At 51.8% G+C, this 68,692-nt stretch overlaps 3 protein-coding genes across 4 annotated transcripts; all 3 read left to right on the forward strand.

The window, feature by feature from the left end:
- Nucleotides 1-14,332: 14,332 nt before the first annotated feature.
- On the forward strand, nt 14,333-26,539 carry MSL1 (MSL complex subunit 1). 2 transcript variants are annotated; one of them, XM_075561777.1, is made up of 9 exons: nt 14,335-15,851; nt 18,190-18,413; nt 19,474-19,853; nt 21,725-21,772; nt 22,208-22,272; nt 22,896-22,963; nt 23,338-23,462; nt 23,637-23,709; nt 24,091-26,539. In XM_075561777.1, exons 1-9 carry the CDS (start codon nt 15,084-15,086, stop codon nt 24,179-24,181), a joined length of 1,842 nt encoding a protein of 613 aa, XP_075417892.1. In that variant the 5' UTR covers nt 14,335-15,083; the 3' UTR covers nt 24,182-26,539. The 2 variants fall into 2 exon arrangements, with proteins under 2 accessions (XP_075417893.1, XP_075417892.1); XM_075561778.1 differs by lacking the exon at nt 21,725-21,772 and having other exon boundaries at nt 14,333-15,851.
- Nucleotides 26,540-28,400: 1,861 nt separating this feature from the next.
- Nucleotides 28,401-44,685, forward strand: CASC3 (CASC3 exon junction complex subunit). The gene is made up of 14 exons (XM_075561779.1): nt 28,401-28,698; nt 29,019-29,046; nt 29,353-29,390; nt 36,549-36,707; nt 36,802-36,953; nt 37,679-37,855; nt 38,010-38,686; nt 39,881-39,945; nt 40,851-40,965; nt 41,240-41,338; nt 41,576-41,790; nt 42,474-42,596; nt 42,745-42,805; nt 43,141-44,685. The coding sequence occupies exons 1-13, from the start codon at nt 28,468-28,470 to the stop codon at nt 42,766-42,768; spliced, it is 2,103 nt and encodes a 700-aa protein (XP_075417894.1). The 5' UTR covers nt 28,401-28,467; the 3' UTR covers nt 42,769-42,805; nt 43,141-44,685.
- A 3,516-nt stretch (nt 44,686-48,201) lies between these two features.
- RAPGEFL1 (Rap guanine nucleotide exchange factor like 1) lies at nt 48,202-63,067 on the forward strand. Its single transcript, XM_075561781.1, has 15 exons — nt 48,202-48,807; nt 51,651-51,726; nt 52,607-52,748; nt 52,959-53,056; nt 55,877-55,989; nt 56,234-56,401; nt 57,797-57,894; nt 58,007-58,129; nt 58,936-59,114; nt 59,212-59,302; nt 59,725-59,775; nt 60,067-60,154; nt 60,324-60,388; nt 60,766-60,820; nt 61,104-63,067. The coding sequence occupies exons 1-15, from the start codon at nt 48,288-48,290 to the stop codon at nt 61,226-61,228; spliced, it is 1,992 nt and encodes a 663-aa protein (XP_075417896.1). The 5' UTR covers nt 48,202-48,287; the 3' UTR covers nt 61,229-63,067.
- The last annotated feature ends 5,625 nt before the right edge of the window (nt 63,068-68,692 follow it).

The following is a 68,692-nucleotide window of genomic DNA, read 5'->3' on the forward strand; positions in this document are numbered from 1 at the left end:
ATGACGCTCTTCCAGATCTCCCCAGCCCAAGACACCCCTGTGTGTCCTTCCTGACCCCTCATTAGCAGACACCCCACCTCACCCCTGCTTCCTGCTCATTAACTCCATAGCCCATTGCTGCAAGACAGAACCTTTGCTTCCTAACCCCCAACTGCAAATGTCTGGACTTTTTCTCTGTTCAAGTCCTGCAATGGGTGCTTGTTCTCCTCTCTCTCCTCTCTCTCTGTCTCTCTCTCTCTCTAGTGTTTTCCTCCTTCTTAGAAAGGGGGGACCCAGCCAGTCACCTGGTTTGGGAAGCCTAGGCTACAGGGCAACCAAGTCTTCCCTCTGGGGCTGAAATCAGCACAACTAGCTTGAGGAATGGGCCCAGCCATGCTGCCTTACCCCCTCTGTAAGCCCTTTGTTCCTTCGGGCAGGGGTCTCTGGGCTTGTAAACATGCAGGGGCTCCCAGGGAGGAGAAGCAGCCTTTGGGAATCCCAGTTGTTTCTTTCCAGGGCACTTGCCCTTGTCCCTCCTGGTGGCTCTGGAGAGACTGGAAGCAGGAGAAAGGCAGGCGACTAGGGGAGGGCACCCTTTCACTCCTTCCCCATCTTGTCGTCCCCCCCCACCCCCGTTTCCCCAAGGCGTGTGTGTGTGTGTGTGCGCGCGCGCGCCGGCTCGCGGCTCACGCGGGCTGCGGGTCACATGGCGCGGGCATGTGCAGCCTGCTCCATTTCCACCACAACAGCTCGCTCATAAACAGCCCGGCTGCCGCAGCGGTGGCGGCGGAGACATGTGCGAGCGAGGGGGTGGGGCACGTGGCCCAGCCGGAGCCCGGGGAAGGGAAGGCGCTCGCTCAGCACTGCTTCTTCCCCTCCCTGCCGCTGGCGCTGCCTCGCCACAGGAAATTCCTAGTGCTCCGATCTTGCAGCAAAACATGTTTTTGGGAAGTGACTTTCAATAAGGCTGGAGTCAACGGATTCTTTAAAGAGAGATCAAACGGATACCCAGTGGGAGACTGATTCCTATGCTTGCCCCCCAACTTTCTTACTGGGATCCCCCACCCCACGCCCAGCCTGCTTAGAGACACTTGGGTGGGATAGGAGCAGGAGTGAGGCGCTCATCAGATTCAGCAGCTTCTCCCTCCTAAACGATATAAAAGGTGCCTTGGTGGTGCAAAGGTTGCATCCTTGGCTGTCAGCCGGAAGGTTGGCAGTTCAAACCCGCCCAGCCCCTCCTGGGGAGCAAGCTGTCCACATCTATTCTCATGAAGATTCCAGCCTAGAAATGTAGGGACCCATTCAGCCCTGTCACATGGAGTCATTAGGAGTCTGGAGAGACCCAGTGGCACAGGGCAACACCAGCAAGGTTTGTCGGTTAACAAACTAGATCAAGTGGGAAGGAAGAAGGTTCCCACAGGAGGCACTGGGGAGGAGGGTCTTCTTCCACCAGGACGCTGGGGTCAGCAGCCACAGCCCCTGGAGGGGCCCCTGTGCTAAATGCAAATTCTCAGGCCCCAGCCTTAGGGCCCAGGCCACAATCTGCATTTTAATCAGCCCTCTGGGGGCAAGCTGCAGTCTGAGAAGGTCAGCTCTAAGTCTTTGTCCCCAGCTCTCTGCCATCCTGCAGGTCAGGAGAATCTAGGTCAGGAGCTGGAGCAGTGTCCACCTTTGCCCTTGGTGTTTCTTCCTCTTGGACTTTGCCTGAGAGCACGGCCAGGCCCAGTGTGACTGGGCATGGGAAGCATGTGTCCAATGCCTAATGTGGGAAAGATGTTGGACCATGGGCCATGGGCCATGGCATGGTGGGAGGGTAGGCCACCAAGATGGCCCAAGAAGGGGAGGAAGAGGGAACAGACCAGGATTCTCATGGTCTATCCTCCTTCCATCCCACCTACTTTTCCTCCTATTTTGATGCTCCGATTAGAACAATTGTTTGTGGTTTGCATTGTTTGAGGCGGGAGGTAGAAATTGGTCCCTTGTCTACTTTTGCTGGCCACGGGACACCCCAGCCTACTTACAACCTTAGGCCCTTGACTCCCCATATGGAAGTCAAATCACGTGAGCACCTCAGGGTCTCGCTGAGGCCTGGGCAGGGAGACCCAGGAAGAGGAATGAGATCCCACAAGATTGGAAGTACCTTTAGTGAAATAACACTTACAGATAACAAGCCACCCACCAGGGGAAAAAAAAGTCTTTCAATGGGGTAGGGTGGGGACAACCTTGACCAATTCTAGCTTCCCCAAGCCCCAGAAATTGTGGCCAAAGAAGCAGAGGGTCTCAGAGACAAGTCCCAAAGGCTCCTGAGAGCAAAACCTGAGCCTGAAAGATGATTAGAGAATGGGGGAGGGACTCCAGCTCCAAAGGGTTCCCTTATGTGGGCCAGCAGAGGAAGGGTGGGGCCTGGGAGGTGGGTGGAAGAGAACCAAGGTTGGGAACCAGGTTCCAGCCTTGCTCTCTTTGGCTTTCCCTCCTCCATGATATCAGGGACTGTGACTGCCCTTCCCAGTGCTCAAGTCTGACCAGTTCACCAGTGGCCTCACCCTGCTTCGGTTTGTTGGGTTTTTTGGAGGCGTTTGCTTTCCTGTGATTCTCCCAGACCCCTTTCTCTAGCTTCTCTGCAAGGCTTCCTTTTTGTACCTGGAAGGCTCTGGGCTCTGGAGCACAGCCCTGCAGGCTCAGCTGCAGTGACCTACATTGGCTTTCCCCTAGGCCCTGGGTGTGGGGGCTGAGCTTTCAGGATAGGAACTTGGGAATCTGGCACAGAGCTACAGAGGATGACGTCAGACTGACAGGCTGCCAAAGGGGCACTGAGGGTACTGACCACAGGAGAGGCAGGGGTGGGGTGGGGGTGCCACCAGACTGAGCTCCCTCTTAATCATTTGTAGACAGTATCAGAAGGCTCTCCTCCCTCAAATGCAAAAGCATTTCTGAGCAGTGAGCGCTTGGGGAGGAACCAGAAAATCCTACAGGTGAGGAGCCCAGGTGGCTTAGTGGGTTGTGACTCTTGGGCTGCTAAGAGTAAGGTCAGCAGTTCACAACCCACCAGCTTTCAACTGCCAAAAAGACTTAGAGGGGCATTTCTTCTTGGCCCCATAGGGTCACAGTGAGTCGGAGTTGTAGGGAGTTTGAGCGAGATAGGCAACCTAAGAGATACTATGAGTGGTTGTGGTTTAGTTTAGGCTTTTCTGCTCTCTCCCCATTCTTGCCGACCCCTCCCGCCCCCGTCGGGCGGCTCCAGTTGGCTGGAAAGATTCCCTGGCCTTGATGTGGCTTAAGGAGTTCAGATTCCCTGAGCTTCTTTTTAGGGAAATGGAGATGCAGCGCAGGTCAGATGTGCAGGCCTCCAGACCCGAGCTGCAAGGGAGGTGCCTGCGGTGCACTTAGATGCGAGCTCTCAGTTCTAAGAAGAATCCCATCTCAGGGACCCCTGGATCCGATCTCCTCATTACCAGTTAGAAAATCCCTGACACTGGAACCCTGTTAGCTGAACCTGCCCTTGCCACTATGGGTCCTTCTGGAGTGGAGGAGGTAGGGTCTGGGGTGGGCACTTTCCCCTTCAGGTCCTGGCAAGGAAATCCTATTGGTCGGTTTGGGTAGGAAATGTGATAGTGGTGACAGAGTAATAGGTGAGGCTCTTGTTTAGCAAAGAGAGAGCAAGGAGCTGGGTGGCTCTCCTGACCAAAGGGCTTCCCTTTGGCCAAGCCACACCCCAAAGCCCAGAAGTCCCAGGGCTGGCACCCAGCCAGGGTGAGAGCATTCCTCAGGACTCTGACCCAGTGGGGGGATGGTGGTGGTGGTGTTTTCACCACTGGGATGGGGGAAGGGAAGCAAACACACAGAAGGAAATGATCCTAGGCTGGGGGGTGAGGGCTGGAGGTGGGGAGCCGGTTCTCAGTGGCATCATTCTCTATGAGAAAGGTTGAGGCTTCTTAACAGCCATGCAAAGGGTCTCCAGCTTCAGCGCAAAGGACCCCTGAGTCCACCCCCACCCCCACCCCGGGCTCAGGGTCACCCCTTGCTCCCAAACGGTCGGGAGGCACCCTCTCTTTTTCCGCCCCCGGGCTGTAGTTGAACTCGGGCGTCCCCATGTGGTCAAAAGTTGGAACTGCAGCTGGGCCAGGGGAGGAGCCCGGCGGGTCTCCGTTTGCTTCCCCCTCGGCCCCTCCTTCCTCCCCCGGGGCCCAGGACTCTGGAAATAGCACCTGGTAATGGGAGCGCTGACAGATGCTGAGTTATAGGAGAGCAAGTGTCCTTGTCAGAGCCCTCAGCGGTCTAGCTTGACCACTTTGGGGCTGTTTTCCCTTGGAAGTGGGTGGTCCAGGACTCCTCCCAGTCCCTCCCAAACGGTCCTCCCAACTCCCCCCTGGGTTGTACTACTCTAAGAAAGAACTCCTCCGCCTGCCTGGGCTTGGAGGCTTGCAGCTCTTGGGCCATTCAGGATTCACGACCGCTATGACCTTGCAGGGGCAAATGGCTCTTTGATAATTATGCATGGTTCTTGTTAATATGTTGTTCTTGTTGTGGCTGCCGAGAATATACACAGACTACATGGTGTCTGTATTCTTTGAGTTGTGTTAACTGTTCTCACACTTCCTTTCAAAATTGTTCCTTCTCCATTAACATAAACTCCACTCACAGCCCTCTAGATTTCCTTTCTAATCTTTTTAAATAAATAAATCGTTTTATTTGGGGCTCATACAACTCTTATCACAATCCATATACATCAATTGAGTAAAGCACCCTTATACATTCGTTGCCCTCGTCATTCTCAAAATTCGCCTTCCACTTGGGTTCCTGGAATCAGCTCATTTTTCTTTTTTCCCTTCCCCTCCCTCCCCACTCCCCACTCTAAGCTTTTTTTTTTAAATCGTTTTATTAGGGGCTCATACAACTGTTATCACAATCCATACATTCATCAATTGTGTAAAGCACATTTGTACATTCATTGCCCTCATCATTCTCAAATTATTTGCTCTCCACCAAAGCCCCTGGCATCAGGTCCTTATTTTTCCCCTCCCTCAGGAACCCTTGATAATTTATAAATTATTATTTTGTCATATCTTGCCCTGTCCAACGTCACCCTTCACCCACTTTTCTGTTGTCCATCCCCCAGGTAGGAGGTCACATGTAGATCCTTGTAATCGGGTTCCCTCTTTCCAACCCACCCTCCCTCCCTATGCCCTCCCAGTATAGCCACTCACACCACTGGTCCTGAAGGGATCGTCCACCCTGGATTCCCTGTGTTTCTGGTTCCTATCTATACCAGTGCACATCCTCTGGTCTAGGGGATCATGATAGTGGGGGGGGGGAAAGCATTTAGGAACTAGAGGAAAGTTGTATTTTTCATTGTTGCTACATCGCACCCTGACTGGCTGTCTCCTCCCCGAGACCCCTCTGCAAGGGGATCTCCAGGAGCCTAAAATGGGCTTTGGGTCTCCACTCTGCACTCCCCACCTCATTCACTATGGTAAGGTTTTTTTGTTCTGATGATGCCTTATACCTGATCCCTTCAACACCTCATGATCACACAGGTTGGTGTGCTTTTTCTATGTGGGCTTTGTTGCTTCTGAGCTAGATGGTCGCTTATTCACCTTCAAGCCTTTAAGACCCCAGCCGTCTATCTTTTGATAGCCGGGCACCATCAGCTTTCTTCACATTTACTTATGCACCCACTTTGTCTTCAGCAGTTGTGTCAGGGAGGTGAGCATCATAGAATGCCAATGTAATAGAAGAAAGTATTCTTGCCTTGAGGGTGTACTTGAGTGGAGGCCCAATGTCCTTCTGCTACTTTAATACTAAACCTATAAATATATATACATAGCTCTATTTCTCCATCCTCATATATAAATATATTTACATATATACATATCTTTATCTAGACTTCTATAAATGTCCTTTGCCTCCCAGCTCTTTCCTCTCTTTCCTTTGACTTTCCTCCTGTCCCACTATCATGCTTAGTCCCCACCTGGGTTTCAGCAATTCATCTTGGTTACATTACCCTTGATCACGCCCTACCAGGCCTCCCACACCCTCCTCACCACCCATTTGGATCACTTGTTGTTCCCTTGTCCCTGGGTTTGTTAACACCACTTCCTTTGCCCCCACCTATAATCTTTTTCGTTGCTGTTATCAATTTGATCTTAGATAAATCACTATGTTCAAGGTAGCACACACCCTTTACAAGTTCAGCTAGCCCACTGTTTAGTGTGAAGAAACCCTCAGAGGATATTTTTGGTTTGTTTACAGATGCTCTCAATAGCTTTGGCAGTTCATCCAGCTTCTGTGACTCCACAAAGTCTGGATGCCACGAGAACGCGAAATCCTGGTACATTTTACCCCTTTTGATTAGGAATCTTCTATAGAATCTTGGATCTAAAGGTTCAGGAGGGGCAGCCTTGCAGCCCTCACTCTCCTGGGTCATCTCCTGGCCAAGGGGGCAGTTGTTCACATCTCGACCAGCAGTTCTCAACCTTTGGAGGTTGAACGACCCTTTCACAAGGGTTGCCCGATTCAAAACAGTAGCAAAATGACAGTGATGAAGTAGCAATAAAAATAATTTTATGGTTGGGGGGGTCACCATAACATGAGGAACTGTATGAAAGGGTCGAGACATTAGGAAGGTTGAGAACCCCTGATACAGACAATTAGTCACATCTTCCTTTTCCTTCTCCTCTGCTGCTCCAGATGAATAAAGACTAATTGGTGTACTTGGATGGCTGCTGCTTCCAAGCTTTTAAGACATCAGGCACTAGAAAGCAAAATGGGAGGTAAAACAGAGACAGTGGGCACATTATTAAGCCATTAAGTGGGATGTCCCAAGAGACTATGACCCTGAACCTCCAAACCAACTAACTAAATCACATACGGTTTTTAATACCATGCAAGCAATACATGCTTACATCAATTGTGTAAAGCACATTTGTACATTCATTGCCTTCATCATTCTCAAAACATTTGTTCTCCACTTAAGCCCCTGACATCAGGTCCTTATTTTATCCCCTCCCTCCCCCCTCCCCCTTCTATGTGTGTGACATTGTAAATATACCTAAAAATACAGCTTTTGATGATTCGGGGGACAATTTTAATTACAGGTAGACAATGCATGGTTCTTGATTTTTAAGTTACCTTCTGACCTCCACTAGAAGCCCTGATGGTATGGTGGGTTGTGTTGGGTGGCTAACCATGAGGTCAGCAGTTGGAACCCACCAGATGATCTATGGGAAAAAGATGAGACTTTCTACTCCTGTAAAGATTTAGTCTCAGAAACCCCCAGCGGCAGCTCTGGGTTTGGTTTTTGAGTTTTCTGATCCACATTACTTTGGACCTTGCCTTTTGAATGATTCCCCCAGATAGCCTGCAGCATCTTACCTTCCGTTACTCCACGTCCCTACTCAGTGAGGTCGAAAATGGATAAAGCCTAGATCAGATTTGTTTTCCCCCAAGAAACCTAGTTCCTTCTGCCTGGCTTCACTTAACCTATTTTTCAGGCTTTCCTCAATGAGGGCCTTTGTTCTGCATAGCAGGCGTTTCCACTGGTCTAATTTTTGCTGCCCTGCCCCTACCCTGCTCCCCCAGTATGAAAGAATGCCCCTCTGCTTGGAGAGGGCCAGACTTGGGAAGTAAGTCAGGGCAGTTTGAAGAATTCTTGCTGGGCGAGTGAGTTGGGGCAAGAAGCCAGCTGACTACTCACTGCCAGAGACAAGCCCTGTTCCCATGGTCCTCCAGCTCATAATTGAGCAGATCAGGCTCTGCTGGTCTGGTATTGTAGTGCAGCCCTTGATCAATTCCTCTCGTCTACAGACTGCTGTTCCACATGCACCCTGAAGGGGGCACTTTGGTTCAGTCGTTAGTCGGTGCCAACTAAAAGCAGGGGGGGGGCGCCCCAAGAAGGAAACACAACAATCGGTCACGTGCTGGAGGGGTGGTGGCAGTTTCGCAGGGGTTGCTGGGACAAGGAAGGGAGGTCCACCTGGGGTGGGCGGAGCCCACTGAAAGTTTTGGCGGGGCTAGCAGAGAGAGAAAAGCACCCGAGTTAAGAGTTATGTTATTTTAAAAAAATTAAAGAGAGGCAGCGGGGCGGGCGTGCCCCACCCTCGGAGAGGCCCCTGCAGAGGGGGAAAGGGGAGCGGCTCCTGAGCATCCTCTGGCGGAGGCCTGGAACGGAGGGGCAGGGTGCTGGCAGCTTTGGAGCGGGAAGCCTCTGTTCCACGCTGACCGCCCATCCCCCATGCGCCCTGGAAGGGAGGGTGGCCTCTCCTTTCCGTGCCATGTGGCCTTGGGCCCAAGCCAGTCACGCAACCCCGGTCCTTATTTACCTTTCCAAGAGGCTCAGGAAACCGCCCAGATGAATCCTCCCTCCCTGGGCTGGAGCCAGAGCAAAGTCTCCTTACTACTTCGCGGTGCCCCGCTGCTAGGCAGAAAACGCGGCGTCACACCCTCTCAGAGCTGGAAGGAACCTTCAAAGAGATGTTTCCACCTTCCTAAGTCTGGGGAAACCAAGACTCAGAGCGCCGAAAGGACGAGCTGTATACTCTTTCATGCCCTTCTGTCTGTCGGAGAGAGTAGGTCAGATAAAAGAATCCATCCCACCCCACCTTTCCACGGACTCGAAAGGAACGTGATAGGTTCTGGCTTTAATAAGCACCAGTAATAATTGCACCCAGAGGGCGAAAGGAATTGTCATCAACCAATTAAGGATGTGGTAGGCAGAGTGGTTTGGGGATTGGATTTATGGCTCTGAAACAGTTTCCCTAGGTTTCTCCCCAACTAGCAGTTCTGCCCTCTCTCTCTTGCCCTTGACTCTTTAAGCTCTTGCTTCCTTATAAGTCCCAGTCCAGGGATCTTAGACCAGAGTTTAAGACGACGTGATCCGGAGCAAGTATTCCCTTCTCCCAGGGTTCAGTTCTCCGGTCCTTTATCCAGCTCATCCTGGGAGCAGCCATCAACAAAAATCAGATCTCCAAGCCAAAAATTCCAGCCCTGGCTTTGGGGGTGGGTGGGTAAACCATGTTTACTTAGTCTGGAGTAGTGAAACCCTAGACTTCAGATTTCAGAGCTGTAGAATTTCCAGGGGGGGAAAAAAGGAAAAGAAAAATGTGTGTGTGTGGAGGGGGCAATGTAAGATTGCTAACTTTTAATTTTATCAAGTACCAGACCAAAACAGCTACCATTGCAAATTGCTTTACAAAAGAAAGTACATTTTAACACAAACACAAAGTAGGAGGCATGTAACCTCAGAGTAACACTTCAGCTCCTCTGTGCTGATTTTCATGTGAGCCGTGCCTTTTTTCATTCCATTGTGAACCAGCTTGTTTGGACTATTGGTTTCTACATTCAAATAAAAACATGTCTGTTGAGTTGATTCTGACTCATAGAGACCCTACAGGGTGGTAGCATTGCCCATAGGATTTTCTACGGCTGTTCATCTTGAAGGAAGTGGAGTGCCACATCTTAACCCCCAGAGCTGCTGGCAAGTTCAAACCTTTTAGTTAGTAGCCCAGTACTTGGAGGTTGGGGTGTGTGTGTGGTGGGGGGTGGTGGTGGTGGGGTGTGTGTGTGTGTGCAGGCCAACCAAACTCACTGCTAGCAAGCCCATTTCAGCGCCTAAAGCCCTTACAGGACAGAGTAGAATTGCCCCTGGCGGTTTCCAATGATGTAAATCTTCAAGAGCAGAAAGCCTCTTTCCTCAAGGCAGCTGGTGATTGCCAATGAACTGTTGACCTTGTGGTTTGGAGTCCGACCTGCAACTCACTACATTACACATTTGACTCTGTACTCCCAGGGCTCCTTCGGTGTCCAGATTGGGTCAGCAAACGACAGCCTGAGATCCAAATCCAGCCCAGGGCCTATTTTAGGACACCCTAAAGCTTACTTAGTATATATGATACCGTGGGTGCTACAGCAGTCAAGAGATCAAACTATGCACTGCATTGGGTAAATCTGTTTCACAGGAACTCTTAACAAGGGTTGAGGACTAAGTGTGTCTGACCCAAGCTATGGCATTGTCAATTGTCGCATGTCTAGGTTGGACACTGAATAAGGAACACCAACGAAGGATCAATGCATTGGAATCGAGGTGTTGGCAAAGAATACTGAAGGTCCCACCGGCTGCCAAAAGAACAAACAAATCTGTCTTGGAAGAAGTAGAGTCAGAATGCTCCTTAGCTAGCCTTCTTTTCACAGACTTTGGACCTGTTGTCAGGAGGGACCAGTCCCTGGAGAGGGAGAATATGCCTGGTAAAGTGGAGGAGCAGTGAAAACGAGGAAGGCTGTCAACAAGATGGACAGGCACAGGAGCTGGAGCAATGAGAATAAGAACAATTGTGACCTCCTCCCTGGGGGACGTCGGACAGGGGAAGATATGACAAAATAATAATTTATAAATTATCAAGGGTTCATGAGGGAGGGGGGAATAGGGAGGGAGGGGGAAAATGAGGACCCGATGTCAGGGACTTCAGTGGAGAGCAAATGTTTTGAGAATGATGAGGGCAATGAATGTACAAATGTGCTTTACACAATTGATGTATGTATGGACTGTGATGAGTTGTATGAGCCCCTAATAAAATGATTAAAAAAACCAAAACACAAAAACAATTGTGAGGATGGCGCTGGAGCAGGCCTGTTGTGCCGGGGGTTGGTCTGAGTCAGGCGCGACTCTGCGTGTGGCACCCAACAACAGTGTTAAGAATAATTTATATCATAAACAGTTGAAGACATTTAAAATATATATATATGAAGTTTTATTATTCATTGGGAGTTAATGCATTTATCATTCCATAGTTCAATCACATCAAGTATTGTACAATTGATACCACCAAGAAATTAGAATATGTGACATGAGAATTGTATGGAATTCACATTTCAGTGTCCATAAATGAAGTTTGATGGAACAGAGCATCCTCATTTGTGTATTGTCCGGGGCTGTTTTCTCTGGGCTACAAAGGCAGAGGTGAGTATCCTACGGCCTTGTAAAAACTGCAATACTATCTGACCTTAAGAATTGGTTGGCTCATCTCTGGCCTGGACTCCAGGACAGTAGTTCTCAAACGCGAGGTGTCTTAGAATGATATGTCATAGTCTGTTATCACAGTGATTTTTGATGCCCAGAACGGTGATCCATACTGGTTACAAAACTAGAGCACGAGACCTTTCTTTTTCCCAAGGGCCTCTGAGTCACACATTAACCTTCTCGGTCAGAGACTCCTGGAGGACTTGATTATTGAGTTCCACCTGGATTTTTTTAGGTCTAAGGTAGTGCCTGAGCCTTTACCTGACATGTTCCCAGGTGAGGCTGATGTTGCTCTGGGACCACACTTTGGCGGAAAACAGGTGATTTGTTCCCACAATTGCCATCTGTTCAATTTTAGAAATATTGACCACAATGTTCTCCCCCTTCTCTCCCCATTTTCTGTTGACCAATTAGTGCGTTAACGACCTCATCAAGCCTTATCAGATGCCACATATCATAAGCACTTTACAATTATTCTCACTTAATTGCAAGAATAATCCTGGGAAGTAAGGTATTCTTAATTATCAGTTTACCAATAAAGAAACTGAGGTAGAGAGAATAAACAACACACAGCAATATCGGTGGGACTGTGATTGCTGCTTTCAATCTGGAACCAGAGCCTCTGTTTTAACCAAGACTCTCATTCGGTCTTTGGCCTCTGACCTTAGGTGCAGACACTAATATTAAAATTGCCCACTGTCCACTGTCACCCATTTGACTCTGACTCGTAGTGACCCTACTGGGCAGAGCAGAACTGTTCCCTTGGCTTCCCAGGGCTGTGTGTCTTTACAGAAGCAGGTGCTTCATCTCTTTCCCTCAGGGCTGCACATGGGTTTGAACAAACCCTGGATCTTTTGGCTTGCAGCCCAGCACTTAACCCACTGCTCCACCAGGAAGTTCACCACCAAAATATAAATCTAAATGTGATCATTCCACTCGGCTGGAAATTCTCCAACCCCTTCTTTATCTGGCCCCAGCCCACTTTACCGGCCGTGTGCCTTTGCTCCCCATTATCCACCCTATGCCCCCGTCGACTTCTCCCCTTTCCTCCAATACTTCCTTTTTATTCCATGTTTTTGCAATGTTTCACCTCTGCTTGTTCCCAGCCTTCAAAACCCACCCTGTCACTTCCTCCTTAATTGCTTCCAGCATTCATGTTTGATCATACCTGTGCTTCTAGATTCTTCCAAGGTTTCACTACCCTTTGACTCTACAGTAACGAGTTCTCGCCTGTGTGAGACGTGGGGTTGATTCACAGCCTGTGCACCTCATTGGGTAGGGCTGATCACTGGAGGCTGTGTATTGCTGGGGCGTTTGTCGCTTCCAGACTTAGGAAAGGCCTGGTGAGATACATCCAAAATCAACCCCTGCAAACCCTTTGCCGAACCAGTCGGGGGGATGGAATGGTGGGGCAACATTTCATCCCACTGCACAGGGGATCCCATGACTGAGAATGCGTTGCCTGATCACCACCACCACTGCAGATGCCTGCCACTCATGGCCATGCTAAAGCTCAAGGTGGGTGCTCTCCCTTAATGTACCCCAGCAGCTCCTTACTCATCCACTAAACACAAACAGCCTACTTTGAGCTGGGTCTAGTTGTAGGAGCGAGGATAGAGCGGTGAAGAAAACAAAAATCACTGTTCCCATGAAGGACACGGCAAGTTACGTGTTAGATGACAGTAAGCAGTAGGAAGAAAAGTGAAATGGAGAAAGGGGAAAGGGGCTATGTGTAGGGTGGCCAGAGGTCTCGTGAGGTGACAGGAAAGTGAAGGAAGTGAGGGAGCGAGGGCGCCCACGTGGTCAAAACAGCAAGTGAAAGAACTTGGAGTGACTACGGAGAGCAGTAGGAGCCAAAGTCAGAGTCATACTGAGGAGGCACATCCTATCCACTATGATGACTTTGCTCCAAGTGGGCAGCCATGGGCAGGTTTTGAGCAGAACAAGAACATGATCCCAAGACGACTTACACAGAAGGCAAAGGTTGAAACGACGGAGGGACCAGCTACAAGGTTGTTGGGAGTAAAAAGGAACAGAAAAAAGGCATCCTAAGGTGGGCTTGGACAAGGTGAAAGCGCTGAAGATGATGCATTCGGGATTTACACTTTGAAGGGCTGACTAGATAATGATGAGGTAGACAGGGATGCTGTCAGGAGAAGCCAGATTTGGGTGAGAATCAAAAAGCGTGAATTTGGTTTAAGTTAATGCCTATTTGACATCGGAATGGATAGATCTACTTTTCAGTTGGATATATAATTTGAGAGTCACGGGATGAGCCCATGATGCAAATATGAACTTGTTGTCACCGCAGAGGTGGCATCGAAAGAAGTGACACTGGAAGAGATCACCGTATTGTACCCGCCCTCCTCCCCATTTTCCTTGGTATCCCAAACCAACCCTGCTTTTCACAGGCAGGAAGGAGGGGTCTGGGGCTTTCCTGATGTTTGAACACATTCATACCTATTTCCAGAGGTGGAGACACCATTTTAATGAGTTGGTTTTTTTTTTCTCTCACAGCGGGCCAAAGAATGCTAGGCTTTCCGCCTCTACATACAGTAAAAACACGGACAAGTCAGGTGAAGACTGAGAAAAGTATCCCACAAGGGCTTCTGTGAGGAAAACGACTTACTGGGTGACAGTTGCTGGAAAATGAACACACACACACACACACAATACAGCTGGAAGAAGTGTCCCCAACAGAGGAAAATACCTTCAAGGACGCCTGCATCTAGTAGAGATAAGATCTCCGAACAAGATTAGCCTCAACCCTTCCTGACCCTTCCGGAGATGCCAGGAGTGGCTGGAGGAGGGCGGCCTTCGGGGAAGAGCTGCGGTAACGGCACGGTTCACGCATGCCAGGGAGTCCGAGGCCCTGGGCGGCACACGTCCCGGGAGCCGGGGTCCCTCCTGGTCTGGTGACAAAGGGCCACATTCACGCCCACCCGAGCGCGGACCGCTGGGCCGGCCAGGCGGCGAAGGGCGCGGGACGCGGCTGCCACCAAGCACCCGCCGTCTCAAGACCGAGGCTGACGCCGACGCCGACCGGGAGCCTTCAGGGGCACCGGGCACGGCGCGGGGCCCGCCGGTTGCCAGGGTGCCGGGGAGGGGCGGGGCCGCCGCGCGCAGGCACGTACGGGGGGAGGGGAGGGGGAGGGCTGGTGCCTCAGTGCCCTTCCGCGGCCCCTGCCTCCCTCGGCGTGCTCAGCTCCCGCGCGGCGGGCGGCCCTCCCCCGCGAGCCTCCGCGTTCCCCTCGGCCCGGCGCCCCCCGGGCCTCCCCTGACTCGCTCCCCTCGGCAGCCCACCTCCGCCCCGCTCCGCCGGCGGCGCCCCGGCCCTCAGCGCCGGCCCCCCGCGGCCCTGCAGCCCCCTCCCCGCCCCCTCGGGCCGGCCGCGGCCCCTCGCACAATAGCGCGGCCCGCCTCCCTCCTCGCGGCTCCGGGCGCGCTCCCGCCCGCGGCCCTTCCGGCGCATGCGCCCTCCGGTCGGCGGCGGCGGCGGCGGCTCCGAGCGGCTCCGTTTTTTTAAAGGGAAACGCTGAGGCGTCGGGGGTGACTGTGGGGGAGGGGGCCCCGAGCTGCGGAGACCCCCGGGGGAGGCGACAGACCCCCGCCTTCGCGGAGTAGGAGGGCTTTGGGCGGACCCACGCCCCCCCACCCCCTCCTGAGGAGGAGGGGGGGAAAATGGAGGCTCGGGGCGGCTGAGGCGAGCGCCGGGGCGGGGGGCCGGGGCGGGGAAGGGGGTTGTGGGGTGGGGAGACGAGGCGGGCCCGGCCGGGCCAGGGGGGGCCGAGGCGAGCTCCGGGGATGAGCTCGGGGGCGGCTGGGTGCGAGCTCCTGCCTCTGAGGCGAAGGCGGCGGCGGCGGCGGCGAGGCCCCCATGGGCCGGCGGCGGGCCTCAGCCGCGGCCTCCACTTCTCCGCCCGCCTGCGGGATGGCGCCCGGGCCCCGGAGGAGCCGCGCTAGCCGAGGCCTGCTGCCGCGCTGCTGAGGCGAGCCCGCCAAACTCCCCTCCCCCCTCGTCCTCGACCCCCCGCACCTCGCCCCTTCCCCACCCCCTCCTCCGCCTCCGTCCCCGGCGCCGCTCCGGACCACTATGACCATGAGATCCGCCGTGTTCAAGGCGGCCGCGGCGCCCGCCGGCGGCAACCCCGAGCAGCGACTGGACTACGAGCGGGCGGCAGCGCTGGGCGGGCCGGAGGACGAGCCCGGGGCGGCCGAAGCCCACTTCCTCCCCCGGCATCGCAAGCTCAAGGAGCCGGGGCCGCCGCTGGCCTCCGCGCAGGCCGGCAGCCCCGCGCCCTCCCCGGCCGGCGGCGGCGGCAAGGGTCGGGGCTTGTTGCTCCCGGCCGGGGCGGCCCCCGGGCAGCAGGAAGAGAGCTGGGGCGGCTCGGTGCCCTTGCCCTGCCCTCCCCCGGCCACCAAGCAGGCCGGCGTCGGCGGGGAGCCCGCGGCCGCCGGAGCTGGCTGCAGCCCCCGGCCCAAGTACCAGGCGGTGCTGCCCATTCAGACGGGCTCGCTCGTGGCGGCGGCCAAGGAGCCGACGCCCTGGGCCGGGGACAAGGGTGGGGCGACTCCCCTCGCGGCCACCGCCTCGGACCCGGCGGGCCCCCCTCCACTACCTCTGCCCGGGCCCCCGCCCCTGGCGCCCACCGCCACCGCCGGCAGCCTGGCGGCCAGCGAGGGCCGATGGAAGAGCGTGCGGAAGAGCCCCCTGGGCGGCGGCGGCGGCTCGGGCGCCTCCAGCCAGGCCGCCTGCCTCAAGCAGATCCTGCTGCTGCAGTTGGACCTGATCGAGCAGCAGCAGCAGCAGCTGCAGGCCAAGGAGAAGGAGATCGAGGAGCTGAAGGCCGAGCGAGACACGGTACGGCAGGGGTTAAGCCGCGGCCCCGTGTGCGCATGCTCGGGGGAGGGGGCCCGGAGGCGTCGCAGGCACCCCGGAGTAGGGGGCCCCCGGCCCGGCGGTGTCCCAGGTGCCGGCGCGCCGGCCGAGTCGCCGGGGTGGAGGGCCGGGTGAAAGGGCAGCCTCCGAGGGGGCGGGGAGGGGCTGGCTTCGGGCGCCAAAGGGTTAATTTAAACTGACAGCCCCTGACGGGTGGGCCAGCCGGGGCGGGGGGCGGAGGGGAAAGAGCTGAGTGGTGAAGGGTTAACCCTGTGTGAGTGGGGTGCCTCTGTGGGGGCGCGTTGGCAGGGGGTTAATGGAGCTGGCGGGGAGCGGGACGGGGATGAGCAGCTGTTGCTCACTGCTGCAGCATCCGCAGGAGTCGGCGGGCCACTGACGGGCAGAGGGCGGCAGGGACCCCGCTTTGCCTCTCCCCGATTGCAGAGCGCCTGACAGGGACTCTAGTTCTAAACACATGGCCACACTGAGCAGGTCCCTGGTAGAAGCCGGAGTGCCCGCTTGGTGTGCGAAGCTGGAACGCTTTAAGGCATTTGGGGATAATAAACTTATTAAAGGTATTAAAGAGACCCTCCCCCAACCCACCCCATCCCCATCCCGCCAGAAGAAAAAAAAGAGGAAAATCCACCCTGATTTAGAATCTGCAGGTAGCAGGGCAGGCAGGCCCTGGTTATTTCTTTGTACCTCTGAGCAGCAGGCCTGAATGGCTGGATTGGCTGCAGCAGGATTTCCGCGATGGGAAAGCTGGGCTGCTGGGGTCTGACCGTGCTCACTGGGGAACACTCTGCAGACCTTACAGCTGCCTAAAAATAAACACGGGCTCCACAATTGTTGTGTGCAAGCTCCAGCAGGCAGTCTCCTGCTCTCTGGTCTCCTGTGCCAAGGGAGCAGAGGGCTCTTGGTCTTTTCACTCCAGATGCATGTCATCGGGCAGTGGCCATGGTACTGGAATGGGAGCTGGGGGCAGGTCTCAGGAAACTGCTCACCTTGTTGATGTGTGCAAGTTTCTCAACATGGAGGTGGCTCTGCTTAGCTCCTGTACTGCAGTCTAGGGGGGGATGGCTCTGTAATTACAACACATCATATCCTGAGGTGGGGGTGGGGTGGGGAGACTGGGCAAGGAGGGGCAAAAGGGAAGAAATCAAGGAAGTGTGGCCTGCAAAGTGTGGCTAAGTAATGTGAATACTGTGAATCCACCAGTACAAGAGATGAAACGAGACCTATGGCTGACAGAGGGGGCTCTCTGCTGCTTGTGGAGATTTTTGCTCAGTTCCCGAGGTAATGGCCCCTTTGCAGGCTTTCCTAGACAGGAAAGTGGGGTGACTTAAGGATAGATTGTTAGGCTGAACTTGGCATTCACTGCTTCTGTTATGTATTGCAGGCTTAGTGTTTGCTCAGGCTTGTTTCTCCTAGTCCACTTGTTGTTTGGCCTCCGCTGAAATGTATTAGCTAAATGGCTATAATGAAGGCATCCTGAATATTAATGTTTAACTCAGGTAAAATTCTTGTTACAGAAGATAGTCCAGATGACATCTTCTCGCAAAACATTTTCGAGGGAAGTTTCAAAAAGAATAGACTTCAATTTGCTGTTTGATTATGTAGTCCTTTACATTGAATGATAGGGCCTTGGTTTTTGTAATCAATATTTTGATACGGAGATGTATCGCTTTTCTGTTACTTCAAATTCAAAGCAATATTGGTGACTCATGAACTTTGAGTATCAATACTGGTTTCTATTCTAATTATTTCAAGTGGAGCATTCAGTGTTGGGAGAGCCTTCTTCCCACCCCTTTGAAATAACATTGCAACTCCTAATGGCACTGTTGGGGCTTTTCATTCCTCCTTAACCTGCTATATCCGAAGTTTGCCCTTGAGTATTGAGTTTTTGAGTGGAAATGGCGAAACTAGGGTTGGGGGACTCTTAGGACATCCTAAAAGAACAAGGTTAATTTTGAAACTCACAAGCTGACGTGGAGCCACACATGGTTAGCAGTACCAGAGACCAGGCCATTAGAGGAGTTTCTGAAGAAGAAACTACGAATTCCCCCTCAGGACCCTCTCCAATTAATTTAGCTTCTAAAATTAAGTCATGTACCTTGCATTCTGCTAACGGAAATTATTAAGATTAATGTCTGCCCATTAATAAGTGGAATTGATATGGTCCAGGGAAAGACTCCTGATTCTTAAACAGGGCTCTAAGTACCTGTACTGAAACTGAAATGTGTTTGTGTGTGTGTGTGTGTGTGTATGTGTGTGTGTATGTGTGTGTGTGAAGTCTACATTTTGCTACTCTTTTCTCTAGCTCCTTGCTCGGATTGAACGTATGGAAAGGCGCATGCAGCTGGTAAAGAAGGATAATGAGAAAGAAAGGCACAAGTTGTTTCAGGGCTATGAAACTGAGGAGAGAGAGGAAACGGAGCTACCAGAGAAAATTAAACTGGAGTGCCAGCCGGATCTTTCCGAGACATCTCAGGCTCTGCCTCCCAAGCCTTTCTCATGTGGGCGGAGTGGAAAGGGACACAAAAGGTGTGCTGCTAACTTCATTAATTACACTGTTTGGGCATGATAGGGACACTTGTTACCAGTAACTGAGAATAATGGGTTGGGATTTTGAATTTGTTTTACAGCAACCATATTATCTTGAATTAATGAGGGGTCTTCCAAGCCAAGAGAAAATATCTCGAAACTTTCTTGATTTGGCTGTAAAAATTTGTTAGGAACATCTTGGTCACAGAAGTAATCACAGAATGTGGAGTACATCAGAAAGAATGGGCAACAACCACCAATTTTGTTAAAGAAAATGATAACTGTTTTTTTCAAGTTAGGAAGTGCTGAATTCCTACATTGTGTTAGGTACTTAACAGGTGTGAAAAAGAAAAAGATAATTGGCCCTGGACTCCATTAGTTTCACTGTAAGGAGAGGCAATAAATTGGGGGGGGAAACAACCTCAAGTACAGTAAAATATGTACTTACACAGCAGCAATATAAACAAGTTTTGTAAGATTCAGAGATGCTAATAAGGATGACTTTGAATTAGAATAGTGAATGGGAAACTTTTTCTAGAAGGTGGATCTTGAAAAAGAAGTATAGGATTAGGTTGGTAAAGAAGAGGAGGTGTTCTAGGATGCCCTGTGAGGGAAGGGAGAGGGGAAAGTCAGCTGACAGCAAGGGGGTGGAACAGGATGGAGATTGTAGTAACCCCGAGACTGGCTGGGGGAACAAAGAGTTTGGACTCTGGTTGATAGAAATGAACAGAAGGGATCACAGAGTAGTGGCACCTAATGCTAGCTAAGTGACCTGCGTGAAGTAAGAATCTTTCCTAGCTCTGGTGGGGAATAGAGCACTATTGGAGGTTGTTCAACATGGGAACTCATCTGTTCAGCAAACACTTAAGGGCCTGGTCCATACACTGTTAAGCTTGTTCTCCCTCTCATGTCTGCCCAATGAGCATCAGGGTTTAGGTACCTAAATACTGGTCACTTTGGGACAAGAGAGCAAGTGAATTCTCTTGTCCCAAAATGTGACCAAATCGGATTTTATTCAAGAGTTGATAAATTTTTACACGTTTTCTTCCCGCTTCAACAGGAAATCCCCATTTGGAAGTACAGAAAGAAAGACTCCTGTTAAAAAACTGGCTCCTGAATTTTCAAAAGTCAAAACAAAAACACCTAAGCACTCTCCCATTAAAGAGGAGCCCTGTGGCTCCTTATCTGAAACTCTTTGTAAACGTGAGCTGAGGAGCCAAGAAACGCCAGAGAAGCCCCGGTCTTCTGTGGACACCCCACCAAGACTCTGCACTCCCCAGAAGGGACCCAGCGGCCATCCCAAGGAGAAAACCTCAAGTGAGATAGAAGATTTGCCGTACCTTTCCACCACAGAAATGTATTTGTGTCGTTGGCACCAGCCTCCCCCATCACCGTTACCATTACGGGAATCCTCTCCAAAGAAGGAGGAGACTGTAGCAAGTAAGGCATAGAGAACACTTGCTCTTATACCCTAGTGGTGGCGGTCAAGCTAACAAGTTTGAAAATGCCTTTGGCATTTTTTAAAAAGTGCAATCAATAAAGCAGAGTTCTGTCAAGAATGAGTAAGTTAACAGCCAGAGACAGACACTGTGCAGGCATTGCAAATAGATGGAATTACAGCAAAACGTGCTCAATGTATTTGCCTGTTTACAACACTGGGAGATGTGTTTGCCAGTAAGTTGCTCATCAAAAGAGCACCAGACTTGGGGGTGTAATCTCCGGCAACTTGCATGCCCCCGAAAGAAGGGTTTTCTGTGCTGTGAAATGCATAGAACTTATACTTTGCCGTGCACGACTGTTCCTGCAATTGATACTGTGTGAAACCTGAGAGGGTGGTCTTTGGGGGTGCTCAGGGGCCAATGGTAATTTTGGGCTGGGGAGCCAGGTGGGGATGTGGAATTTCACCTGGGTCTCCACTCTTTAACTATATAAACATTTATCTGTATCTCTATGTCCCGGTCTGGGGGCAGGAGGAATCTGCCAAAGACCCGCCCACAGTCTTACTTTACCTTACTATACTTCACAAAGGTTCTAAAATGTGAAGAGTTTACTTGGATTGCAGTAGCCCATTGGTTGTTCATATATTTAAATAAAATGGTCTACAAACTATTTTTCAAACAATAAGGACTATCTTGGGATATCTGAGCTGCTTGGGGGAAGGGTGTTGGTTTTGGGACCTTGATCTTCATTCCCTTTTTTCTTCATGGCTTCCACACAAAGATTCTTTCCGTTACCTCCTACATTAATCAGTCCCTGGGATTTGCCTTCGATCTCTGTAATGTCAGTCTGTGACAGTCATTGCAGGTGCCCTCAGTTTCTCCCTGGTGTCTTGCCCTAACTGGGATGGGGATGGGAACCCATTCCAGTGAGACAAGGACATTCTCCAGACTTGGTTTGGCTGTTCTGATGACAAAGTTAAGTGGGAGATCATAGATTACTCTTTTTAATGATCTAAAATTCATTAGACCTCACAAGTACATGAGATAGACCCAGGATCCTGATGTAGGTTCGGACTTTTTTTTTTTGGTTGGTTGGTTCAGTCAGTTGAAGAGGTTCATCCTTAATGGTTTTAACCTTGCTGCCATGGCAATGCTATGTGACAACTTGAGAGAAACCGTGAAGCAACTTCCCATCCGGGATTGGGAAATGGCTTGGTCCGGAGCTGTGCTGTAAGCTAGCTGGTTTTGAAAATCTTAACCGCCCTAGTACAGAAAAAGTCCAAACACCTCTGAGATTGTGGGTGTCACAGGAGCAGGAATCCAACTGGGGGGATTGCAGCCCTTTGAGAAGCCTGAGTTTTGAATAAATGTGTGAATCCTTATTCTTGACATCTCTATCTCACGAAGTCTCGCTGGCTTGGTCTAAGGAAGCCAAAGTCTTTGTGCATGTTGTTCAGGCTGGACCAGCAAGGTAGTTTGTTTGGAGGGAGGAGGGAGCTGTTTACGAAGACTACATGTGTAAGTTTTGAGAACACTGATCTTTTATTTGAAAAATAGGGTCAACTTTTACTCACCTGCCATGTTCTGAGTTTAAGGTTTGATATCCTTGGCCATCAACTGTTGCAGGGAAACCACCCTAAATAATGAAGAAAAGAAGTCGTCTCAGTGTAAAAAAAAAAGTGGTGGGCTTATTTTCTTTTCTTTTGTCTGTTGTTCCCTCTTCCCCTCCCCCAGAGAGAAATTCTCAAAAGAACAACTCAAAAACAAAATGGCTTCCTAGTGAGAACTTCAGTACTGATCCTTTCCTCCATTTTGGGGATGGGCTCTTTTTCTTTTTACACTGAGATGATTCTTCTTTCCTGCATTATTTAGGGTGTCTGATGCCATCAAGTGTTGCAGGAGAAACTTCAGTCTTGGCTGGTGAGTAGAATAGGAATGTGCTGGCTGGGCTTGGGGCGGCGGCTGGCGGGCTGGTGGCTGGTTGGGAGCTGTATTCCGCATCAGTTGGATCTGGGAGAGAGCATCCTCGGTGTTCACTTTCACTGTACAGACGACTTCACAATGACAACACATTTCAGTTGTTTTTCAGGAACTGCAATAGCATCCATTATATGACTTCTCAGGTATTGGCTTAGGGTTTTTTTGCGATCCTGAGTTTGGCAGACTGCAGTGGCTTTTTAGGTTCTTTAATACCATAGCGGGAACACTGAATGGCTTCAGGTGAGGCCGTAGAATGGATTCCGATCAGTAACTTTGTGGGAGAGACTTCTTTCCTAGGGAGTAGGAAGAGGATTGTGTGACCTTGGATTTAAGGGTGCTTCCACCCCTCCTCCTTTCTTGTGTTTTTCTTCCCAGTTCCTTCTTGGAGGGACCACTCGGTAGAGCCTCTAAGGGACCCAAATCCTTCCGACATTTTGGAGGTAGGTGCCAGAGCCATCAGTGGGTAGAGTAAGAGACCAAATAGGACATGGGGGTGTAACCTGATCATGTCACAGCAACTGAAGGTCAGAAGGGAACTTGGGAGAAATTAACTAGTCCAACTCCTTCAGTTTATAGATGAGAAAATTTGAGACCCAGATTAGCTAAGTAATTTCTTTTTTTTTTTTTTAAAGCTAAGTAATTTTAAAAACATAGAGCAAGGTAGTATTTAATGCCAAGTAGATTTCATGCCAAGTAGAAAAGTTAGCTTGTATCACTCAGTAACAAAATGATATATGCCAAGCTGATTTCATCCTTAAAAGATTGATATTTATATTAAGATTAGACTCTTAGAAATTAAGGCTTTGGGAGGGTTTCTGGCAGCCACCAGGTTTGTTTCACTTCGACACCACGAACGCCATGGAAAGTGCTTTGAAATGTGGAGATTTTAAATGGCAAGGGCTCAGAGAAGAGGATGTTCTGTTGATGGTTCATATTATGTCTTTAGAACTCACACTCAGGTGAGACCTGACCTTGAAAGCTTTCACGTCCCTAGAAGCTAGAAAGGAGTTAAACACATGTGTGGCATGGTAACAAAGGGCTTATCAGCTGCTCTTTCACACAGAACCTGGACGACAGTGTGTTTTCGAAGCGGCATGCAAAACTGGAGCTGGATGAGAAGCGAAGGAAAAGGTAGGCCAGAGATGTCCAACGTGGGGACAAGTAAACCCTGGGACCACGACCTCTCTCTTCCACACTATGGCGCGTTTTCAAATCCCTAACACTTGTTATATCAATGGCTTTCCAACTGGTTAAGTATCTTAACCTTGAAGTGGTAGTTGTAAGTAAGCATGTTTGGGCCTTCTCCGTCTATGTCCTTCCTCGGTTCCACTCCCTGTGGAACACCAGCTCATGGTCTGAATTGTTAGGTCAGGGGTTGTTTTCTTACCCTTGTCAGGAGGAGTCAGCAACGTCTTGTTAGCATCTGGATGGTGTGAGTTGCTTTTATAGAACAGGTTCTCAGTAATGTTGAGTTTGTTTTGTTTTGTGTGACTTATTTTTCCCAGATGGGATATTCAGAGGATCAGGGAACAAAGAATTTTACAGCGACTGCAGCTCAGAATGTATAAAAAGAAAGGAATTCAGGAATCTGAGCCTGAGGTTACCTCATTTTTCCCTGAGCCAGATGATGGTAAGTCTGACTGGTCTTTGTAAGAGTGGGTTTTTCAAAGAAGAAAAAGGGAGTAAGGCTCTAGGATATAGCTAACTTCGAATGACTGAAGTAATTGTCTTTGGGAGCAGGTCTAGTTGCTAGAAATTTCTCATCGACAGCACTAACAAAGTCCCATTTGACTTTCTTTCATAGTTGAAAGTTTGATGATTACTCCCTTCTTGCCTGTGGTAGCATTTGGACGACCATTACCAAAATTAAGTCCACAGTAAGTATAAAGTTCCACCTTCCCATCTGAGGTAGCCTGTATTCCTTCCTTTCAGACTTTATGGAAGCCTAGCTAGAAACCTAGAAAACATGGTTTTGGGGTATCTTCCATAGTAACCATGGTTCTTTGACAGAAGTGAGGCCATCCTGGGCAGTTAACGCCTTCAGAGGTAAGATTCCCGAGCCAGGGATTAGATGAGTCTTACTATTTGAGAGAGATGTATTCCATTACTTTAAGGGCATTTTGGGGGAAACTTCACTCCAAACTTGGGACTCGGTAGTCAGGGCTAGGAGTAGTGAGTGGCATAGTGATCTTTGTGGAGTTTGTTTCATTTCCACACTGAATCCCTTGCTAGCTGATTTCTTTGTCCTTTTTTGCCAGGAACTTTGAGCTGCCCTGGTTGGACGAGCGTAGCCGATGCAGGTTGGAGATTCAAAAGAAGCAAACACCTCACCGGACGTGTAGGAAATAGCTGTGCCAGCAAGAGCCCTGTCTTCAGCTAGTTGTAGCGTGCCATTCTCAGAGAGTGGCAGAGACCTGTTTATGTGACCTGTGTCCTTGTGTGTGCCGTCATTCACTGATAATGCCTTTCCGTGCTCCCTTGGTTTTGGTTTTGTTGTCATCTCTCTAATTTTACAAAAGCTCTTTCCTTGGGCTAATTGTGAATTATAGAGGTTAATTTCGGTTTCTTTTCCCTTTTTGAGGGAAATGAGCTCACAAGCTATAGGATGGCAGATTTGGAAGTAGCAGTAGTCTGCCACTATCCATTTGCCTGTGGCCAAGTGCTCTCTTCCTTACATGTGTGTAAAATCGTGCCTGCCTGGCACACTCCTCGCCCTGGTATGCCCTTTCCCTGTAGTTTGGGTTTCAGTGGGTTTTACCCTCAAACAAAACAAAAAGTCCTCACCATGGGCTTTAGAGCCAGATGAGGACTAGCAAGTGAAGTGAAGAAGCAAGTGACCCTCACAGAATCGGAGCCCAGAGGAGCCGGTACATCAGTGAGAAGACGCTCGTTCTTTTGAACCTATTCTGTGATGCAGCCATCTGGGGAGGGAGGTTTGCTGTAACGTTTCCTTAGTTAATGGGTAACTGAATTTCTTTCCTCGTCCCTCAAAAAACAAAATCTGTGGAAGAGGTCCTGAGAGAGTGGGTCCTCTCTGACAAGGTGTGGCTTTATAAACAAAAGCACTGGGCATTTGGGGATGGCATGCCAGAACCTGTATAGATGTCCTTGTGTCACATCACTTCTCAAGTATTCCTTGTGGGCTTTTTACTTTTGGCTGAGCTCTTGGTGGTGGGGTAGAGGTTTAGGGAGGGTGGGGGGTGTGGAAATATATGCTTCATTTGGCTGGCAAATGTCTACATCTTGTAACAAACAGATGTGCCTAATGAGCTTCTCCATTCACTTTGTAAAAATACGTGTATACGTGTACCATTATGGATTTGTCTCCCCCTTGCCCACCCCAGTTTTGTTTAAAAATAAGTAAGACATAATTTCAGGACAGCACTCCCAGGCCACGTTGGTCTCAGTTTAAGATCCTTGTAACTATCTGGAAGGAATATAGAGCCAAGACCTCTGGTCTTAACTATATAGGAATTGCCTTTCATTAGTCTTCAGGACTATGGTGTGAAAACAAGTAGGGGTCTAATCTCCTAGAAGGTAGGGGCTTTTATCCTTGAAGAGAATATGTCCCCAGATCATTAGCACTTTTAGAGGAGAAGCCAAGGTATGTAGGGTGTGTGGCCGGCCCATCAGTGGAGCATGAGCGAATGGGAAGAAACCTTCCTCAGGGGCTCCCACTGCTAAGCTGTCCGCCAGAGAGATGTCGAGCTGTGCTCCCGGTTTGACTTTCAAAGGACTTGTTCCGGCAGCACATGTAGTATTGGATGATCTTGCTGCTCTTCTTTCTCCTTTTTTGTGTGTTTGTGTTCATTTGTAACTCGCATCTGCTTAGGAGAGTGGGCTCTTCGCACAGGCACCTGCTGCGAACTTCACTGCAGCAAGTCTGTAGGGAGAAATAGGACTTATTCCACTAGGGGCTCTCATCTCACACCTGAAGATTTCTTGTGAAATTAGGCCAGACTTTCTTTGTTCCTCTTTCATTTTAACCTGGCAAACAGTTTTCCTACTCTGACCTATGGGAGGCTCCTTCATGATGTGCCCAAAAAGGAGGGGGGAGGGGAAAAAAAGACCACCCAGTGTCTTTATTCTTGATCCCTCTCAGTTCTTGACTTTCAGCATTTGTGGGATTCCTAAGTTTGGATATGAGGTTAGCAAATTTAACCTATGTTTATACCATTCCCAGAGGACTCCCTAGATCCTGAACTTGAGCTAGGCTGAGAGGAATTCATGAGGTGCTATCTGGCCAGACTTAAATGGATTTTATTTCTTTGGTTCTCTTTGTCCCTGAGGACCTCCTATTTTACTGTTCAGTCATATCTCCTTTGATTTGGATTATGTTTGAGGTTTGTTGAGAAGAAGGTTAGCGAATAGATAAGCAAAGTTCCGAAAATGAAATTACAGTGTGTGGGGGGAAAATTAGTCTTATTTTTCCCTACATGGGATACAACACTGTGAAATTCAATCTTCAACTGAAAGCCCTGCAGTTCTCCTAAAACATAATTCTCTGTTTATCTTTCGTTAACCAAGTTTAAGCTAGTGTTAATAAATTAAAACAAGAAATTGCGTCTGTCCTCTTCAGCTTTGTTTTTTTTTGCCCATTTCATATTGTTGTCTGTGTTGTAATTCATACTTTTGATACCATTTCTGATGTGTAAAATTGGTTGTCTTGTAAATATCTTATAAAAAGTTGAATTGTAAATAAACTATTGTGGCTGTTAATTTTTTGGATTTGTTTTACTTTATTAGGTTTGTTGGGAAGCATTAGATAATGTTGCATGTTGTACTTTAACACATTAGAAAAATATCCATAGAAAAACACATTACTTTTCCTTTCATCTCAGGCATATGTTTCCCTTTACATTTGAGGTTTCACCTCTGCCCCGTGTTCCTCCAAACTCAGAAATAGAAATGTTAAGCAAAGGAGATGGAGAATCCTTGGAGTTTGTAACAATTGAAAGGAATTTATAGGTTAAAAAAAAAGAATTTATAATATAGATTGCTATCTAAAGTCCTCTCTCAATACCAAATATTCACAGAACTTTGTGGTTTTCCTCACAGGACAGGATTTTGAATTTTTTAGTCTCCTAACCCAACCAACTGAAGGACAAAGGGAGGGCTCTCATGGTCTTTATTTAGACACTAAACTTGGCAGTCAGGTTTACACCACTTCAGCTTGTGATCAATGGCATCCTCTAAAAACATTCAATCGTGCATCCTCCATTTTGAACTCTGGCAAGCGGTTTTTAGAGCTGGCTTTACATTCCATTTGGCCACTGGCTTAGCTCATTGAGATGTTTATCCCGGTACTGTTTCTGTAGGCATTCATAATGCCTTCCAGTTTCGTGTTGTCCATGCCCTGGTGGTGCAGTGGTTATGCATTGGGCTGCCATCCTTATGGTCAGCTGTTCAAAACCACCAGCCACTCCCGGGGAGAAAGACGGTTTTACATTCCTGTAAACAGTCTCTGAAACCCACAGGTGGCTCACTATGAAGGCATTGACTGGATGACAGTGAGTGATACCTTTGATTATCCTCAATTGCATCATTTGTAAAAGTATTAGGACAGAACCCAGTGCTTGGCCACAGGGCCCTCTGGGACGTGTTTCTGTACACTCCTGTAGGCAAACTAATTCAGTGCATTCAACTGGTATATCCTTCTGGTCAAGGGATACCATAGTTGACAAATGCCAAGACTAAAGCATTTCCTTCATCTACCAGTCCGGTAGCCCTTAAGAAGGAAATCACTGAAAATAACGATAATTTATCATTTATCAAAGGTTCATGAGGGTGGGAGGGAGCTGGGGGGAATGAGCTGATACCAAAGGCTCAAGTAGGAAGAAGTTGTTTTGGAAAGGATGATGACAACATGTACCAAAGCGCTTGACATAATGGTTGTATGGATTGTTATAAGAGCTGTAAGAGCCCCAATGAAATGATATTTTTAAAATAAGTAAATCCTATCAGCTGGGGCTATGAGCCCTAGCCGGTTATCATTCTTTTAAAACGGGTTGTGGAATCCTGCTTCAGACTGGCATGTTTGGGGAGAGGTGATGGGGTGGGGAGACACGGGAAGGCCGAGCGCTGCTGCAGCATCACGCCCTTCCGGCGTCACTCCAGTCCGCCCCTCCGCTGAGACTGAGCTGCTGGGCCAATCTGCCGCAGCACAACGACGTTAGAGGTTTACCTGGAGTGGGGACTTTACCAAACAAACGAACCTGCCTCAAACGCAGGTAGAAACGACAAGTGGGAATAGGAAACCAGGCAAGCTGCCCCAGAGCTGCCAAGAGACGGCGACAGGTTGACGCAGACCATCCGTAAAGCCCAAGATGGCCGGAACCGGAGCAGAACGCCCGCTTCCAGCTCCCCTCGCCCCCGGCCAGCCCGCAGAAGAGGGGCACCGCACCACGCCCCCTGTACGCGGACCTACGTAATCCCTCTCGCCCGCAAACGTGCCGCAGGGCCCGGGCCCGCCCCGGCCACGCCCCCGCCCCGCCCCGGCCACGCCCCCGCCCCGGGACGCGGAGCGGCACACGCCGCCCGTGGAGCATGCCGGGACTTGGTCTCGCGGCTCCCAGCGGCCCCTGCGACGGGCGCGGTGCGTCAGGAGCTGGCCGGCGGCGGCCGTTCTCCGTAAGATGGCGGACCGGCGGCGGCAGCGCGCATCCCAGGACACGGAGGACGAGGAGTCTGGCGCTTCAGGCTCCGACAGTGGCGGCTCCCCGGCGCGGGGCGGCGGAAGCTGCAGCGGCAGCGCTGCGGGCGGAGGCAGCGGCTCTCTGCCGTCGCAGCGCGGAGGCCGGGCCGGGGCCCTCCATCTGCGGCGGGTGGAGAGCGGGGGCGCCCCGAGCGCCGAGGAGTCCGAGTGTGTGAGTGCGCGCCGGCGGGCACGGCGCGGGGGGCCCGGGAGGCCGGGGGTCGGTGGCCGAGGCTGGGCCCGAGCGGGGCGCTGCCCAGGCGGGCGTGGGGGGGGGGGCTTCTGGAAGGAGGAGGGTAACGCGGAAAGCGGATGTTGGTTCACACAGTTGGGCTAGAGGCGAAGAGAACCAGACCTCCTTCGGTTGCCACCAGTTCAAGATGCAGTTTCCCCGTCACTCGTTTCAACCATTTTGTCTCGAGGCTTGAGCATCCCTCCCGCGGTTCTCCCGCTCCGCCAACCCAGAACTAACCCCTACCATCTTTCCTTCAGGAGAGCGAAGACGGCATCGAGGGCGATGGTAAGCAGCCTCCTTGACCCCACCCTGACTGGAGTTGTTATTGAGCACCCAGACTGAGGACACTTGGGGGGAGGATGCTACAAAGCCGCTCTTTCCGAATGGGGTGATTAAGCGCATCGATTTTTGGCAGTAGCATCTTGAAAAAGTTGGTTCCCCCGTTTGTTATCTGTAAAATTGTGTCACCCTCAAAGATTGATGTCAGACTCAAGTGCGTTTTACCAAGCCCGACACCCAGCAAGCAGCCCTGAAATGTAATTAAGATCATTGTGTTGCATGTTTTCCATTCACCTTTCTCTTCACCTTCAGCTGTTCTCTCAGATTATGAAAGTGCCGAAGACTCGGAGGTGAGTGTCTGGCTGTGTTTCCCTCTTGTGTGGGTGGGGATGTATTTTTATGTACACACCTTGATCCACTTGTTGCTCCTCAGGTGGTGGCATCCCTTGGGCACCTCAAAGGTTGTTACCAAGGGTCTTGTTAAAGTGAGGGGACTTGGGGATCAGCTTTTGAAGCCACAGTAATTACCACCATTACTAAGTTGGCTTCTTTCCCTGTTGGAAGAAATGGAAGTTCTTATTAAGAGGATGGAAGCATCCTGATGCCCTTCAGGAGAAGAACGATAGTTGATGTCATGGTGCCTAGTTCGAAAAGCCAGCCAGTTGGATGTGTGCCCTACTTTTCTGTACAGACCTAGCAAAGGCAAGGTTGCTCAGTGGGTTGTGCCATGAGCGTCTTGGTTCATGCATGAGGGTTGTGCCATCGAATATCTTTAGGCAAAAGTCACTTTCCTTAAGGCGGGCTTTTGTGAGTTGACCGGTTTTGATTGGATGAGCTGATAGAGATGCCATTGGCGGGTTGTTTCTTGGGACTCGAGTAGAGTCCTAAATGTTGGATTTGGGGGATGAGTAGCATCTAGGGAAAACTGTGTTGTGGATCAGAGAGTCTCTGACCCAAATCTTAAAGAGCTAAGATTTGTTTCAGCATCTTTGACTCTGTGCAAAGCCCTGGAGGTACCATAGTAAACACTGTAACTAACTTCCTACCTTGAAGGATATTCTGACTTATTAGGGAAGCCAGTCAGGAATTCAGGCTATCTAGGATTTCCTGACAACTGCTGAGATAATTAAAGGAATGTGGGGCGACTGGGCATTGAACCTGACTCTGGGCAGGCAGGAAAGACTAAAACAGAATGTGTTCCCAGCAGAGAGAACAGCAGGTGAGAGAGAAGGTGGCTTTTGGAAATGGAAAGCAGCTTGCTTGGTGTGACTGGAGCATTGTTGGGACAAAAAGAGTTTCAGAAAGAAGGTGAATGAGTGAGCAAGGACAACTTTGGGAAGTGCCTGGCTTGTTCTTTCCCTTGAATAAGTACCTGCTCCGTGCCAGCTAAAAGTCGGATGTGGTTTTGTCTGCCTGGAGTTTATAGTCTGAGTTTGAGGGGGACAACAGGGAGTTAGGAAAGTCATTCCCCGGTGGGAGAGATGGTGAAAGTGCATCATTGCTTAGGGGTCTAGAGAAATTTTGGAAACAGTAGTGCTTACAGTTGCACAACCTGGTGAATGCAATTAAAGTCACTACATCATACATAATACAGCCCTTGAAGTCACAAGTGTATGTGTATATACTTGGAACGTGGCCTGACACTGGTTAGATCCGGTCCAACTCCCTGCTGAGAATTTGCCTTTCCACTTGTGATACTCTGAATCAGAACCTACAATTTAACCAAAGAAACCCGGTCTTACAGTAAAAACCAACCATGAAATGGGCTTGAGGGGGGAATCACCACAGTGCTGGTGCACATCCTGAACTACAGGTGCTCTGGAAGTACTTGTAGAAGGGATGTGTAGACAGAGACCTGAGGATGAGTGGGAGTTTGCTAGGCAAAGCATTTTCTGCACAGAAGGAACCCTGTCTGGGAAGACAGTCTAGGACAGACTGCATGGCAAGGTTCAGAATACGAATGAAACGTTTCATGTGAGCAGAATCTCAGAGGACAAGGAAAGACCGTGTGGGAAGAGATGAATCAGAGGCACATTTTAAAATATCTTGTAAGCCAGGTTAAGCGTTGTTTTGTTTTATTCTACAGAAGTGAAAAGGCTATGAAAAGGTTATTAATAAAAAACTTTTAAAAGAGTGTGATGTTAGTCGTACATATTAGAGCAGTGTTTGTCAGATGCCAGTAACACCTACATTTCCAGTAGGCAGCACCCTCCCCACGCCTCCCCTCCTCCCCCCCCCCCCACACTGATGAGGCTCTAGGGGCCCTGGGGGAGACTAGTGAGAGGGTTACATTGGAACAAAATCTCCAGTTGACGCTCTCTGCGCTGTAAAATTTAAGAATTATTCTTTAACAATCACCTTACCTACTATGAGGAGAACTGATGCAAGGGGAGCAAGATTGGAGGCAGAGAATTTGGGTAAAAAAGCTCTTGGGGCGGTCCCGGCCAGCAGGGAGGGTGGCATGACCAGAGTGGTGGCAGGGAAAATGGAAGGGACAGAATTGGAAGGTTTTTAAGGTGTGGAGTTCATGAGGTAATTGATAAAAGATGATTTTGATTTTCTCTGAAGCAGATGTTGAAGATCTCCACAAAAAGCAGAAAAGGGGTTTGGAGGTTGGCCATGGAAACACTGATGCGAGTGTGTGGCTGAGTTTATGTCAGCTTGAATTCTGTCTGTGATTCTAGTCGCAGGGAAGGAAGTGATGAGTGCACAGGCTTCAAGTGTAGAGCGTGGGTTGTGGCCCAGGCGCGGCCAGAGGCAGGGATTGCTGTAGCCCCGTGAGTGTGATGACGGTGAGGCCGTAGGGAGATGTGGAGGTGGACTCGAAAGATGTGGGCAGATGTAAGGGAGATTCGGGTGGGGTTGTATTAATAGAACCTCTGGATTGAATTGGAACCTGGTTACGATGGAATCCAAGAGATGCCCATCCTGCTAGTCACTAAGAAAGGGGGCGGGGCGGAGGAGGAGCTCTGGAAGGAAGGTGGTGGGTTAAGTTTTGGAAGCTTTGAGATTAAAGAACCTGCTCTGTACAGTAGGCACCAGCCACGAGTAGTTCTTGGAGTTAATTAAACCGAAGACTTTAGTTCTCTGTAATCTTGCCACCTTTCAGGTATTAGGTAGCCACATGGGACTAGTGGCCAGCATAGACTCAATTGGCCAGTACAGATAACAGAACATTTTTAGCATCTCTAAACTTCACTGAGAAAGAGGTTTGATCACCCAGGCTGTCATAAGAATTCCCTCCTTTTTTTCTTTTTAGTTACCAACTATCGTTACCAAAATGCGGTTTATTCTTGTCCATTTCTTGACATTTGATCTGTCTTAATTTATATGTTGGCCAGCCATCCCTTTTCTTTTACGTTGGATTTACTCACAAGATTTTTCGGATTCCGCAATCTTACACGCTTCTCCTATATGTTTTCTGTAAATTGATTTCCCTAGATCTTATATTGAACACACTGATGATTATCTAATTTCCCTCCCCCCTTGAGGCCACCTGCTGTTTTTGTCTAGATCTCATGTCCAGAGGACCTTTTCCCTCGTTAGGGTCCAGTCCTTGTTTTGGGATCTGTCTCGGTGTGGTTCCAGGTCAGTACAGTCAAGTTGGTGGTGTACTTTCCAGAGGATCTTTTATTGTCCAAACGTGCTCTTTTTTTCCTCTATTTTCTCTCCCTCGTTTTTAATTAAATTTTATTCTCCTTTTCACATTTCATTTCTCTAAGATCATTACTTGCTCGGTTTATTTCTTCTGGTTTGGGCATTGTATCTAAAATTATTTTTTTCTTCCATTTTTAATTTCCTCCTGGGTTTTGTCATTTCATTCTTGAGGTTTTCTAATTCTGCTTCAAAAAAATGGATGTTTTCCCAATTTTTGTTTTGAAAAATGAAATTCTCTTTTCATCTGTGAGCACATTTTGAGATAAAATGGACAATTTTAAGGATACGTGCATGTCTTTCTGATGCACTATAGTTAAAAATGTTATCCTGTTTTTTCACTTACAATAAATTTCTATGAGATCTGACCTTCATGCTTTTCTGTTCCTTATTTTTTACGTCAACCTCATTTTCTTGATCCTGTAGCAGGAAAGTGGGATCACAGTTGCTTTTTCAAGCTCCTGTTAACTTCCTGTCGTGTTCCAACAGGTGGAGCCTTGTTTCCTGTGATCCCTGCTTTTGTTTCCCGCCCCAACCTCCTCTTCCCTTCCGCCCCTTCAGCCTCTTGCTCTCCTCTCAGCAGTGGGGTTCATCCTCTGCTCCATCGTTTCTCTGAGGGGTCCAGTCAGAAGAGTTCAGAACGGTAGACTGCTTTGGCCCCTTCAGACACATTCCCAAGCCCCTGTGTTCAAGCTGTCGGGGGTGGCAGCAAGACCCTGCCTCACTTCCGCTGCCAATCTGTTTTGCCCACTGGGTTTCCAGTGAACCTCTCTTTGTTTTTTAAATCATTTTATTGGTGACTCGTACAGCTCTTGTCACAATCCATACATCCATTCATTGTGTCATGCACATTAGTACATTTGTCACCATCATCATTCTCAGAACATTTGCTTTCTACTTGAGCCCTTGACATCAGCTCCTCATTTTCCCCCTCCCTTCCTCCTCCTCCTCCCTCATGAACCCTTGATAATCTATTATTTTGTCATGCCTTATACTGCCCAACATCTCCCTTCACCCACTTTTCTGTTGTCCACCCCTCAGGGAAGGGGTTATATGTAGATCCTCGTGATCAGCTCCCGTCCAGTGACTCTCTCTCTTGATTAGTCCAGACTTTCCTTGGGTTGCTGCTACTCTCCACTTTCTCCTCTGCCAGATCTCGCCCGCCAGATCTGTCTGTGTTGGCCCTGGGCTGGCAGGCTGGCATATATTTTGAGGCTTGAGAGTGCACCCTGTCACCTAGTTTTGTTGTGATGTTGTCTAAAGGTTTTTGGTTTTATCTAGAAGGTCAGTCTTTGTTGGGGGGAAGGTTTAGAGAAATTAAAAAACTGTGTGCTGCCATTTTTTACACACACACAAATGGCATGGGGTGGGGGGCTACAGGAATGGTACCTGAAGAAACTGTTCTTGAGAACAAGAGTCAGTTTGACGGTAGTTTAACATTGGGGCTGAAGGTGCATGGGAAGGGACAGGGAGGTGGGGTAAGAAAAGGCTGGTGATTGGTAATAAGTGTATTGGGTCCTTGACTGATTGTGGAAGAAATAGGAAGCAGGCAACACTGAAGGAAAAACACCCTCCATTGTCGCTACAGAGAAGAAGAAAGCATGGGTGGGGAAGTCAGACGGGGGAGGAAGCTGGCAGGTTTTTCTTTGGATTTCTTTGCCAGAAGAGGTTGAGGAGGGTGGGCTTGGGGATTTCCAGATGAGAGGTTTAGGACAGACTACACAGGGGGAGACTCTGGAAGGTTATCTGTCGGTTTGAGGTTGGAGACGGCGCTGTTGTGAGATATGTGTGTGTGTGTGCGCGCGCGCACGCCCCCTCAGAGACCATCAGTGACCTAGAGAAAGCAGAGCAGACATTCGAGTTGGCGCCAGCCTGGGCATGTGAGGGTGGCAAGGGAAGAGGCCCTGGGGCCTTCACTAGCGATGGAGGAAGGGCTGCCTGATAGGGAGAGGGCGATGGAGACAGGGTGAAGGGGAATGGATGAGTGGGCGAGAACAGGAGCGGTTGGTTTGGTCCAGGACCGTTGCCAGGTGCTGTGAAGCCCATTTTCAACTCACAGCCACTGCATTAGCGTAGAATTGCCCATGTGTTCTCCTGGCATCTTTACAGGGAAGATTGGTCGCTCTCTGACCCACAGGCCTGCTGGGTGGTGCTCCCAGGTTGTGCCATCAGCACCCCTTGCTCGAGGACTAGGGTGTTTCGATCAGTGAAGCAGGTTTGCTCCAACAACCACCACACAGCCTCCCAGGAAGGGCTGAGGGCAGGGTGTGCAGCTCCGAGCGACAGGCTGTTGGTGCCAGGTGGGCCCTGGCAGAGATGGACAGATAGAGCCGGTGGCGAGCAGGCTCAGAGGTTTCCAGAGGCTGGAGGAGTTGCAGCTGGAAGAGCCATTGGGAAGGAGGAAGACTCCAACGCCGTGCCTTCGTACCCAGTGTGCAGGGTCTGAGCCTCCGAGAGGCAGGCTGCTCTGAGCCAAAGCAGCGCACGGACACCAGGGGCACTGGGTGGCTGCAGGTAGACCAGGTCAATTTTTAACCTTTCTGCCCTGCCTTGGAAACAAGTGGAGTTTCTCATTTGGAATAAAAGAGTTGCCTACTTTGATATTCCACCCCAGACTGGAGGGGCGGAGCCTGACACGAAGCTCCCTCATTAACCAGGCAGGTCCTATTTTCATCTGTTTGAACTCAGTCAGTGTGTGGTGACTGGTGGGCGCCGCTTAGTCAATTAAAACAAGGATCTTGCCATGTTTGCCCCAAGACCTGAAGGGCACCACGAGCCCATGGAAAGAGCGGATTGATTCTCCCTCTCACCTATCGCCATCTTAGGAGGAGGAAAGCCTCTTGTTGAGGGAAGTGGCACTTGGTTGGCACAAAGCTGTGGGTCACGGCTCTAGTAAGGGTGTCATCAAGCAGTCGCCCTCATTTTCTGTGGGCTTCCTACCCAAATCCCCTTTCTGGAAATCCTGAGCCAGGAAGGTTTGGGAAAGGATAGGCTGGCCTCTCTGGAGAGGCAAGAAGGGGGTTGGAGAGCTGCCGGTTTCATCGGGAAGCTTATGTGAAGTGTGTTTGACCAGCTTCTGGGACCTCCCTGGGCCTGGAGTTAGGGAGCAGTCTGAGCCCAAAAGTTGGCCCCCAAGGAAAATACGTGACCAGTGTGCAGCAGCAGTGTTTGTACCCTGGCATGCGAATGCGATCACCTGCCCTTGGACCTCAGTGTCTGTGTGTCTCCAAATGGTCTCTAGCCTGTAACTCTGCCTCATTATGAGCTTGAGCGGCTCCTCCTCCTACCCAGAGCTCGCCACACCTGTTCCGACTCAGTGGCCCCTGTTTAGAGGCTGGCCTTGTGACCCTCCTTGTTGTTGACAGATGTAACACTGCCCATGCCACCAGCAGGATGACCCCTCCTTCATGGGGTGTCCAGGGAAAAGATGGTGACAGGAGGGCGTTTTTAGAGAACGACGAGAGGGAGGGGTGGTTGCTAAGTCTTTAATGTGTATCAGGCTACATTCTTACTAGGTGGACAGAGGTGGTGGCTAAGGGAACTCATACTGCAGAAAATAGAATTGTCAGATGGAGGTTTGGATGGTGGAAGTATTAGTGGCTCCTTGCATTTTTCCTAGAAACCTTAAATGTGTCAACAGAAACTGTGTGTGTGCGTGCGCACGCGCACCCTCACCTGCACCCCACATTTTTCTTGTGCTCTTTTGAAGGGAACTGCTGGTAACTTGTATGGTTGCTTTTCTTCTGTGGGTTGTGGTCAGCGTGGGTCAGAAGCTGCTTCCCTAAAGAGACTGGGAAACCTGCCCGGCACTGTGCCGATCTGCCGTCACAGCTGCCACGGCATGTTTGTTTCAGGGTGAAGAAGGGGAGTATAGTGAGGACGAAAACTCCAAAGTCGACCTGAAATCCGAAGCCAACGATGCTGCTAATTGCTCAGCAAAAGAAGAGAAGGGCGAAGAGAAGCCCGACAGCAAAGGCACGGTCACCGGGGAGCGGCAAAGCGGGGATGGCCAGGTCGGTACCCACCTGAGACCTGCCTCTTGGGCTGCGCTGGGCCCTGGGCATGCTTTCCCCTGGATGCGCTTAGGAGCTCGCCTCTCTTCTCCAGGAGAGCACAGAGCCTGTGGAGAACAAAGTGGGGGAAAAGGGCCCCAGGCATCTGGATGACGACGAGGATCGGAAGAACCCGGCGTACATACCCCGGAAAGGGCTCTTCTTTGAGCATGACCTTCGAGGGCAAACCCAGGAGGAGGAAGTCAGGTAACAGCCACATGCTGCTTTTGCTGCTGCTAGTAGCGTGCAGGTGTTTATCACCGTGCCACGGAGGAGTCCCGGTGGCTGGTGGGTTGCTTTGGACGGCTGACCTCAAGGTCAGCAGTTAGAACCCACCAGCCGCTCCGTGGGAGGAAGATGAGGCTTTCGGTTCCCAGAGGACTTAGAGCGTTGAACCTCCAGGGCAGTTCTCCTCTGGCCCCTAGGGTCACTTTAAGTCAGAGTTGACTGGATGTCCATGAGAGTGTTAGGCACGATGCTAGGGACCTGCCTGTATTCCCTTACTTGTTACTCCGAACAACAGTGGGAGGTCAGTGCTACAGTTCTCACTCTTGGACAGATGAGGAAAGTGAAGCGTGGCTTACTGGGTGCCTCTGGATCATGTGCCCCCACTGTATCCAGAACCTCTGCTCCCATAACCATCCCACTCCCACTGCCTGCTGAACCTGCAGCTCAGACAGAGCCTCTGCCGTGAAGTCCTTGCACTGACCGCTTCGGAGGCGGCGCCACATGCTGCCCTGCCTGTTGGGGTTGAGTCTAAGGCTCGAAGGTATTCCGATCACTCTTGCTTTGAGAAGACCAGTTTGTCTGTTGAGGCTGAGAAGATGGGGAGGCTACACAAGGTCCCTGCTGGCTCCTCCCTGGCCCAGTTAGCTTTATGACTATCTCTATTTGGCAGCTTCTGCCAATCTGTGGTCTTTGGTTTTGTCCAGACCTAAGGGGCGTCAGCGGAAGCTGTGGAAAGATGAAGGTCGCTGGGAGCATGATAAGTTCCGGGAAGACGAGCAGGCGCCCAAGTCCCGGCAGGAGCTCATTGCTCTCTATGGCTATGACATTCGCTCTGCTCGCAATCCTGATGACATCAGACCACGCCGGGCGCGGAAGCCCAGGTAAAGACTTCTTGAGCCTGGGCAGTTACTCTTTGTAGAAGCATTCCCCTCAGCCCGCAGTCGAGTGGCTGAGGGCTATGGGTGGTCTCCCCGTCTCACTGCTGGTTCCTCTCGTTATTTGATTCGAAAGATTTTCCTCCCTCCTGTTTTTTAGGTTTGGGAGTCCTCCGCAGAGAGATCCCAACTGGATCGGCGAGCGACCAAACAAATCCCATCGCCACCAGGGCCCTGGGGGCATGTTACCACCCAGGACATTTATTAACAGGAATGCTGCAGGTACTGGCCGCATGTCTACACCCAGGAACTACTCTCGCCTCAAGGAAGGTCGCCCTGGTTTTCGGCCCATGGAGACGGGTGGGCCATATGGTGGCCGGTCTGGTGAGACTCTTAAGCACGAGACTAGTTACCGGTCCCGGCGACTGGAGCAGACTCCACTAAGGGATCCCTCCCCAGAAGCAGATGTTCAAGTGCATCCTAGTCCCGAAAAGGAAGAGGCGTCCTCAGAGACGCCAGCTCCTGTTCCTGAAGCCACCCCACCGGCCCCAGAGAGGCCCATTGAGAAGAAGTCCTATTCTCGGGCAAGAAGAACCAGAACCAAAGCTGGAGACGCTGGCAAGATTGCCGAAGAGGTGCCCCCTCCTCCTGAGGGGCTGACCCCAGCACCTCCAGCCCCAGAGACTGCCCCTCCTCCACCTGCCAAGCCTGGAAACTGGGAGGCACCTGTGGACTCTGGAACGGGGGGGCTTGAGCAAGATGTGGCACAGCTAACGATAACGGAACAGAACTGGACTCCAGGGCAGCCTCCATTCCTGCAGCCACGGGAACTTCGGGGTAGGTGCTCTGGGGTGGGTTAGTTTCTTTCCCCTTTACTCCTTTGGCTTCTCGTGTCGTGGGTGTCTGGCCAATAGCTGCTTTTTCATTTTCTGTGAGCAAGTATCTTTGTAGGTAAATTCTCAGAACCGTTTTTATCTGTTGCTCAAGATCACCCACCTCTGCCCACTGTGAAGTTATCAGTCAGTCATCAGTGCTGTACTTAGCACTCTAGAAAAAGTGGATTATAGTTCATGGTTAAGTGTCTGAACTTACATAGTTTGAATTTTGATCAGGATCTTTTTTAATTTTCCTGAAAGAGTGACCTCTAATTTTCTTAGTCTCCTACAACAGGGTTGCCTGGTAGAGCTTTCTGGAATGATGGAAACATTCAAATGGTTCTTAAACATTTGGAATGTGGCCAGAATGACTTTGAGGAACTGAACTTTTATTAATTAATTTAAATTCATATGTCCAGAGAGCCTCTGGACAGCAAGGTTCTAGAGACCATGACTGCCTCCTACCCATTTGCCAATTCTACTTTGTTCTTCTTCCAACCGGACTTGGTTGAGGGATAGTTCACATGGTTTTTGAAGTCTTAACTCAGCCGTGTGAAATTTTGTAAAGCCTTAAAGAAGACTGGGAGCTTCATTATCCTTTGATGTGAGCGATTCTTGAACAAAAACTAGCGCAGCCCAAGCGGAACCTGGTGTGGCTGTGTGCCCCTACTGATTCCCTTCAGTGTGCCACTTCTCACCGCTGGGATTCACTGGAGGGAAGTGCTTGATGGGAGAATCTTGAGCTTAGGTGTTCTCACTGAAGAAATTGTATTTTCCAAAAAGCTGTTCAGTGACTTGTGTCATTAGTGGGCTATAATGAGTGCAAAATTCCAAGTACTGGTGGTTTGATGTGATGGGCTGCTAACCACAAGGTCAGGAGTTCGAAACTACCAGCTGCTCCAGGAGAAAGATGAGGCTTTCTCCTGTGTGAAGAGTTTGTCTCAGAAACCCACAGGGGCAGTTCTACTCTGTCCTGCAGGGTTCCTGTGAGTTTGGTTGGTTGGTTGGTGTTCACAGGCAGCAGAGATCACATCAAAGGCATGTGGGAGAAAGCCCCTCCTGCTCTGGGTTTTCTCAGCCTGACAGTTTCTTGAGGGCATCTTGGGGTGCTACTCTGTCGGTCTCTTTCCAGCAGTGACTTTTTTGCTTATTATAGGTGTGCCCAACCACATCCACATGGGAGCAGGACCACCACCTCCATTTAACCGGATGGAAGAAATGGTACAGAGAAGGGGGGAGGGGGTGTTGGGGAGGCTACATGTTACAGCTGAGTCACTCTTTAAGCCAAGATAATCTGGAAATCAGTTTCCCCATTGATTACCCATCTTTTATTTTGTATCTCCAAAACGTAGATTAGAGGGCTTAGGTTCGGGTTAACAAATCTTGATTTTCTAATTTTTTAATTGGCTTTAGAAAGTCTTGATCAGAACAAATGACCACTTATACTCATGTATAAGCCAAGTGAGTCCTCAGCACATTTCCCCCCACCACCCCAGAACTGTATTAAAGGGTCGCCGCATTAGGAAGGTTGAGTTTTTGTGGTAAAATAGCTGCCTCGGCTGCTATTCAGATCAGCTTATCCTCCAGTAATATACGATAGTATTTTTGCAGCCCCTAAAAAGGTCAGGTGCCCTGATGGCATAGTGATTACCCATTGGGCTGCCATCTCGCGAGCTGAGAGGGCAACAGTTTGAAAGAAAACACCAGCGACTCTACAAGAGGAATAGAGGGCTTTCTATTCCTATGAAGAGTCTCGTCTTGGGAGCCCGCGGGGGCAGTTCTACCTATAGGGCCACTGCCATGAGTCAGCAATGATGGTGAGGGTTTTTTTTGGTGTGTGTCTGTCTGTCTAAAGCAGCAGTTCTCAACCTGTGGGGTGTGACCCCTTTCGGGGTCAAACCACCCTTTCACAGGGGTCACCCGATTCATAACAGTAGCAAAATGACAGTGATGAAGTAGCAACGACAATAATGTTATGGTTGGGGGGTCACCACCACATGAGGCACTGTAGGAAAGGGTCCCGGCATTGGGGAGGTTGAGAACCGCTGGTCTAGAGGAAGGTGGGACTTGCTGTGAAGTCTGTGCCCAAAGTAGAAGGGGCAAAAGGGCCTTTCTCTTTATCCCAGGGGGTCCAGGGCGGTCGAGCCAAACGCTATTCATCCCAGCGACAGAGACCGGTGCCAGAGCCCCCCACCCCCCCTGTGCATATCAGTATCGTGGAGGGGCACTACTACGACCCACGTGAGTGTCATCGGTGGTTAGGGTACCGTATTGATGGCAAAAGAGACTTCAGAAAGTTCGTGGGAAAATACCATTGTCTTTGGATACTATTCTTTCAGGGGTATTTTGAACCCCCTCACCAAAGGCCAGCCTTCTAGATTTCCTTTTGACTTCTCTCAGTGGTTGTCAGATACTGTCTGTTGAACATCTTTTAAAGGGCTTGGGGGACAAGAAGGCTTGTCCGTGTGATTTGGAGAATGCAGATTCCTGAGAGTCCCACTGTGCTATCTTACAGTGCAGTTCCAGGGACCAATCTACACCCATGGCGACAGCCCCGCCTCACTGCCTCCTCAGGGCATGATTGTGCAGCCAGAAATGCACCTGCCACACCCAGGTAAGCTTTGCTCCTCTGCTTGTATGTTTCCAGTAGGGGGCGTATGATACCTGTTGGGGGCTTCACAAGCCCCTCTGTTGCTTGTTTGCGAGGCTGACTCCCCTGGCCAGCCGCTTGAGCAGCAGGAAGTCCTCGGGCCCATCCCGAGCCTGTTGGTGCTAGCACAGGGCCGCTGGGTCAAGCCATGGAAACAGTGTTAGCATCTGGTTCTTGCTTTGCATTCTTTCCTCTGTCCAGGTTTACATCCCCACCAGACACCGGCACCTCTGCCCAATCCGGGCCTCTATCCCCCGCCAGTGTCCATGTCTCCAGGACAGCCGCCACCCCAGCAGCTGCTCGCTCCTACTTACTTTTCTGCTCCAGGCGTCATGAACTTTGGTAATCCCAGTTATCCTTATGCTCCGGGGACTCTGCCTCCCCCACCACCTCCTCATCTGTATCCTAACACACAGGTGAGATGGCTAATGAGCAGATCCTTTACTTCCAAATACCCTTCAATCAGACCGGAATGTGTAGCAGAGCCTGGGGAGAATGCAAAAGGAATTTATGAGCACATTTCCATGCCATTTGTTTGCATGTGGTGCCCCTTGGTGGTCAGGAGCTGGCAGTGCAGCTTATGTAATGCTCACATCATCTGCATGCACTGCAGTTCTTTAGTGGTGCTTAGCAGTCATGAAGGAGTCCAGCTGGTGCAGCGGATTAAGCACAAGCCACTCACTGCGGGGTTGATTAGTTCGGGTCCACCACGAAGATGGGGCTATCTGCTCCAGTAAAGATTTCTGGTCTGTTTCAGAGGGCTTCAGGGCGGAGAATTGACTCCGTGGCAGTAGGTTGGGCTCTTCACGGCAGCATTGTCTTGCCATCTCTCCGGCTGCATAAAGCAGCTGTATTTCACTCCTCCCTCTCCTGATGAAACTCCACCACTGAGCTCAGCTTTTTCCCTTTGTCAGTTGATGGCAGGACTTGGAGAAATGGGAGTGACATGTTAAGGTCACTTTATTCCAAAGGAGCCAGCTAGAGATTTAAAAACTGCACAAAGTGGATGCACTTCTCTGTGTGATTAAATAATGATTGCCGTTCATCGTTGTATGGATAAATTAACTCTTCACTTTATCTCTGGTTTGTTGTGTCCCAGGCCCCATCACAGGTCTATGGAGGTGTGACCTACTATAACCCCGCCCAGCAGCAGGTGCAGCCGAAGCCCTCCCCACCCAGAAGGACTCCCCAGCCAGTCACCATCAAGCCCCCACCACCGGAGGTATGCCAGCCCCTTCCTAGACGGGAGGCACATCCCCCATCAGTGGGTTTGCTTTGCCAAGGAGTTCTGTCCTCTTCAGGGATGTTTTTGTGGAAAACCAGCTTTTGTGTGTGTGACCTGATGAAATATTCCAACTTTATTATTTCAGGTTGTAAGCAGGGGCTCCAGTTAATTTGAGTTTGTGAATATTTCAAATCTAAACTATAAAAGTAAGTATACAGTTTACTCTGACTCTTACAGCCTTCTTAATACTTCTAGTACTTGGTTTTACCAAGTAAACAGAATCACCACACTGGTGACTTAATTTGTAATTGCAGGACCTGTCAGGGAGGTTTAAAGGAGTCCTGGCATTGGGCAGGGTTGAAGTAGAAACCATTGTTAACTTGGCATTTTCATTTGGGACACTGTAAGGGAAAAAAATACAGGTGGTATTCTCACTGGAACAGGAAAGGGGCTGTTTTAAGTGCTTTGGCAGAGCGAGTTCTGAAGATGTTGGAGGAGAAAAGTGTGGGTTTAGCTTTCTGTCTTTTTCCTTTCTTTTAAGGCAAATCCTCCAGAAAGGCTTGTAAACGCCGAAGGCCCAGGAACATTTTGCTGCTGCTTTTCCTTTTCTCCACCCCTGTCGACGCTCCGGAGAGGAGAGCGACGCAAGGGCCAGCCTTCCTCCCCTCCAGGCTCTCTTGGGAAAGGGGAGAAGCGAGAAGACTCCCTCCACTCTTTTCTTGAGTCAGCTGAGCTCAGGCAGGCCGGCCTCCAGAGTCCAGACCAAGAAGCCCAGCATCTTCTGCTCCTCTTCACTGCCTCCCAGAATTTTTTTTTCTCTCCCCAGGAATCTTTCCTGTTTTGTTTTGTAAAAATGTTCATTTTTAAAGCCTGATTTGGTATTCATAATAATAATTTTGTTTGGCGTTTTCTTCTTTCTGTTTCTTGCTCTGGCTTTAAGTAAACTTAGTTTATTCTGCTGGTTTGCTGGCGCCTCTAGGTTCCTTTTGGCTCTCCTCTATATCCTAACTCGTTGAGCGTACCAGCCAGCTTTCTCCCACCCATGTCTCCAAAGAGCTGGCCTTTCCATTTGGGTTGGTCTTTAGTGGTCTCCTATATCCTTAGCTTCTCCTTAACGGGTTTCATCCTCTGCATAGCTGTCTGCACAGTGGCTCTACCTTGTCGAGCCAGTTCCAAGTGCTCTTTGAACTCTGGTGGTCTTCAGTCATCCACGGAGCACATGATCTCTATTGTGGAGGGAGATGGTGAACCAATGGCTTTGTGAGGGAGCGGGGATTGGTGAGGGAGCCTTGGGCATCTTAAGGGTTTGTATGCACAGTCTTTAGGGTGCAGTCTTTGAGGTACGTGGACAGAGAGGGCATGTTTCTCTTCTTTCTATCTTTCCCCCCCCTCCTCCTCCTCTTCAGCTGCTGTGGACCAATGCATCTTTCTAGAGGCAAGTATTACCCAGAAGCAGTCTACTCCCTGCTGTGCAATCCCTCTTCCAGTCTTTCCTGGTACGAGTTTTACATGATAATACTGCTTTCCCTTCACACTCTACTCCTGTCATTGCACACAGAATTCGATGCCATGCCTGGGGGCAAGGCCTCTCCTACTCCTCTGTAGAAGAGAGGCCCTTCCAGGGGGACCTTGGCTGCTGTCCTTGTCCTGCTACAGAACCTGAGGGAGAAGGCATCTGTGTGTCTTCCCCAGTCAGGTCACTGTTTCTCTTCTCTTGGACAACTGGCCTAACCACTTTGTCACAGGCGTGGGTGTGGATGAAGAGAGGCACTCAAGGCTGTCACACACACAAACACACCCCAAGAAGGGAAAAACCAGATACTGCTGGGGTAACGGGTGGGCATGCCTTTTGCAGATTCTTCCCTTTGCCTTAAACCTGAAGATGTTCTCACAAGCGTGTGGGCAGCGTGCCCAGATTCCCAGACCTTAAGACACTGCGACAGTTGTCTCTGACAGTCCCGTGTCTCATTGCAGAAGTTCCTCCATGCGTATTTTGCTGTGTTTGGGGTTTTTTGTTGTTGATGTTGTTAAGTGTTTTTAAAGGGTGCACATTTGTGATCAGCATTGTGACTTGGCGATAATAAAATTGACTGTAAACTTGACTTCTCAGTGCTTCGCATGGGCCCTGATGAGGGAGGGAAAGGGAATTCCGAGACGGGAGCACTTCATAATATCCCCTCCCTGGAGTCACAGACTGAGGCCGCTCAGACTTGGAAGATGAAAGCCCAGAGCAGTGAGGACCTCCCCACAAGTTATCTTTCTCAGAAGCCACATGGCACATAAAACCCCAAAAGCAAAGCCCTCTGCCATTGAGTCTCTTAGACTCTCAGCAACCCTGGATACCAGAGTAAGACTCCATCCAGGCTGTTGATAAGTTTCGTGAAAGCAGACTGCCCCGTCTATACTGAAAGACTGGTGGATTCGAACCTCTGACCTTTCAGCTCTCAGCTTAGTGCTTAATACTGTGCCACCAAACTCCAGGTGGATAACAGGCTATCACGGAGCCCCTTAGAAGTGCCAGGGGCACAAGAACTAGTGCAATGCTGCTCAGAAACGCTCCTCGTGCCCATACAGGGTAAAGTGTCTCCAGATGCTAGAGTGCCACGAGGCCTGGGTGAGGAGGACATGGTGCACTCAGCCACCTGCCTCAGGAAAAAAGGAAAAGGCCCAGGCTCCTTCGTATCCAGTCCTGAGTCAGAGCTTCCTGCCTTGGTCCAGTGCTGATGACCTAGGCCACTTGGCTCTTACACTTTGGATCCAGCTTTGGCTGACGCTTCCTCCAGGCCCTGGGTTGGGGAATGTTCATTGAGTTTAAATTGGAACTGGCAGCACCTGGCCTTAAGCCCCAGGGATTCTCACACCAGAGACAGGCTTCATGGGGTACCTTGAACCCTCCCTACTCCCACCATACAGTCCTGGCTTCTCTCCTCTCCTGATCTTTCCTACTACCTCTCCTGTAGATTCTGCTAGGTCTCCCTCTCCTCCGCCACAGGGTGGTGGGTAAAGGGCTGGCGTTCGGGGGTCATGTGCAGAATAGCAGACAGCCTTGGGGGTGGGCTACTGGCAGGGGAAATGAAAGTAAGAAGTGCTTCCCACCTCACCCCTGCTCTAGCTTCCTAGTCTTGCGGTTAGATCCCATTGCTCCCCCTGTTGCCCTGGTAACCAGCTCAGCAAGGAGAAAGTCAAGCTCAGCCAAGCTTAGGTTCTCTGCCCTCCCGGCCTGCCGCCTGGTGGGCAGAGAGAAGGGGCATGTAAGGGTCCAGTGACAGCCTTAGGTAACCCAGCACTTGCTCAGTCTCCCCAAAGTCCATGCACAGGGCTCTCACCTAGTTAAGTTTCTGTTCCCACTGCCTCACGGTTGTTTTCACACCACCTCCTTTCCGTGGTAGAGGCTCCTCCCCCTCAGGCTCCGCGCACAGGTCTCCTACCTTCGTTTTCCCAACATGCACTTGGGAGTCCCAAGGTTATCTGTCCTGAGCATCTGCAGCCCACTTAGGCTGAGTTGTTCCAAGGGCAATGAGGCAAAGGTATTAGTAACACCTGGGGACTTCGTGTCAGGTGTGTCCTGAGGCCATCTCAGGTCTAAAAGAGATGACGCTAGCAAGCAGTAGTGGAGCAGAGAGGTCCACAGCACATGAAGATGGCACAGGAGTGGACAGAGCCTAGGCCAAGATTGGGCACCCTGAATTCTAGCCACCCTGAGAAAGAAAATGTGTGAGATGCAAAAAAGAACCACCTGGGCACCTTTCGGCCTTGGCCCCACCTCCCAGTCAGATTCGATTGCCCTGGAGTGTTGGCAGGACATCCGGTGACCCCATTGTCTAGTCAGGATGAGACTCAGCTGCTCACGGCCCATGACCTGGAAGACTTTCCGCCTTGATTCAAAGCCTTGACCTTCTGTCTTGAGTTGGAGGAGTGCTGGGGTTCAGCTGCCCACCCTTCCAGGTTCCAGAAGTCTCCACCCCTTTATTTCCATGCCCCACACCCTTCACACTCCTCCCCAATTCTTCGCCCTTCCTCACCAACGAAGATCCCAAATCCTGCCCAGAGAGGAGGTTACCAAGGCAACCGGCTTAATCTGGTAACTGTGGCTTGTGCTGGGAGAAGAGCCCTCCCGTCTCCCCATCCGGTTCAGGAAACGCTTCCTGGGAAGCTCCAAGTCATGTAGTCAGTTCCCCTTTCAACCTGGGGGTGGGGGGCCGGGTGTCCAATAAAGAGCACCCACAAAGCCTGATTCTCAGACCTCTAGTCCAGCATCTTTGACAAAAAACTGTGCTCTCACCGTGTCTGGCTGTTCTTACAGATCCACTAACAGATGGGTGTGCGAAGCTCTATCTGTGAGCACATGTTCCAGCACCCATGAGACCAGACATGCACACAGTGACACATGTAGAGTACACACCCTTCTCAGGCCTACCACCACTCCCAGGCTTCACATTCTGGCCCCGCCTGGTCCTGGTCGGTGCCCAGGAACCTCAACCCCTCGGGAACCTGGAGCCACTCCTCCACCTTGGAACCCTCACCTAGATGTGCTCACAGCCAGTGTGTGTGTACCCTCCTGCTGGGGCAGTGTACTCTTGGGCACAGAATGCTCTGCCATTGGCACTGGGAATAAGGATTCTTTGGCATGAACATTCGTACCACTCGTCCTACTCCTTGGCTTGTAAACTCTGGCCTCTCTGTGCCTATGCTGATGGCACTGAGTGACAGTTGGGCACGTCCTTGGCTCTTCCTGCTGCCCGGGGGCAGAGGTGCCCCTGCGCTTTGCTACTATTCTCCTCCCCTCTGCCTCCTCCCCCCAGTTAGACCTGCCACAACCTGCTGCTCCCTGCCTGCCAGTACCTGCCTCTCATGGGTCAGGCCGTACCACCAGAGAGGGCAGATGGGCACCACCCTTGGTGTCAGTGCCAATCCCCCTAGGGGGCCTTCCCAGCTCTTCTTCCAGAAGAAAGCCAGAGGCTACTGAGTCCTGTGCATGCTGGCGGGTTTCGGAGTGAGCGGTGCCCTATCAGCAACCCTAGGTCTCACCTGGGTACAGGTAGCTGCCTCCAGGAGCACAGGCCCCAGGCCTGCCCTGAGTCCTTCCCGGAAAGCCCCCGAGGCGGGAAGGCCTCTCCCCTTGCTCCCTTTGCGCCTTCCCTTCCCTACCGTCTGGACTCAAAGCCATTCAGCCCCTGAGTGGACCCGCACTGTCAGCTCCAGCGCCCAAGCCGGTGCCCTCACGCCCCGGGGGCGGGGCCAGCGGCCTGGGGGCGGGGAGGGGCGGGACCTGGAGAGGGGGCGCGGTCTCAGCTCTGCCACCTTCCCCCGACCAGGAGCGCAGCCGCCGCCGCCGCCGTCGCGTCCTCGCAGCCCTGCGCTCCGCCCGCTGCCTCTGCCGCCGCAGCCCGGCCCAGGAGAGCAGCGCCGGGCATTGGCCCCGCAGCCCGCCCACCCTCGGGGCCCTGCCGGCCACAGCTGGCATGGGGGGCTTCTGAGAGCGGGCACGCGTCCCCTCCGCACCTCCCCCGGCCACTGGCCACTGGACTTCAGCCAGCGAGCCTCGGGCACCTCTCGCCCCCAGTCCGGAGCCTGGCACGGCCCTCCGCTCTGCCCCCTCCGACTCTGAGCATCGTGTCCCCGCCCCCCCCGCCCGCGCCTGGGACACCTGGGTCCCCCGGCGACCCCGAGGAGGGGGGCGGGGGGGGCATGAAGCCGCTGGAGAAATTCTTGAAGAAGCAGACGTCGCAGCTGGCAGGGCGAACGGTGGCAGGAGGTCCCGGCGGGGGTCCGGGGAGCTGCGGGGGGCCAGGCGGGGGCGGGGGGCCTGGCGGGGGCGGCGGTCCAGCGGGGGGACAGCGGCCGCTGCAGCGGCGTCAGAGCGTGTCTCGGCTACTGCTCCCAGCGTTCCTCCGGGAGCCCCCCGCCGAGCCGGGGCTGGAGCCGCCGACAGAGGAGGACGGGGGCGAGCCCGCGGGGGTCGTGGAGGAGCCGGGCAGCGGGGGACCCTGCTGGCTGCAACTGGAGGAGGTGCCTGGGCCCGGGCCGCTTGGGGGAGGGGGCCCCTTGCGCTCCCCTTCCTCCTACTCCTCCGACGAGCTGTCTCCCGGAGAACCCCTGACTTCGCCCCCCTGGGCTCCCCTGGGTGCTCCCGAGAGGCCTGAGCATCTTCTGAACCGGGTACTGGAGCGGCTGGCCGGAGGGGCCACCAGGGACAGCTCCGCCTCAGGTAAGGAGTCGCCCAGCTGGCTTTCCCTTCCCTAGTGGGGGGATTACAGCCTGGCTCCTCTTCCTTGGCCTTGGGTGGTGGGGTGGGCTAAGGGGTTCGCTGAAGGAGGTAGGCACAGCTGAAGCCCTTTCTCCCCTCAAGCCACCCTTGTGTGCCACTGGGCAGAGTATCCACACACTTCCATGGATGCCTGGTGTTGCCTACACCCTTCTGTGGCTCAAAATCAGGGCCTGGCACAGGAAGATGGAAGCAGCCCATGCCACCCTCAGAGGCACCCAAAGACTTGAAAGGCCTTACAGGGTCCCTGGTTCTGTCTAGAAGCCTAGGCTACCCACTCTGTGGAAGCAGTGCCAAAAAGGCCTAGGGCCTCAGTACCCTTTGGTGTTGGGTACAGGGGTGTATTGTAGGTGGGGTGGGAGGGAGAGTGGCTGGGCAGGCATCTGAGAGTCTAAGCAACATTGGCCCTTCCCGTGTCAGGCCTCAGCACAGGGCCTCTAAAAAAATACTAACCACACCCTCATGGGCATGTCCCTAAACAATGATGCTATTTCACCATCCACCCCCCACCTTAGCACCCCTACTCAGGGGCTCCTGAGGAAAGTGAGGCCCCAAAAGGCTGGTTGGTGATTGAGGCAGAAAACCGAAGGGTCTTTTAGAAATACCAAACCCGCTGCCATCTGGTCGATTCCCACTCACAAGTGACCTTATAGGACAGAGGAGAGCTGCCCCCAGAGGTCTCCAAGGCTGTAAGTCTTGATGCCAGATGAGTAGCATGTCTTTCTCCCAAGGAGAAGCTGGTGGGTTTGAACTTCCAACCTTTAGGTTAGCAGCCAAGCTCTAAATTGCTGAGCCACCAGGGCTTCTGAAGGTCTTTAGTAGTAGGCATTTCACTACATCCAGGAGGGTCTGAGTGTTGGGAGTGAGTCTCTCTCTCTCTCTCTCTCTCTCTCTCTCTCTCTCTCTCTCTCTCTCTCTCTCTGTGTGTGTGTGTGTGTGTGTGTGTGTGTGACTTTCCTCTCAGCCCTCTGCAGGGAGCACTAACCCGGGTACAAGGAGTGGGGAATTCACTCCCCTAGATTTTTCTCGAGACCTGGGTCCCTTCCTTTGGTTCAGGCTGCAGTTGCCCTGGGGAGCTGACACCTTTTGGATTTAATTAGAAAAATATCAGACACACACAGCTCTCCTAACCATAACTTCCCGCCTACACCACACACCCTGTTTCTCTATGACACATTCCCTGGGGAGGCTGTGCTTTGGACCACAGCCTGCCTTGGAAGAGGCAGACGCCAAACTGGAGCCCCCATCGCAGCCTCTGCCCTGTGTTTCTCTGCCTCTGCTCTGGCTTAGCTCCCCCATGAGAGAAAGAGTCCGGGAGGGACATCAGGAATCCCAAGTCCTCATCCCCATCTGTGGAGCTGAGTGTCAGGGCTGGGAGCCGATTCATTTTAAGAGCACAGCAAGGTAGCTGAAGCAGAGAGAAGGGAGAGGTTTTCCCTCTCGGGCCTTGATGCCACAGACTCTGTGCAGGATAACACTGCTCCGTTGATAGTAACCCAGATTTTCTGGCCAGGCGGACTGGATCCGTAGAGTAACTGTGATGGAGGACCCCAAACTAGTCCCAGTGTGGACCAGAATCAGCATAACCTGCCCCTTTGATGTTTCCCAATATTATCAATGTTTTCCGGTCATCTTGGTCTCCTCCCAGCATGTGAACCTAGCAGAAGCCTCTCACACTTTTAGGCAGTCCCCACCTGACCTGACCACTAGGCTCTGCCCTGGCACTTGGACTACCTCAGGCTTGTTAGGATAAACAGAAGAGCATTGGGAGCCTGGATTCTTGTTCCAACTCCAAGCAGGTCCCTTCTAGTTCAGGGCCTCAGTTTCTCATGTTTGAAATGAAAGGGGCAGTGAGTGAGCTGCTTCTGCTTCCCCTCCTCCCCCGTCCCAGGTAGAAGTGGAGGTCAGGCAGTGGTGATCCCAGGACCATCAGAGGCCTAGGGCTGTCCTCAGGAAGTGCCTCAGGACCTGGCCTAGCCTGTCCCGGTGAGGGCACCTGGCACCTGGTTCCTTCCCTGCACCCGGCCTGTCTATGTGTGCCAGGCAGTCCTGCCCCACCCCAGGGCTGGCTGCAAGTCAGGGCGACCTTGTACCTGGCTGACTGGCTGAGCCAGGACCAGGCCCAGACAGGGGTGTGGAGGGGAAAGGGGGTGGTGGGTGGGTGAGAAGAGCCACTCCCCTCCACCCTCCCATCATTAACTCTTCCATTGCTGGGCACCCAGAGGTCCAGAGGGTTCCTATTTAAAGCTTGGGATCAAAGAGATGACAGTTGCTCCCTCTCAGCCTTTAATGGGGCTGGTTCTTACCTGCCTAGCTGGAACTCAAAGCTATTAAGTAGGGAGTGGGGAGGGGCCAAGGGATCTTGAGCCTCACTGGGAATCTACTGTTGGCCCTCTGTGTCGGGAAGTTCTCTGACTAGGGATCCTTCTGTGGCCTCCCTCTTATTTGGGACAGGCCCCAACCTTAGTGTATTATCTGACTAACTTCCCACATACTGAAGAGAAGTGGGCATGGCCATCAGAGGGTGCCCCCCTTCCCTCCAGCTGCCTTGGCAGCTGCCAACTCCACCCCCGCAGCGGCTGCCCAGGATCTTCACGTGTGTGTGTCTGTGTGTGAGCAAGCACGTGTGCACATGTACGTGTATGCAGTGCCTGCTGGAGCAGGTAATTGGGGCTCCAGCCTGGCTAAAGTCAACTGGCTCTCAGAGGCATGAAAGGGGCTGGTGGGCTTCTGGTCTGGCCCTGGAAGTGCCCTCTGACCCTGGGGGCGCACACTGCTCTCCACAGATCTCCTGGTGGATGACATCGTCCTTACCCACTCTCTCTTCCTCCCCACGGAGAAATTTCTACAGGAGCTACACCAGTAATATCCTTTTGTGGAGCTTGCAAAAGGAGGCTCAGGAGGGAGCCCTCCCAGCCCCTGCCTCCCCTAGGAGAGGCCAGAGCCTCCATCCTTCCTCTGGAAACACACCTGGGCCTCAGCCCCTGCTTTTCTCCTCACTGGCTCAGGGGTGACTTTTTCCAGGGACTCTAACACTCTGTGGGTTCAGTGTCCTTGTCTGTAAAATGGGAGTAAACATCACCTGCCCTGCTGTGTGAAGATCGGGCTGATAGCAGAGGTGGGCGTGCTCCAGAGATTGCAGATGCCCGTACAGGAATGAGGTGTTATTATTTTATTAAGAGGGCCGCTCCCCCCCACCCCGATCCCAGATTACTCCAAACATCTGGTAAGTTATTACAGGGTCTGATGTAAACATTAGGTCATGACTGTGCTCCAGTAAGGTCTGCCGGAGACTAGCCACTGCATGGTCTAGTCATAAGCAGAGGGCCTCTCCTCAAATCACTTTAGCACCTCGTTTCAAATGGCAGGTCACTGAGTTGGGTCTCCTAATCTCTCTTGGAAACATCAGTCCTTACCTTGAGGTATGGTCAGGTTGACCATGGACAAGCCCCATTGACCTTTATTGGCCCATGATGAACTCTAGGCCCTGGGCTGCCCAGAAGTTGGATGGGTCGGGGCAGGATCTCAGATGAGATCCTACCAGGTAGGAGCTGGCTGAAGTCCAGTGGGTGCCATCGCTAAGCACCCTGAGGGAAACCCTGGAGTGGGGCGTGGAGGGCCTTGGCACTAGACCTCCGGACCTCCTGTTTCCTGGGCCCCAGATGGAGAGAATACAGATAAACTCTATCTCTGTAGTCCAGCTGCCTCTAGTCTGCCTGCCTCGGGATTTTCCTTAACTTAGGGTCAGCTTTGTTTGGGCAGGGGGCATGGAGGGTCCCGAAGGGCTGGGTCGGAAGCAGGCCTGTCTGGCCATGCTCCTCCACTTCTTGGACACCTACCAGGGGCTGCTGCAGGAGGAGGAGGGGGCTGGCTGCATCATCAAGGTGGGTTCAGGGAAGGGAAGTGGGCGGGCAGGCGAGTGGTCTGGAAGGGGCCCTTTGGATGGGACCATGCCTTTCTTCCATGAAGGCAGGTACTGGGGAGCATTCGCTTCTAGCAGGTCTTCTCTGCTTAAAGGCATGGAGGCCGCATCCAGGCTTTGTGGAGAGTTATTCTTTGGGCTAAGACCCTCTGCCTTCACCGTCTCTTCTCAGGACCTGTACCTGCTGATAATGAAGGATGAGTCGCTGTACCAGGACCTTCGAGAAGACACCCTGAGGTTGCACCAGCTTGTGGAGACCGTGGAGCTAAAGTGAGGAGGAGTCGCTGGGGAAGGGGTGGGAAGCGGGGTCTCCCCTATTATAGGGGCTGTCTCTGGCGTTCTGGCCCTAACGTGGTGGTCTGTCTTACTGAAAGGTAGCTCCAGAACTCTCTGGTTCTTCCTTTGTCCATCTGTCAACCTGTGGTCGGAAATGCCCTTTTGGGAAAAAAAGAGCCGATAGATAGCTTTTGCCAATTCCCATGGTGTAAATTTTCTAGCTGTGTCTGATGGTCAAGGTACCAACGTGACATCACTGAATGCGGAATGGGAACGAGATGGCAGTGTCAAGCCATGGTATCGTGTTTCCCACATACCAGTCCAACAGACATGCAGTAACCTCAAGTTCACAGATGGTAGCAAAAGAATGAGGAAACTAATTATCTGTTTGTAATTATTTATTCAACAGTAATCTACGTAGACAGGGAAACCAATGACAGCCGGACCTTGTCAGGCCGGCCTTGTCAGGCGGCCTTGGTTTTCCCCGCCTCGCAGCGTTTCTGCCCTGGGCAGGTGAAGTCAGGCCACTTCCGGGGAGCTTGTTTCAGTGGAAAACATTCAAGTGTTTCTTCTCTGAGAGGTTCCCACCTTTCACAGATCTTACTGTATATTACTATATAAAAAGTAATGTGTGTGTGTGTGGCTCAGTCCACACAGCTAGGGTTGAGCCCCCTTGAAGAGGAGAGTATGTGGGACAACCAAGCCCCCCCACTGTGAGGCACTCAACCTCGGTCTTCCAACCCTTAGACCCTCTTGGATTTAGAGAGCCACCTACAGTGAAAGGACCTTTCGGAGCCCTCCTGGCGGCCCAGCGGGGAAGCGCTCACTCCCCAAGGGCTTGGAAACCCTATGCGTTAGTTCTCCTGTCCCACAGGGCTGCTGGGAGTCAGAATTGATTCACGGCAATGAGTTATGTCTGGATGTGGGTGTATGGGGCTGGGGGCTTCAGAAAGTTTGTGGGAAAATGGAACGAAAAGATCGTGGAATTTTCACCACGAATGTTTTGAAACCCCCTTGTAGCTACATGATAGTCCCTAAGTGGCACAGATGGTTAAGCGTCTGACTAGTAGTCAGAAGACTGGCAGTTCAACCCCCCCAGAGGTTGGGGGTCTGCTTCTGGAGGTCACAGCAGCCTTGAAGGCCCTGGGAGCAGTTCTGCTGGCACCTGTCGCCTCCCCAGGAGGAGCTGGAATCCGCTGGATAGCAACGAGGGGCCTCAAAATGCCATTTTCCATGATCTTGTTAGATGTCAATGTATGACCTTATACTTATACAGAATTCTGTAACGGTAACGAGATATACATGCATGTAGTGTTTGTTAGGAGCTCTGCTGATGCAGTGGTAAAAGCACTGGGCTGCTAACCAAAAGGTCGGCAGTTCAAACCCACCTGTTCCTCGGGAGAAAGCTGTTGAAGTCTGCGTCTATAAAGAGTCATGGTCTTGGAAAGCCGATGAGGGGTCATTAGGAGTTCGAATGGACCTCCCGACCGTGGGTTTGATATATATATTTTTTGGTTCAATGGCACAGTGGTTAGTGCCCAGCTATGAACCCAAATGTTGGCCATTCAACCCCACCAGCCCTCTCCATGGGACAAATGGCCTAGAGATTGGTCCCATAAAGACTTCAGCCTAGCACCACCCTACAGGGCAGTTCGTCTTTTCTATAGGGTCTCCATGGATCTGAGTAGACTCGGCACACAATGCCATCCCTCCCTCCCTCTGACCCTTTCCGTTTCCCCTACCTGCCAATTTCCCCCGTCCCCCAATCCTCCTTCAGGCCTCAGTCTCTCTCACCTGGATTCCTATGTCCCCCTCTCTCCCCTCAATGCTGACACCAGAGCGATCGTCCATCCTTACAGACGGCAACATCACACTCCTGTTCCATAAGCGCCCATGGCTTCCCCTCCATAAGGCAAAGTTGCGGTGTCCCAGCAGAATGGCCAACCCCCTTTTCACCTCATCTCCTGCATCTCCCTTCACTTACGACAGCTCCTGTACCCCTGTCATTCTATGAATGCCGGTGTGTTCCCAATTTCCTGCCGTCTTTTACAAGGGGCTTCAAAAAGTTGGTGGAGAAATGTGGTTCTCTTTCAGTTACATTTTTCCACAAATTTGTTGAAGCCCCCTTTGATACTGTCCACCCTAGAATGTCCTCTTCCTCCCGCTCCTCCCATCCTTTCTTCCTATTGTCTCTCAAGGTTCAGGTCCCATTTCATCTTCCCAGGGAAAGCGTGCCGGACCTCCCCTTTGGAATAGGGTTCTCCCTCCCGCTAGCCCACACAGCTCTCCTTGTGCCTTTATCATATCGCCAAGCACATGCTGCCTGGTCCTGGTGTCAGAAGGACCTGGGTGCATGTCTGTCTCCCTCCCAGGCTGTGAAGTGCTTGTTGACAACATTCAGCAAGTATCAATTGGCCTACTGACATATGCCAAGCATTTGCTAGGTCCTGGTGGATTCAAAAAATTAAAAATGAGAATCAACCCCAGCTCTCAAGAGCTCTCAGTCCTACGGAAGAGATAAAGCATGAACATCAACAAATATTCCCCCAATGTTCTAGAGGCGTTCAGGTGACAAAGGGACCTGTCTTGGCAGGCTGGCTTGGTCAGAGAATTCAGAAGGGGTGGCCTCTGATTTAAGTTACATCCTTGGATAGTTGTCTTTTGCTGGTGTCTTCTCTTCTGACCCCCTTAACCACCTTCTGAACACGGTGCTGATGGATCTCAGCTCAATCCTAATGTCCCTGCTGGACACTGCCTGCCTAGCACTCCATGTACCTGGCAGAGCTTGCTGATGCCAAGCTATGTCCATACCAGGATTCCAGAGGAGAGCCAGCTGCCCAACAAGCAGGTGAAGCCGCTCTTCCGCCACTTCCGCCGAATCGACTCCTGTCTGCAGACCCGCGTGGCCTTCCGGGGCTCCGATGAGAGTAAGCATGGGTGTGACATGGGAAGGACTTGCTCAGTGGCTCGGGTGGAGGCAGCAGATGTTTCTGTGGGGCTCCCCTGGTGTTTGGATGCCCTCGGGGGATCTCCTAGCACCTTCTTCAGAGATCCCAATGATTCAGGGGTGGAGGTGGGATGGGGTGCAGAGAGGTGCACGGGAGGGGGCTGTACCAATGTGGTTGCTCTGACCTCTAAAGGACAGTTAGTTACTTTCCTGTCTCTGTCCAGTCTTCTGCCGGGTCTACATGCCTGACCACTCTTACGTGACCATACGCAGCCGCCTCTCGGCATCTGTACAGGACATTCTGGGCTCCGTGACGGAGAAGTTGCAGTACTCGGAGGAGCCAGCGGGGCGTGAGGATTCCCTCATCCTGGTAGCTGTGGCCTCCTCAGGAGGTGAGACCCTGGTGTGGAGACCCAAGCCCAGCTCTGGGTGCAAGGCTGAAGACTTGATGCTAGGCTCTTGCGGCTCCGGTGTGGTCTTGGGCTCAGCAGCAGGGGCACCAGCTGGGCCCCCACCCTTCGACCTTCATTTTGACAAGATTCCTCAGATGCTTCCAGAGCAGATTAAAGTTTGAGAAGCACCGATTCTGAGAACCTGGGTATCAGGCGGTAGAAGCACGCTTATCTCTAGGGTGGAGATTGTAGGGACGGCAGAGCCTGCAGAGTAGCCTCAGCCTAATTGTTCCGTCTCTCAAGGAGGAGGCCCCAGGAGCCCTGGTGGTGTGGTGGTTATGCAAGTCGATGGCACTGAGTTTTGGTTTGGAAGGAGGGAGCCTGATGAGCCCTGGGAATGTAGTGGGTTACACATTGGGCTACTAACCACAAGGTCAACCTTTCGGAACCACCAGCCTCTCCACGGGAGAAAGATGAGGCTTTCTGTTCCGTAACAGCCTCAGAAACCCACAAGGCAGTTCTACTGCATCTTCCAGGGTTGCTATGAGTCAGCTGTGGGTGGCTGGAGGAGCGAGAGAATGCCTACAACCGCCCTCCACAGGGGTCAGAGGTTGCTAGTGCCTTAGCAACCTGGGTTGTAGAAGGCTATCCCTGAGCTGCTAACTGAAAGGTCAGCCGTTCAAACCTACCTGTTTCCTCCTTGGGAGAAAGACAAGGCTGTCTGCTCCTAGAAAGACTGAATGCATCGACAACACACAGGGGAGTTCAGGTCTGCCCTGGAGGTGGCTGTGGGCTAGAATGGACTTGTTGACAGCGAGGAGACAGGTGGAGGGGAAAGTCCTGCTTTCCCAGGGCCACAGGGATGAGAGAAGCACTAGGAAAGAACTTGAGGATCAAAAGGCAGATGTCAGTGCAAACCCAGCTGCAGTTTCAACGGAGAGCGCCACAGACTGATTGCGGGTCCCATTAGCGGAGAGGGTCGGCTTAGGACGTCTCAATGGAAAGGCAACAGTGGCTGGTGTGGGGAGTAGAGGGGACCAGGCCAAGCACGTGGCAATGTTGGAGGGGACTCTCCCAGATGGTGGCGGGAGGGACCAGTTCAGCCAGTTTAGGTGGTTGGGGGTATGTGGAGTGAATCAGTCCAGGTGGCCGGGGTGTGCGTGGAAGGGACCAGATGTGTGCAGAAGGGACTGTTCCAGGTGGTTGGCCGAGGGGAGTGGCAGGTCACATATGGAGGGAACCAGTCCAGGTAGTTGGTGGGGTGTGAAGGGGGCTGGTTTAAGTGTCTGGGGGTGTCTGTAGGGGACTGATCCAGATGGCAGGTGGTGGGGGTGTGTACAGAGGGGCCTGGGGCAGGGGGCTGGGGCTGAAGCTGAGGCGCTTGTCTTCCTGCAGAGAAGGTCCTCCTGCAGCCGACCGAGGATTGTGTGTTCACCACGCTGGGCATCAACAGCCACCTGTTTGCTTGCACCCGGGACAGCTACGAGGCCCTGGTAAGAACTCCTGCCCAAGGCCTGCCGAGAGCTAGGGCTCAGGGTAGTTGCGGGCCATCTCTCGCTCTGCCAGCCACCCAGAATCCAGTCCCTGTACCCTGCCTGCCACTAGGTGCCCCTTCCTGAGGAGATCCAGGTCTCCCCTGGTGACACAGAGATCCACCGAGTAGAGCCTGAGGACGTGGCCAACCACCTCACTGCCTTCCACTGGGAGCTGTTTCGATGTGTGCACGAGGTGGGCCTGAGGGCACGGGGACCCGAGGGAGACGTAGCTAGTTAAAGCCCCCTGCTTGGGCCATGGTTTAGCGCTCAGCTGCTCATCCGAGGCAGGGTCAGTGGCTCCTTGACTCCAGGGAAGAAAAAGTCTAAGGATGACAGCCGAGGGAAGCCTGTGGGCAGTTCCTCTCCCTCACAAGGTCACGGAGTTAAAAATGGACTTAAGGGCACCTAACAACAATAGTACCCAGTTACGGCGCTCCTAGAACTCTGGCCAGCAGCCACTCTCTGCATGCCCGTGGGCATCGTTTGGTCTTACCCTAAGACGCTGTCCCCCCCAGCTGCCACATGGCAACGCAGAGTGGCACCTGGCCCATGGTTCATATTGAATAAAGGTGAAAGAAAGAAAAGTCATGAAGTCTATCAGATGGTGGTTGTGAGGTTGATCAGCCAGCAAGCAAGGGCCTGCGACCCAGCCAGTGTTCAATACAAACAAACTCTGTGCCATGGAGGGGTCCTGACCCCTAACCACCCAGTCTAGGGCAAAGCAGGGCTGTCCCGGTAACTGGTTACTGGAGTAGAAAGCCTCCTCTTTCTCCCCTGGAGCAGCTAATGGCTTCGACCTGCTGATCTTGAGGTTCGCAGCCCACCATGACCCACGGTGGTGTATTGTTAATTAACGTTGGCTTCCCTCGCCCCCATCTCTGTTGTTGCCTCCCGCCCGATCCTTGTTTGTCTATCCCCCCCCCTGCCTTTCCCGATGCTCTGCCCGTTCCCGCCCCCACACCCGCCGCCTTGGCGGCCCCTCCGCCCCCGCGGGCGCAGCTGGAGTTCGTGGATTACGTGTTCCACGGGGAGCGCGGCCGCCGGGAGACTGCCAACCTGGAGCTGCTGCTGCAGCGCTGCAGCGAGGTCACCCACTGGGTGGCCACCGAGGTGCTGCTCTGCGACTCGCCGGGCAAGCGCGCGCAGCTGCTCAAGAAATTCATCAAGATCGCGGCCATGTGAGCGGGGGCGGGGCGGGGCGGGGAGGGGGCGGAGTCCGAGGGGCGGGGCGGGGCCCCGGAGCCGCCCTGACCCCGCCCCCGCCCCGCCCTGCAGCTGCAAGCAGAACCAGGACCTGCTCTCCTTCTTCGCGGTGGTCATGGGGCTGGACAACGCGGCGGTCAGCCGCCTGCGGCTCACCTGGGAGGTGAGGAGCCCGCCCCACCCCTTCCTCTCCTCCTCGGCCGCCTTCGCCGGCCCAGCCATCCCTCCTCGGGGGTCTTGGCCTCCCCTCAGACTCAGCCCTAGGACCCGCGGCGTGGCTCCGGACATATCACTGTGCCGATCAGTAGAACTCCTGCCTCCTGGGGCAGGGGGGCTGTCCCGGTGGATTCCAGGGGGCGCTCAGTGGCACCCCGTTGTGTACAGGCCTAAGGCCGCCCGCGGGGTGCTGCAGGCTCTCCCAGTTCATCCAGGAGCCCGTCCTACCTCTCGCTCTCGAAGCACCAGCTTCCCAGCCCCCTGCCAGGCGCAGCACAGCCTGCCCACCCCCACCACCCCCACGGGGTGATTACTCAGAAGCCTAAGGAGCCTCCTGATACTCCTTTCTCCCTCCTTCAAATCCGGCAGAAGCTGCCAGGGAAATTCAAGAACTTGTTCCGTAAATTTGAGAACCTCACGGTGAGTGGTCTGGCTTCTTCTGCGGACTTGTGCCTCAGAGACCTTCTGTCCCCACAAGCCCTCAGTGTCATCCTTCCCTTCCAAGGCTATTGCTACCTGGGACCCTCTGGACCCTGCCCCACCTTGCTGGAAGGGGGAGGATGAAAGGGGTTGTCGCCTGTCCCCCTCTGCCCCCAACTAGACACCCACACAGCTGTCTCTCTCTCTGATGGGGGCGTTTCCAGGGCAGGGGGGTGGGGGAGGTAGTGATGGGGCACATTGAGTCTGGCTTATCCATCTGTGGAACTCTAGGACCCCTGCAGGAACCACAAGAGCTACCGAGAAGTCATCTCCAAAATGAAGCCCCCCGTGATTCCCTTTGTGCCTCTGATCCTCAAAGGTGAGGCGTCTTCCTTCCCAAACTGCAGCTGTCCCATCCCATGCCCCAACCCTGCCCAGTTCCTTAACCCTGCTTCCAGGGGGAGGGGAGGGGCCCTCAGTACATGGCCTTTGCCCCTCGGCTCTTGGCTTTTCCTCACCTTCCGCCCTGCTCTCTCCCTGCCCTCTAGACCTGACATTCCTGCACGAGGGCAGTAAGACCCTTGTAGATGGTTTGGTGAACATCGAGAAGCTGGTGAGTGGTACTGCCAACTCTTGGTCCCACGAGTGGGGTGGTGGGGAGGGCTGGCACCTGCCCCCTTCCTCCTGGCACCTCCCTAAAGATAGCAGCCTTCCTGTGTGGTGCCCGGCTTGCCTAGCAGACTTCTGCCTGTCTCCCGGGAGGCATCACTGTGGTAACCCACCCACCGGTGCCAGAACTGACAGGCACTTCAGGGGCACCTCCCTCTCTCCCACCTGGCACCCCAATACACCCCCTCCTTTGGTCCTTTCAAGACTCTGCAGACTGGGGGAACTGGAGAGGATAAGCCCAGTAGAGTTGGGGGCTGGGGACATGGAAGGGGGAGGGTCTTTCTGTGCCCGGCTTAGGGCTCATTCCTTGGCATCTCCCAGCATTCTGTGGCAGAAAAAGTGAGGACAATCCGCAAATACCGGAGCCGGCCCCTCTGTGAGTACCCGGGGTTCTGCGAACACAGCATCAGTTAGGTAGAGCCTTGACTGGGAAGGGAGGGTTTGGGGGAGAGCTTCTGCTTCAATATCCACGTCCCGAAGCCTGCCAGGTGTCCGTCCATTCTCTCCTGGGCCGTTTCTCAGGGCCTCCTGCCCAACACAGCTCCCACCTGGCACCCTCTCCTCTTCTCCCCTGCCCGGTGCCCGAGTATGAGGAGGCAGGGAGCGAGCAGGGCCAGGAAGCTGACTGAGTCCCTCCTTACACGCCCCCTCCCCCCCAGGCCTGGACATGGAGGCCTCCCCTCATCACCTGCAGACCAAGGCCTACGTGCGCCAGTTCCAGGTCATCGACAACCAGAACCTTCTCTTTGAGCTCTCCTACAAGCTGGAGGCCAACAGCCAGTGAGAGTGGAGGGGCCGGCCAGCCCCACACCAGGCCCACGGGCGCCTGGCACTAAGCACTTTGCACACCGCCCGCCCCAGCCTACAGCTGCCACCTTTCCCCGGGAGCCCCATGGGAACGCGGACAGACTTACCTTCAGACTCAGAAGCCTGTTCACCCTGCTGCCATTCTCTCCCCCTCGCCGCGCCTGGCCTAAGTCACACTTGGGCCCTCCCCACCTCCCCTCGCCGGGACTAGGAGGTGGAAATCTCCTTCTCCGGTCTCCTTGTATCCAGGGCCGTTCCAGATATGGTTTCAAACCGCCTCTTCCTGAGCAGGAAGGAAAGCTGTCCACCCTCAGTCTCCCAGAGTGGAACTTCCTCTACCACCTTCTCTCTGCCCAGGGCTGGGGCACTGGACTACCATCCCTTGGAATACTGTATTGCCCTGCGTGTGCGTGTGCGTGTCCTCTGGAACGGAGCCCGAGTGCATCTGGTGATTGAGGGAAGGGGCTGAATGTGCCCTATGTGTGGTGCTACCCTGTGGACTCCTGCCCCTCCTGCCCAGGCTTGCAGGTGAAGCTGCCCCGGAGGGCACGAGCAGAGGCAGGTGGGAGTGGTTACCTGTCAGCTCTTGTGAGAACCCCTCCCCCTCCAGCCCTTCAGAAGGTCCCTGGGTGGGCTCCGGTGAGGGGTGAAGACGCTCAGGGAAACACAGGTCTCCGCTGCCCACAGGACCTTCCTTGTCTTTTGCAGTGAGGTGAGAGGCCGTGGTATCAGGTGTTGGGGTGACAGCTGCCCACAGTCATGTTTTTGAGGGGTTGTCTCGCTGCTGAGAAGGGAGCTGGCTTTTCCTTCTGACTCCAGTGTCTGACACCAACCACATGGTCTCTGTCTCTGTCTCTCTCTCTCTCTCTCTCTTTCTCTGTGTCCATCCGAACTCCCCCTTTCTCCTCCCCATCAGAGCTAGAGTGAAGTGGGTCTGTCTTGGGGCAGACAGGTTACAGGGAGAGGGGCCAACAGAGACTGTAAAGGCGAGACTGGATTTTGTTGAAATGCCTTTACTACCTCTGTCCCGGCTTCCTCCACCGCTCTGGGCCTCCCAGGCTGAGGGGCACAGGGCCTCCTGGCACAGCCTCACCCTCCCTCCTCCGGCTCCACCTCTTTCCCTCCCTTAGGGGGGACAGCAGCCACAGAGGTAGCACAGGCAGCTGCTGCTCCTGCTCCAAGGTGTATATATTTTTTACCAAAAGCTCTGGAATTGTACATTTATTTTTTAAAACTCTGAGGGAAAGAGCCTGTATGATATGTAAACATTGTATCATAGGATATATTGTACAGTCCTCCTGTCCCTTTTATACAGCGGTCTGTCTTGTTCGTGCCACACACACAAAGTCTACGACATCCCTGCCCTGCCCCAGCACACACAAGCGCTGTATCTCAACCCACCCTCCCTTACAAACAGGCCATCACCCCACCCCTGCTCCCCCACTCCTCCCTACAATTGCTGATGCCTCCTCTTCCCCTAGTTGCCCACCTTTCTTCCTGAGCCCTCAGTAATCTCATGCCAGCTCCCAAAAGCCTCCCAGACACTGGGACCCATTGGTGCAGCCATGTCACCTGCCCTGGGGCCTCCTGGCCCTGACCCCACACCCCACAGCTTAGCAGAGTGAACCGTGTGTATTGAAGAGGCTCCGTTATCCTGGCAGAAACCTCTGGGGGGAGAAAAACACATAAAGTCTGCAAACCCAGCCACCTGCTGTTCGCCATTCTGTGTCTCAGTGGTTGAGAGAGGGCTGAGGGAGGGGCGAGGAGACCGCTCCGCTGTGGGCACTCCAGCCACTGGCCAGCTGACGCCAGGGCCTCGGGATTCCAAAAGGTGGCTGAGAAGAGGTGATCACTTAGCTCACATGGAGGTGTTTCTCTTAGTGCCTGGTCTCAGAAGAGTGAATGTTTTCATACACGTTCCAGGTGGCAAACCTCACGTAAGCCCAGCTCCGTAAAGCCGAAGAGGAGACCCTGGGCGGTGCATATCGTTAATGGGCCAGCTGCTAGCCAAGAGCCGGGCGGGTTGAGTCCACTTGCGGAGTCTCTCTAGGAAAACTCTATGGAGCCCAACCCGATGCTTACACGCAAGAGTCACCCTGGGGAGAATGGGCCCAAGGGCTGGTGAAGGAAGAGGGGGGCTCTAAGGAGCCCCACCACTCACAGTACAAAGGGACCTTCGCCTGGGAATTGCAGTCCAGACCTGCCCACCCCAGACAGGCACCCTCACCTCGGAGGAGTTCTTTTGCACAGCTACTCCGCCAGTGCACGGAGATCAAGGCCATTGAGAACACAACCATCGGGCTCCAGGAAAACTGGGTACTCCTGGTCTACAGGGTCCCTCCCTCCGCTTTTCCCGTCTCCGAACATGGTTCCACCCCTCTTGTTCCACAGTTTGATTGCCCTGTAATTCACACATGACACGATGCAACAGTTCAATCGTATTAAGACGACTTGTACAAACATCTCCACAGTCAATTTTAGAACAGTTTCTTGTACTCATTGTTATTAGCTCCCCATTTTGCTCCCGCTGCCATACCCCCATTCCCCCAAGGAACCATGAATCTACTTACTGGATTTACGTATCCTGGATTTTATATTACAGAAAAACATGTAAAAACAAACATTAAAGCATCATCTTAAAAAGTAAGCAAAAGCCTCAATAGAAAAGGAAAGCCAAATATTAAAAACCAGAACAAATGTAAAACTAGTCAAAAGGGAGATCAAATGAGGAGTTACATTTTATCCTAACTGTATCTGCTCTAAGCCACTTTCCAGTGCCTGCCGCCTGATCCCAGGACTCTTCAATCTCTGGTCCCTGGCCAAAGGGAATTCACCAGACACTTAAGCCACGTGTATTTCTCCTTCACTTAAAAAACCCCAAACTAAAACAACATTTATTTATTTACTGGAAACAACTTTTAAATGAGTCAAAAGAGAGATCAAATGGTAAGGTATTACACTTGAACTTAACTATGTACCGTCATTGACTTTGCTCACCGTCTGATAGCAAGGCTATCCACATGCCTCACCTACGGTCAGAGGGCATTCACCAGAGGCTTAATCCACATGTGGACCCTGAAATGGACTGGGGGCTGCCACTACCATCCGTAACCTTCTGTAAAACAGGTGTTCACAATTTAAGCTCTGCTACCATTCCCTCCTCTGGATTTGGATTTTGTTATTTACAATCCTTGGATCACAGGCTTCTTCCATGTGGATTTAGTTGACACCTAACTTAGCTCGTTTGGAGACAAGCCTTTAAATCCCCCGGCGCTATTCTTTTTAAAATCATTTTATTGGGGGCTCACACAACTCTTATCACAATCCATACATACATTGCCAAGCACTTTTTGTATATTTGTTGCCATCATCATTCTCAAACATTTGATTTCTGCTTGAGCCCTTGATGTCAGCTCCTCGTTTCCCCCCTCCCTCTCTGACCCCCTCCCTCACGAACCCTTGATAATTTATAAATTATTGTTTTCTTATGTCTTACACTGTCCGGGCACTATTCTTTCGCATAGCCGGGCACCATCCAGTTTCTTCTCCACACTTTGCTGCCATGCTATCCTTTTTTTAAAGCAAAAAGTCTCGAAGGCCCTTTCTCTCATCCTTCCCTTATCAGAAAACCTTGACAGCTACAATTCCAGAACATACCTTGAATTGGCTCACTTCTTAAGAACCCTCTAGGACTACACTAATCCAAACCACCTGCATGTCTTTCCTGGACAACCATCCTTCCCTCTCACCTGATCTCCAAGGCTCCCTTTCTTTCTTTTTTTAATGCAATAATTTTATTAATCTTGTTCTCTGAAGTCATAGCTAGGCATATCAATTCTACCCTTTCTCTGACTCACTCTTGACACCACTGGTTGGCGCTCTACATTGCAGCCAGGTGGTCTATTAAAAACTTCAGTCATATTGTATGTGACGAAAATGAAAAAGGCTAGAATACCAAATGTTTGGATGGAGGGAAAATAAGGCTTTTTAAAAAAAATTTATTTTTTTCAGATTGTTGATGGGAGTATGGATTGGTACAACCACTTAAGAGAATTCTTTGGCAGAATTGTTAAGACTGTATGCCTAACCCGTGACCTTGCATGTCCATGTCTGAGTATATCTCCAGGAGAAAGACTTGTACAGCAATGATCGTAGCAACTGCACTGATGAACAGGAATTCGGGGTGGGTGGGAAGCAGTGTCCTTCAACTGGGATGGACAAACAAGTTGTACTAGAGCCATGCTTGGAAAGGAGCCCTGGAGGCACAGTGGCTAAGTGTTTGGCTGCTGTCAAAAGGTTGGTGGTCTGAACCTCCCAGTCACTCCATAGCAGCAGTTGGTTCTCAACCTGTGGGTCGCGACCCCCTGGGGTTGTCGAGGGTCGCCCGATTCATAACAGTAGCAAAAGGACAGTGATGAAGTAGCAATGAAAATAATGTTATGGTTGGGGGGTCACCACCACAGGAGAAACTATGAAAGGGTCACGGCCTGAGGAAGGTGGAGAACCACTGCTCTACAGGGAGGGGGACCTGGGGACCTGTTCCCGTACAGATGACAGCCTAGGGTGGGAAGCCCTATGGGGGAGTTTACTCTGTCCTCCAGCATCATTAGGGGCCACAGTCAGCTCAATGACCTACAACAAGAACATACAATCAAAAAGAACTAACTCTATTACCTGTAATGACATGATAGTGAGTGATAATGGCCAGATACACCAGACAACATACTGTATGCTTAGGTTCTCCATGAAGCTCAAAACCAGGCAAAACTATGAGGTTAAAAGTTAGCAATAATGGTAACTTCATGGGGTGAGGGAGAATATTGACTGGAGTATGGAGGAGTCCCTTGGGGTGATAGAAATGTTCTATCTTGTGATTTGGGTCGGGGTTACATAATTGTGTTTTCAGCAGGATTCTCTAGAAGAGTAGAAGCAGTGGATTGGATACATATAAATATCCGAGGAAGTCTTTAAAAAGTTAGGGAAAAATGGGGTTAAAACATCATGGAATTTTCCCACAAACCTTTTGAGGCCCCCTTGTACATAGAGAGATTCATTTCTGGGGCAGGCTCACACAGTTGAGACTGGAAAGTCCAAAATCTATGGGTCAGGTGTTAGGCGAGAGGCTTCTCCTGACTCATCTGTGGTTTCAGGAGCTGATCAACCCTAACTGCCAGGTCAAACCACGATCTACTGGCTGACCGGTGTGCAGGAGCTGGTGAATTCCAAAGTCTGCAATCAGTAATCAGGCTGCTGGCTCACATCCGAAGGACTTGACTTGGGTACACTATTGAGAGAGCCAGAGAGGGAGTGGGGGAAGACTAGTCAGAGGGAGACCTCTTGGACTTTCAAAGAGTTCACCTTTCAACTCATTGACTGCTCACACCTGACCACAAAATGGAGATGGTTACACTGTCTCCATTATGTGTATGTCGATATGTTACACCATATACATTGTATATATACAAGAGGGTATCCAAAGAAAACCAATTTGATTTTCAAAGCTGTATCTTTTTTTTTTTTTTTTTTACAAAACAACCTTATCGTCTTCAAAGTGCTCTCCATTACCCTTAACACATTTGTCAAATCTGTGATCCCATTCCTGGAAGCAGTTTTCAAAATCATCTGTTATTTCTTGACCTCGTCTTCCTTTTTCTTTCTTCACCTCTTCTACGTTCACACATTGCTGCTCTTTCACGTCCCTCTGCATTCGAGGAAACAAAAATAAGTCGCTTGGAGCCAGGTCTGGTGAGTCAGGTGCGTGGGGCAAGAGAGGCATGTTGTCGTCTGCCAGAAACTGGTTCACTGAGATGGCTGCGTGAGCAGGTGCCTTGTGGGGGTGGCAAAACCAGTCCCCAGTCTGACATAAATCAGGCTTTTTTGTCACATGCTGATAACACGCAATCTTTTCAGAACCTCTAACAATCTGACCTGGTGGAACAAACTCCAAATGCACTATCCCGCTCACATCACAGCCAGGGTTTTTTTTGAGGGAGCGATACCCCCTTGTATGTTACATTATCTATAATTATGTACATTATGTGAGGCCAATCTGTCCAATATCTGCCAAACCACTGAGAATCACAGCCTAGCCAAGGTGATGCATAGCGCGAATTGTCCCAGTGGGTGCAGTTGTGTTTGTTGACTGGTTCCTGTGAGGTAGACGCCATTGTTGTTGGGTGCAGTTGCTAGTGCTGACTCAGTGACCCTCCTGACCCTGTTCGGTCCTCACGCTCATCACTATGTTGTGGCCATTGTGTCGTGCCATCTCACTGAAGGGCTTCCTCTTTTTTGGCTCACCTCGGCCTTTGCCAGGTGAGCCTGATGTCCTTCTCCCGGACTGAGTGCCCCGTAGCATGCCCAATGCAGGAGCCTTGACACCCTCTCTCCAAGGAGCAGGCTGGCTGTGCTTTTGTTAAGACATTGGAATGAAAACAACCTGGCTCAAGACAGTTCCCATTGTTTCAAGAACACTGAGGTCAAGGTGAAACTCTCCACTCTCCAGCTTCTTCTCTGACTTCATTCTCCCCTCTCCTCCCCTCCCCTTGTCTCCAGGATTGACCTTGGCTGTTCTTTGAGCCTTCCTTGAAGAAAGTCTACAGCCCCCCCACTTCCTACTCTATTACCCCCTTCATTTTCTTCCAAGCACTGTCACTGCCTGACAGTACGTATAGATTTTGTATTTGATTTTGTATTCACCCACCAGAATGTTTTCAGTTCAGTGGTTCTCAACCTTTCTCATGCTGTAACCCTTTCATACAGTTCCTCATGTGGTGGTGACCCCCAACCATAACATGATTTTCATTGCTATTTCATCACTGTCATTTTGCAACTGTTCTGAATTGAGCGACCCCTATGAAAGGGTCATTCGACCCCCAAGGGGGGTCTTGATCCACAGGTTGGGAACCACTGTTTTAGTTGAAGGACTAGGTTGAAAGGGACAGGAGCCAATAGAGTGGGACAAGACACAAATTGCTAAGTGCTCTAGACACTAAACCAAGGACTTTCCCTTCTAGCCTGGGGCCACCAGGGTGGGAAAAGGGAGAAGAAGAAACTTCTGTGAAGAGAGAACCCAGGCCTTGAAGCCCAGGTGGGCCACAGTGGGGCGGTAGAAAGTTCAGGATGAGAGCGGGGCACAGACTGGGCGGTGCTCAGGAATGGGGCCTCGTGCTGTCTTTTGGACTGGTCACTTGGGCAGCCAGAGGTATAGGGGCTAGAGAGCTTCGGATGTCCTCGAAGAGTGATGGTGACACCCTCAAAGACCCCACAACTCCCAGCGGGATTGCCAGGGCAGCGGACCTTGCTTCCACTCTGCCCCAGGAGGGCAGAGGGAGTGGTATGAATGAGGCCCCTTACCTCTCTCGCAGCCACCTTCCAGCCCCATCAGTGGTTTGCTCTCTTTCTATGGTCACAATGGCGTCTGTGAGGGTGCGCTCTGTCAGGA

The sequence above is a fragment of the Tenrec ecaudatus genome, chromosome 10 (genome assembly GCF_050624435.1).
Source record: "Tenrec ecaudatus isolate mTenEca1 chromosome 10, mTenEca1.hap1, whole genome shotgun sequence".
NCBI lineage: Eukaryota > Metazoa > Chordata > Mammalia > Afrosoricida > Tenrecidae > Tenrec > Tenrec ecaudatus.

Bases quoted from the DNA above. Each gene is read 5' to 3' on its own strand.
- MSL1 (XM_075561777.1), top strand. From the start codon at position 15,084: ATGACCATGAGATCCGCCGTGTTCAAGGCGGCCGCGGCGCCCGCCGGC. The intron at 18,414-19,473 runs GTGTGCTGCTAA...CCGCTTCAACAG, and splicing joins AGTGGAAAGGGACACAAAAG to GAAATCCCCATTTGGAAGTA. The intron at 21,773-22,207 runs GTGAGTAGAATA...TTTTCTTCCCAG, and splicing joins AGAAACTTCAGTCTTGGCTG to TTCCTTCTTGGAGGGACCAC.
- RAPGEFL1 (XM_075561781.1), top strand. From the start codon at position 48,288: ATGAAGCCGCTGGAGAAATTCTTGAAGAAGCAGACGTCGCAGCTGGCA. The intron at 48,808-51,650 runs GTAAGGAGTCGC...TGCTCTCCACAG, and splicing joins CAGGGACAGCTCCGCCTCAG to ATCTCCTGGTGGATGACATC. The intron at 60,389-60,765 runs GTGAGTGGTACT...GGCATCTCCCAG, and splicing joins TGGTGAACATCGAGAAGCTG to CATTCTGTGGCAGAAAAAGT.
- CASC3 (XM_075561779.1), top strand. From the start codon at position 28,468: ATGGCGGACCGGCGGCGGCAGCGCGCATCCCAGGACACGGAGGACGAG. The intron at 37,856-38,009 runs GTAAAGACTTCT...CCTGTTTTTTAG, and splicing joins CGCCGGGCGCGGAAGCCCAG to GTTTGGGAGTCCTCCGCAGA. The intron at 40,966-41,239 runs GTGAGTGTCATC...GCTATCTTACAG, and splicing joins GGGGCACTACTACGACCCAC to TGCAGTTCCAGGGACCAATC.